Source organism: Anabrus simplex, chromosome 1, assembly GCF_040414725.1.
Source record: "Anabrus simplex isolate iqAnaSimp1 chromosome 1, ASM4041472v1, whole genome shotgun sequence".
NCBI lineage: Eukaryota > Metazoa > Arthropoda > Insecta > Orthoptera > Tettigoniidae > Anabrus > Anabrus simplex.
Genome location: NC_090265.1, coordinates 935,748,535 through 935,820,623, shown reverse-complemented (window position 1 = coordinate 935,820,623; position 72,089 = coordinate 935,748,535).

Genomic DNA, 72,089 nt, shown 5'->3' with positions numbered 1-72,089 from the left:
TTTGTTGAAATAAATGACAGTCCAAGTTCCAGTACGTCGTGATTTTCAGATTATCACTGGCACTTAAGATCATAATGCAACACAGTTCAACGGATAGACACAATTAATGCAAGAACACAGTTTTAAACGAATTCAAAGCTGGCACAGTTTATGTGAGAACACAGTCTTTAAATGAATTCAAGCTGGCGAGAACACAGTCTTTAAACGAATTCAAAGCTGACACAATTAATGCAAGAACACAGTTTTAAACGAATTCAAAGCTGGCACAGTTTATGTGAGAACACAGTCTTTAAATGAATTCAAGCTGGCGAGAACACAGTCTTTAAACGAATTCAAGGCTGGCACAATTAATGCAAGAACACAGTTTTAAACGAATTCAAAGCTGGCACAGTTTATGTGAGAACACAGTCTTTAAATGAATTCAAGCTGGCGAGAACACAGTCTTTAAACGAATTCAAAGCTGACATAATTAATGCAAGAACACAGTTTTAAACGAATTCAAAGCTGGCACAGTTTATGTGAGAACACAGTCTTTAAATGAATTCAAGCTGGCGAGAACACAGTCTTTAAACGAATTCAAAGCTGACACAATTAATGCAAGAACACAGTTTTAAACGAATTCAAAGCTGGCACAGTTTATGTGAGAACACAGTCTTTAAATGAATTCAAGCTGGCGAGAACACAGTCTTTAAACGAATTCAAAGCTGACACAATTAATGCAAGAACACAGTTTTAAACGAATTCAAAGCTGGCACAGTTTATGTGAGAACACAGTCTTTAAATGAATTCAAGCTGGCGAGAACACAGTCTTTAAACGAATTCAAAGCTGACATAATTAATGCAAGAACACAGTTTTTAAACGAATTCAAAGCTGGCACAGTTTATGTGAGAACACAGTCTTTAAATGAATTCAAGCTGGCGAAAACACAGTCTTTAAACGAATTCAAAGCTGACACAATTAATGCAAGAACACAGTTTTTAAACGAATTCAAAGCTGGCACAGTTTATGTGAGAACACAGTCTTTAAATGAATTCAAGCTGGCGAGAACACAGTCTTTAAACGAATTCAAAGCTGACACAATTAATGCAAGAACACAGTTTTTAAACGAATTCAAATATACAGCCGGACCGAGAGACGAATTATGTCGCGACGTGCTTACTTGCACACACTCGCTGACTCACGGCTTACTGCCGACTCACTCCACTCTCTGCCTTCAGCACACTGCCGTCGCATACCGCACACTCTCTTTCTGCTTTACTGCAGGCTCTCTGCTTACATTCTGCCTTACCCCAGGCTGGCGACTCGCTTATATTTCGTTCATGCAGCAATGGAACACGAAGGAACCTTCTGCGTGACGTCGCTTGTCCTTGGCCGGTGTTCTGGAACGTCGCGAACTTGCTCGCAGTTCCCATTATGCCTGTGCGCTCGGCGCAAGTTTTAAATGCTTACGGCCGGGTGTTAGCGAGCTTCTCTTAATAAAAGAATGAAACGTGAATGCTCGTAGGGTGTTACCGTTTCATCTCCCCCCCTGCTCGGGAAAAAGAAAATTGCTGGGCGATTTTCTTTTCGCTCATCTCCTAGTAAAGTATTTCTTGAGATTGGCCGAGTTGAAGATTCCCTCAACGTCGCTATCTGCCCTTCCTACTTCGTAGGCACCATTATCTAGTGCGGTAAGTATCCTGAAGGGTCCTATGAACAAGGGACAAAATTTGGCGTAAATTCCCTGGTCAGGGTGTGAAACTGCAGGCTTGCGTATTAATACTAGGTCATCCACTTGTAATGGTTGTCGAAACTTGTGATGTCGTAACTTCTTTTCTCGGATTTGAGCAGCATGTCGTAATTGCCGAAGTGCCTTGGTAATGCGAGCTTGTTGGCTCACTGCTGCGTCAGGTTGATCAGGCAAAACTCGATCCCAAGGTCTGTCAGGGGTGAGGCCTTTATGTACACTCAAAGGGATGTCCTGAATAGACTCATGCATGATGGTATTGACGATCCTTTGCATAATGGGCAGAACTTCAACCCACTTCCAATGCTGTTGTCCACAATACAATCTACAGAATCTGGCAATTTCGCGCATAACCCGTTCGGCTGGGTTGGCTTCCGGGTGTCGGATGAGTTCATGATATGCCTTATCCCAAGTTGTTCCAGTGCAAGTTGGAATTCCATGGAGGTAAACTGACTTCCATGGTCTGTTAAGAGAAATTCCGGCTTGCCCATCTCGGGAATGATGTTTCGACGAATCCTGCGGAGAATGTTCCCGGTATTTGCCTTCTGAATTGGAAGCAACATAGTGTATTTAGAAAATGCATCTATGGTGACAACAATGTATCTGTTGGCACGTAACGCCTTGTGCAAAGGTCCATATAGGTCCATTGCGAAGATCCGGCCAGGTTTTTCAGGTATTAGAGGTCGTGGATATTCCCGGAGGAGCCTGTTATTGGGCTTGATCCTTTGACAAATATCACAAGTCCTAATGGTGTTACGGATGTCACGGCGTAAGTATTCCCAGGTAAACCTTTCTCTAATCAGGTTTAGAACCTTGTCCGTACCGGCGTGTCCAGAAATGGAATGGCAATGCCATATAATAGCAGTCCTTATTTGAGGAGGGGCATAAATACGATCTGTTGTTCTAGCGAGGTCGACGTTTTTGTGAAGTAGGCCATCATGGTAGCAAAAATTTTGAGCTATCCAAGATATACGAGGATACTCGTCGTCGTCTTGAGGGATAAATCCTTTAAAAAAACGAATCAGCTCATGGTGTAGAGGATCTCTTCCTTGAGCTTGCGCTAGATACTTTAGTCGTCGCAAGAACTCTTCGTCTTCCTCATTCATGACTTCAATCGCATGGATCGAAACCTCATCTGTCGGATTCCGACTTAATGCGTCGGCTAGGATATTTTTCCTTCCGGGCCTGTGAACAACAGTGATATCAAATTGCTGTACAAACAGCGCCCATCGGGTTATCCGTTCGCTTGTAATGTCTGACTTGAGAATAAACGTCAGAGCTTGATGATCTGTGCAAATAATCACCGGATATCCAAAGATTATTTTCTTCCAGTAAATGAGAGAATGTACTACGGCAAGGGCTTCTAACTCTGTTATCGTATAAGTCTTTTCATGGGGTCTCAACTTGCGGCTCATGAACGAGAGAAAGATGCGAACTTCAGGTTCCCTTGGATCAATTTGGAAAAGAGCTGCACCGATCCCTACGTGGCTGGCGTCACATTCAATATAAAAGGGTAGCTCGTAATTAGGATAGGCGAGTTGAACATTGTCTTTCAACAGCTGTTTTGTCGCCACAAATGCTTTATCGCAGACATCAGTCCACTTCCACCTGTTGTTCTTCCTCAACAACTACTGCAGGGGTGCTACCGTTTCAGTAAAATTAGGGCAATGCTGCGCGAAGAACTGGCAGAGGCCTAAGAATTGCCTGATGTGTTTCATTCTTGTGGGTTTAGGAAATTCTAGAATACATTGAATCTTAGCCGGATTGGGCTTGATCCCATTCCCTCCAATAAGATGGCCTAAAAACAAAACTTCAGTTTTGAAAAACTGGCTTTTCTTGGCGTTAATTTTAAAGTTCTTGGTCTGTAATTCCTCCAACACCTTATGAACATCTCGTACATGTTGTTCCAGGGACTCGGACGCGATGATGATATCGTCCACATAAATGGTGGTGATTGCCTTTACTTCATCGGAGAGTTGTTCCTCTAAGGCTCTGATAAGAACTGCACCAGAGTTCTTAATGCCAAAAGGGAGTCTATTAAAGGCATAAGTGACATTATCAAAGATGAATCCGGTAAATTTCCGACTATCTTCATCCAATAAAATGTGAAAATATGAAGAAGCCATGTCCATAGCAGAAAATACTTTCATGTTATGAAATCTCCTAATTACATCCCGGAGTAGGGGAGGGTGGTCATATTCTAGCACAAGCCTATCGTTCAAAGCCCTCGCATCGAGGCATGTGCGCAGATTACCATTTGGTTTTCTTACTATAGCCAGAGGATTAATGTAAGGTGTGACGCATTTTGATATGATTCCATCATTCTCCATCTGTTTAATGATGACCCGTGCTTCTTCCAAGTACTTCATGGGTATCGGATAAGGCCGTTTCTTATAAGGTGAAGTGTCAGTAACATCTAAGTGGTGCTTGAAACCCTTAATGACTCCAGGTTTCTCAGAAAATACATCTGGAAACTTCTTAAAAAGCTCTTGGATTGCCTTTATTACTTTATCATCATCGTAATCTGGGCTTTCAGCTACATTGGCGTAAAGCGTGAAGTTGTAGTGGTCCTCGTTAAACTCATCATCGATAATGGACGCCATCTGGTCCTCTACGGGTCCCACTTCCTCGGGTCGCCCCTCTTCGTGGACGCTTTCTTCGACAGGCGGAGCCTCGCTCATCTTGCCTTCTACTATGCCCACCGGGGTCTCACATTCCGGATTCTTCACGTCATTATAAGTAACCAACTGTAGCCCTACAGATTCGACGTGGAAAAATTTAATCACATTAGCGGGATAATCAATGATTCCCCCATGTTGAATGAGAAAGTCTGATCCAAGAATTAAGTCAAATTTCATTTGCGTCAAGATCAAAAATAGATGTTGGAACTTAACACCACCAATTTCTAACTCAAGAAACGCTTGGAATTTGCATTTAATAGCTTTGTCAGGAACTATGCCTTTAACCTTAACTTGAGCAACCGGCAAGATGGAGATGTAGGTCGTCTCCTGCGCCACATCTATTAATTTCTGCGAAATTAGTGAGGCTTGCGATCCCGAGTCTACTAGAGAGTGGACAATCATATTGCCTAACTTAATGATAATGATCGGTAAGCCGCGTTGTATCTGAGGCTGTCGTGGTGTTGAATCCTCATATAGTAAATCTGCATCCTCTAAATACCAATGGTTAATGAGTGCGCTACATACTACTTCTCCTCCCTCCGGGTTTTCAGGCAGTCTCTTTATTGCTTCGACAAAGTTTTTTTTTTGTACCCGTAGCTCTTGGATCCATTTCCGTTCTCTCATTTCTTCTCTGTATCTCTGCCTGGTATTCCAAAGAAGCTGCTCCAGGTAAACCCTCTTCCCTGTTCTTATTCCTTACATATTCCGTAGTCTCTCTCCAACGTTTCTCTAATTCTTCCCGCTGGGAGTTCCTATTATCATTGGGTTGATTAGCTGCCTGCCTCCATGAAGGTCCAGGTTGAAACTTAGCCCTCCCTTCGTAGGGGCGATTCCTAGATCTTCTATACCGAAACGGAATATCTCGGTGAGTTTCTCTTTCTTCTCGCGGTTCTGGATTTACTTGAACTGGAGTTTTCATTTCCGTAAAGTTGGTTGTAGTTTCTTTGGTTCGACCTGCTTTTGCTGCGCTCTGAGTGTGCGCAGTATCGAGTTTCCTCAGGACATCATCGAGCTGCTCCAAGTCCTGGACGTTTGCTGCCACCAATATTTCCTGAACATTTGGTGGAAATTGCAGCGTTATGACCTGAATAAGTTCTTGCTCCGGTAAAGGAGGGTCGAAAAACTGCATCTTTTTAAGCTGAGATATGAGATAATCTGAATATCGCGAGGAATTGACGGACGTGTTATACTTTCTAGAGTATAATTGAAGTTTTATCAGGTGCTGAGCCTCAGCACTCCAAAATCGTCTAAGTAAGGCTTCCTTAAATACTTCGTAAGAGTTAATACTGAATTTAAAAGCGGTAAACCACATTAACGCCTTGCCTTCTAACAATCGAGATGCTATTCGTAAACGACGGTCGGTCTTAACGTGATTTTCTTGAAAGAATTCTTCGAGGTTGAGGAGAAACTCCTTAGCAGTATACTACTCCTTCCCCGAAAATTTGGCTGGTTTTTCCTCAGTTATTTTAAAAACTGTGGAAACATTCATGGATTCTCCACTAGTGTTGTGAAGGCTAGATGATGAAACATCCTGTTCGATTTGCGATACTTTGCTGTTGAGAGCTTCTATATCTCCTTGGAGTTCAAGTTTTAGGGTTTTAATTTTCCCCTGTACGGAATTCTCAATTTCCTTGACCTCCTTCTCTATGTCGGTCTTGACTTCTGCTACATCGCGACAGATACGAGTAATCTGCGTGTGAGCATTATCTAACTGAGTCTTGACACGTTTATCGGCCTCCTCTTGCTGACTTTTCAGAAGAGTAATTTCGTTTCCCAACTTCATGAAATTATTTTTAACAGATTCATGAAGTTTGTCTTGAATAGACGCGATTTTAGTTTGCGCAAGAGATAATTGAGCATGGGACTCTTGAAATTCTTCCTTTAAGCTTTCTACTTCTTTAAGGACTTCCTGAGAAGAAGACGGGAAAGCAAGTTTTAAGTCCTCCGCCACTTGTGATTTTATGTCTTGCTTAATGGTTTCTAAGTCACGTGTTAATCTTTCATTTATTTCCGTAAACTTAGAATCCATTCTTTTGTTAGATTCTTTAAATCTTTTTTCAATTTCGGCACCTGCACTATTGAGCCTACGTTCCAAATTATTATTAACTTCTGCAAATTTTTGATCAACAGATTCTGTCAATTTTACAATGTTGGCATCATTAGCTTCCCTTAGTTGAGTGATACTACGATTAGTTGCTTCATTAGCCTCCCTAAGTTGACCTATACTAGCCTTAGTGGCTTCCAGGGTCGCGTTAGATTCTTTAAGTTGAGCTCCTAAAGTATTGTTAGATTCTGCAATCCTACGCCCGAGATTAGTGTTACTTTCCGTAATCCTGTCATTTAGACTGATTTTTAAAGCCTCAATGGCAGCTAGTATATTTTCCATATTAATGTCGTTATTTTCACAAAATGCAGAAAATACAATCATTCACCTCATACGTAAAATCACCATTATTGTCCAATGGTAAAGTTCAAAATTTCACCAACACAAAATATCAAACACTTGTGCATAAAATTAAATGTCACCATTATTGTCCAATGGTAAAGTTCAAAATTTCACCAACACAAAATATCAAACACTTGTGCATAAAATTAAATATCACCATTATTGTCCAATGGTAAAGTTCAAAATTTCACCAACATAAATATCAAAATTTATATAAGCCTGTGCATGAATATTATGCCTGAAATGTTTTACATAGCAAGAGAAAGAGAAAAATAATCACTTGTGCCATAAACTTGATCAGAGTTCTGTGCCAAAAGTTTAAAATTTCGTCAAAGTCATTGAATTGAACTTCGTAAAATTTTAACATATTCACTGAACTGGAATTAACGTTCGTACTATGCACTTTTATTTGAATTGGTAAGTTAAGATATCACTGATTTCAAAGTTAATTTTTATCACTTTACTCTCTTTAATCTGGCCCCAACGTCACGGGTGCCACTATTCACTACCTTCTCTCTGTAACAGGAACGCCCGTACTTCAGTATATCGGAGAGCATGAGGAACGACAAGGCGTGTACGGCCCATGCTAAGAGAGTAAGAGAGAAGGGTAGTGAAAGAAAAATTCATGATTAAGTGGATCCTTCAGTTTATTCAATAAATAGGCAAATAATTATGTCACCTTTTATAGCTGAATTGTAGATTTGTCCCTGAGGGCGTGAAGAGGACGTTGTCCCGCGGCGGCTGCGTCGTCTTGCGGTCGGCGTCGGCGTTGTCTTCCGTCGTTGGTGTTTGTATTAGTGTTGATGACTCGAACCAGAGGCAGGAACGGGGAAATGTGGAGCTTCCACATTTGACGTCATGGGGTACTGGTGTGACACTTCCCTATGGCGAAGCACGCCGAAATAGTTCCCACAGCAGCAAGGATAAAGTTAGAGTCACAGTTCGTATTTGGAATAATACGCAAATGAAACAATCTAGGACCTTCCGAGGTGCGGTGATCAAGCACTTCATAAAGAAAATCGAGTACAGTCTCTGCACTGTACTCCACCAGCATAATACATTTGTTGAAATAAATGACAGTCCAAGTTCCAGTACGTCGTGATTTTCAGATTATCACTGGCACTTAAGATCATAATGCAACACAGTTCAACGGATAGACACAATTAATGCAAGAACACAGTTTTAAACGAATTCAAAGCTGGCACAGTTTATGTGAGAACACAGTCTTTAAATGAATTCAAGCTGGCGAGAACACAGTCTTTAAACGAATTCAAAGCTGACACAATTAATGCAAGAACACAGTTTTAAACGAATTCAAAGCTGGCACAGTTTATGTGAGAACACAGTCTTTAAATGAATTCAAGCTGGCGAGAACACAGTTTTAAACGAATTCAAGGCTGGCACAATTAATGCAAGAACACAGTTTTAAACGAATTCAAAGCTGGCACAGTTTATGTGAGAACACAGTCTTTAAATGAATTCAAGCTGGCGAGAACACAGTCTTTAAACGAATTCAAAGCTGACATAATTAATGCAAGAACACAGTTTTTAAACGAATTCAAAGCTGGCACAGTTTATGTGAGAACACAGTCTTTAAATGAATTCAAGCTGGCGAGAACACAGTCTTTAAACGAATTCAAAGCTGACACAATTAATGCAAGAACACAGTTTTTAAACGAATTCAAAGCTGGCACAGTTTATGTGAGAACACAGTCTTTAAATGAATTCAAGCTGGCGAGAACACAGTCTTTAAACGAATTCAAAGCTGACACAATTAACGCAAGAACACAGTTTTTAAACGAATTCAAATATACAGCCGGACCGAGAGACGAATTATGTCGCGACGTGCTTACTTGCACACACTCGCTGACTCACGGCTTACTGCCGACTCACTCCACTCTCTGCCTTCAGCACACTGCCGTCGCATACCGCACACTCTCTTTCTGCTTTACTGCAGGCTCTCTGCTTACATTCTGCCTTACCCCAGGCTGGCGACTCGCTTATATTTCGTTCATGCAGCAATGGAACACGAAGGAACCTTCTGCGTGACGTCGCTTGTCCTTGGCCGGTGTTCTGGAACGTCGCGAACTTGCTCGCAGTTCCCATTATGCCTGCGCGCTCGGCGCAAGTTTTAAATGCTTACGGCCGGGTGTTAGCGAGCTTCTCTTAATAAAAGAATGAAACGTGAATGCTCGTAGGGTGTTACCGTTTCAATATATTTCTTTATTTTTAGAGGAGATTCCCAGTACCAAATTTCACGTCTGTAACATCTTCAGTTTTTGAGATACCAGTATCCTAATTAAAAGATTTCAACCCCATTTCAGTCACCTTTACCCCCCCCCTCCAACTCAAGTGGTTTTTCCGAAAAAATACATGTTTCTTTAATAGAGATAAAAATACCATTTTTCACTTCCGTAACGTGTTAAGTTTTTGAGATATACTGAGATATGCTCATTTTAAAATTTCATCCCCTTATTAGTTCCCCTTAAGTGGAGTTCCCAAAAACAGATCGCCTATGTTTCTTTACTTTAACAGGAGATTCCAAATACCAATTTTTACGTCTGTAACATTTTACGTTTCTGAGATATACTGTAGATATAGTCTTTCTAAAAATTCACCCTAATTAGTCACTCCTGTTTAACCCCCATTTTCCCTTAAAAAAAAGAAAGTGTTAATTTGTTTTTCAGAGAGATCCCAAATAGCAATTTTCAGTTCTGTAATATCTTCAGTTTCTGAGATATAAGTATCCTCATTAGGCATTCAACCGCTTTTTCACCCTTTTTCACTCCTCCTATTGGGAATTCTCGAAAACGAAAATACGTGTTTATTTTTAAAGGAAGATTCTAAATACCAATTTTTACATCTGTAAACTTTTAAAGTTTTGAGATATACATACACTCATTTTAAAAATTCATCTCCTTTTTCACCCCCTTAGCGACGGAATATCCAAAAATCCTCCCTTAGCGAGCACCTAGGTTGTAATATAAATGTATCCTCGAAATTCCATTTCTTTATGTCCAGTACTTTTGACTCGGCGATGATGAATCAGTCAGTCAGTCAGTCAGTCAGTCAGGACATGTTAGTTTATATGTATAGATTTCACAATGCGTCGCCGAAATAATGAATTTTCATCGCCTGGTATGGAGTAATGTAAATATTTAAGCAGTTTTATAAATTGAATATCTTATAACAGAAAAGTGGAAAGGGCCAAAATTACGATAACGGCTGTTTCTACGTCAGAATCTTCTATCTAACTATATCTGAGAACGATTTGTTAACGGATCCAGTTCCACTTGCGCTCCATATATTTTTTTGTTTTTCTAATGTTTTTAAGTTACACTAACGCAGCAAAGGTTTTCGGTAACGCAAAGATGGCAAAGGGCTAGGATTGGGAAGGCATTGATCATGGCCTTAATTAAGGTGCACAGGGCGAGTTGGCCGTGCGGTTAGGGGCGCGCAGCTGTGAGTTTGCATCCGGGAGATAGCGAGTTCGAATCCCACTGCCGGTGGCCCTGAAAATGCTTGTATGTGGTTTCCCATTTTCACACCAGGCCAAGGTCGCTTCCTTCCAACTCCTAGGCCTTTCCTATCCTATCGCTGCCGTAAGACCTATCTGTGTCTGTGACGTAAACCCACTATCATAAAAAAAAATTTAAGGTGCAGCCTTGTGTAAAAATGGGAAACAATGGAAAACCAATTTCAGGGCTGCCGACGCTAGGATTCGAACCCACATTTCTGGAATGCAATTTCACAGCCAGGTGACCCTGAACGCACGGCCAACTTCCTCGGTACCCTCATGTTCTTAGCGAAACGAGTTTCGAAAACTTCCATTCTCAGTAGAGGATGGTGGCTTAGTTGTACTTCCTCTTAACGCAATAATCACCACATTTCATTCTCAGTGACCTGTGAATAATCATAGAGGACGGTAATCTTCGGACGTCATTATTAGAAGTTCCAAAAATTATACCAGAGCCCTTCATCATCCAAAAAGGTGCTGATCAACTAATTACCATTAAAAGAAGAATATCTCTAAAGGACGTTGCCTTCACAATGGTGTTAATAATGTAGGCAACGCTGTTGTGAAAAACGCAATGAAATATGAAGTAGAGATTACTATTGTGGTACTGATAGAATATCGAACAATAGACGATGTGCGGTTTGCGTTGTTGAAGTATATACACCACATCGGGTAATCACCGCAGGAAAGAAGAGGTATATTCCTTCTTCTTTATCTGTTTACCCTCCAGGGTCGGTTTTTCCCTCGGACTAGCAAAGAAAGAACAGTAGGTTAGAAGAAGAAGCATTGCTGAGGGACTTATCACCACTGAACTGTAACATATCCTCTGACTTAAATGTTTTTATCAATTGCGTCGTATAAACGGGTTTAGGCTAAATAAACAGCAACTCCGTGTAGCCTACTACCTCTGTTACTAATGCGAAACTCGCGCACACGTGCTCTCGTCCACGAGTAACATAAATATTAACCCAATTAGTTTTTTTTCTTTTACAAGTGGCTTTAATTTGCACCAACACAGATAGGTCTTACGGCGACGATGGGGTAGGAAGAGGCTAGGAGTGGGAAGGATCCATCCGTGGCCTTAATTAAGGTACAGCCCCAGCATTTGCCTGGTGTGAAAATGGGAAACCACGGAAAACCATCTTCAGGGCTGCCGACAGTGGGATTCGAACCCACTATCTCCCGATTACTGGATACTGGCCGCACTTAAGCGACTGCAGCTATTGAGCTCGAACGCAATTAGTGTAAACGTATTCTTTTAGTAACATTTTCTACATTTTGTCAATTGTTTCATTCTCATTCTCTCCGGCTCCATGGATGAATGGTCAGCGTCTTCAACTTCGGTCTACGGTGCCCTGGGTTCCATTCCCACCTGGCCGATGAATCTTAAAACGGTATATTCGTGTGGCTCGGGGACTGGACACCTATTCTGTCCACAACAACCCTTTAACTCTCTCATCCAACAGACAAACACACAGATTACTACGCAGCAGACGCTGTCCATTCTCATCGGAAAGTGAGCCTTGCAAGGGCTCCATCAAACCAACAAAAGCCACTCAATTCTTTTTATTTTTTATTATGTCACTTTGCTCTTTTTGCTTTAGGGTATCCAATTTCTGTTACTTGTACTTCCCTGTCCGGTACAGAAAGGCAAAAATAACGGCCAGGGGGATTTCTAGTGCCGACGACACGATATCTCATAATCTACAGGTCTTCGGTCCGAGCAGCTGTCGCTTGGTAGGCCAATTCTCTTCAGAACTGTTACGCCATGGGGCTTGATTTGGTTTGGTTTATTTCCTTGAGTCATTATACTCAGTCGGAAATGAATTTCTAGACAACAATTGAAACGTACCACCGTCAGTACAATAAGTTTCGTGTGGCAATTGGTAGCCTGGTGCAGCTCTTGTAAGACAGACTCTCCGACGACGTGGGTGACATCTTCCGAGTATGGAAAACTGTGTGTTATTGTGGTGGGGGATAGTATTTTGTGTGGTATATGAGTTGTAGGAATGCTGAGAACAGCACAAAAACACAGTCTCCGAGGCAATGGAATTAACCGTTTAAAATGAAAATCCGTGACACGGCTGGAAATTGAACATGAAGTACTCTGACCATTCAGCCAATAGATTGTTACTGTTAAGGAAGCAAAACTTAGGAAATAATGTTAACTATGTTCGATGTGCGACTTAGTATCGTCTCATTCATGACAATTATTCCACCAGACAGGAAACGTGCCCCGGCGCTACAGCAGCGGACATCCACAGTGTAGAACACCACGAGAAGACCGGTACCTCACAACAAGTGCCGAAGATGCAGATGGATTACTGAAGGGGGCCTCGCTAGAGAACTTGCCGCTGCCACTGAAGCAGTAGCTTTCAGACACACTGTGCAGAGACGACTCAACAGGTACGGTATATTGGCCCTGGTGTAAAGAACACAGATCGACAATGGAACACTGGTCCCAACTTCTCTTCATTGAAGGGTCCAGGTTTAATCTCAACAGTGATTCTCGTCATGTAATCACCTGGCGTGTCCGACTCGTTGGCTGAACGGTCAGCGTACTGACCTTCGGTTCAGACGGTCTCGGGTTCGATTCCCGGCCGAGTCGTGGATTTTAACCTTAATTGATTAATTACATTGGCTCGGGGGCTGGGTGTATGTGTTGTCTTCATCATCATTTCATCCTCATCACGGCGCGCAGGTCGCCTACGGGGGTCAAATAGAAAGACGTGCACCTGGCGAGCCGAACCCGTCCTGGGATATCCCGGCACTAAAAGCCATACGACATTTCATTTCATCACCTTGCGTGAATTTGAAATCAGATACAGACACGCTAACATCCTTTAAAGGGACCAGTTGGAGGTAAAGGCGTGGTGGTGTGGGGCGGCATTAACGTGGCTTCTCGTAATGGGTCAGATGTACCGAGATGGCATTCTGCAAAACTATGTCCACCTGTTTGGGGGGCAAGAATAGATTGCCATACCCCAACATCTGCTCGACAACCTAATCCAAAGTGTGCCAGCCCATTGTATTGCATGTGTCAATGTGCATGGTGAACGCATACTATACTGAAGCCGGTGTACATAGTAAATCCAAAACAACAGTGGGACAGCAAATTACTATCTCCCTGGCGTTATATAGCATGTGTGCTTTTGATTCTTTCTGCATGATTCATGAAATAAATAAACTGTGTGTGTGTCTCGCGTGTTTTTAATATGTGTCTATACTATCGGCACTAGTAGGGTGAAGTGTTGCAGTACCAAAATCTCCAATTATTCTTCATTTACGAGTATGAGTGTAGTTTGGAGCTTGGAATATTGGCATGTAGTCCACTGCGATTTTAATAATATAGTATACAGTATATCAGTATTCTCGACACGTTTGTGGAAGGCTATGAGTTTGTCTATAATCATATCTGAAAGAATTACCGGTATAAATACTTTTGATGTAGACTAAACTGACCTTGGTATATTTTTTTAATAATGTCAAACATATCTACACTTCTTTTGTTATAACAGAATCGTACGTATTATTTAATTCTGAGCATTGAAGGAGTTCAACGGCACGTACCCCGGAGTTTATTGCCAGAAAATTATCACTGCATTTACAATCATAATCTATTTGGCCGATAGCAAAATTCCAGTTTATCCTCTGTTGCCTCGCAATAATTTTCCCCGGGCCATCGATTGACTGATAGTAATGTAAACACGAGTAAAGTTTCGTCTGTAGTGCAGTCACTTTATGATGGAGTGATCTCTAGACCGCAATAAAACAGACCGATATGTATTAGAACTGACAGGTTTTACTTCCGACCTACCTCGAAACGCCCGCTACTTCACGCTCAAACATATGTGGCATTCATGGTAAGATGTATCCTTCTATCACTCAGTTTTATCACAGTGGGACTGGAAGTATCCCCGTGCATTTCTATCTGTTCCCATAATTGGAAATATATAATCATGTATAGTATATTGTGTACTGTAAGTATTTTTCATTCTAATTAAAGCTCAATCACTTGTGTAGTAGATATTGAATCAAATCGAACAACCAAGATATAAATTGAATCGTTAGCCTGCTTAATTTTTCTCAGTATGTCTCCATTATTGACATAGTTGAATAATTCACAAAGCACTCTGTTTCCTGCAGCCATTTGGTTGGGCTGCAGTCGTCTTAGGAGGTTCAAGGTTTCTAAAAGGTCATATGTGCCACGAGTTAATTTTCATTTAGTGAATTAATTAAGAAGTCCGCCTCTGCGGTATAGTGGTTAGTGTGATTAGCTGCCACCCCCGGAGGCCCGGGTTCGATTCCCGGCTCTGCCACGAAAATTTGCAAAGTGGTACGAGGGCTGGAACGGGGTCCACTCAGCCTCGGGAGGTCAACTGAGTAGAGGTGGGTTCGATTTCCACCTCAGCCATCCTGGAAGTGGTTTTCCGTGGTTTCTCACTTCTCCTCCAGGCAAATGCCGGGATGGTACCTAACATAAGGCTACGGCCACTTCCTTCCCTCTTCCTTGTCTATCCCTTCCAATATTCCCATCCCCCAACAAGGCCCCTGTTCAGCATAGCAGGTGAGGCCGCCTGGGCGAGGTACTGGTCATCCTCCCCAGTTGTATCCCCCAATATAGAGTCTGAAGCTCCAGGACACTGCACTTAAGGCCGAGGGAAAAGCCACCCCTGGAGGGTAAACAGATTAAGAAGAAGAAGAATTAATTAAACAATGTCATTGTAGGAATTCAATTCTAATTTGATATTTATTGAAAGTTATAGCAGACCTTGATAGTGTAAAGCACAAATCTATAATAGGCTGAAGTGCGAGATGGCAAGTTGACTAATTTATCTCCTTTCCACAAAATATTTACTCTGGTTCCGAAAATATGTAGTATGGTGTACTGAAAAGTTTTCAGTACGCAGTACTCCAGTTGCGTAGGCGAGTGATAACGTGCTGACTTTTCGAATTTAATTCCAGGCCACCCTGTGGGTATTTCACCCGAAATGGTTAAACGCTATGGTTCGACACTCTGTGTTTGTGCATTATGTATTATTCTGTACGGCTCCATGGCTAACTTATCAGCATGATGGCCTGTGGTCAGATAGGTCCCGAGTTCGATTCCCGACAGGGCACTAAGAACCATACGCCATTTCATTTCATTTCATTTCACTTCATTTCATCTATTATTATTTTTAACTCAGTCCGCCTCTGTGGTGTAGTGGTTAGTGTGATTAACTGCCACCCCCGGAGGCCCGGGTTCGATTCCCGGCTCTGCCTCGAAATTTGAAAAGTGGTACGAGGGCTAGAACGGGGTCCACTCAGCCTCGGGAGGTCAACTGAGTAGAGGTGGGTTCGATTCCCACCTCAGCCATCCTGGAAGTGGTTTTCCGTGGTTTCCCACTTCTCCTCCAGGCGAATGCCGGGATGGTACCTAACTTAAGGCCACGGACGTTTCCTTCCCTCTTCCTTGCCTATCCCTTCCAATCTTCCCATCCCTCCACAAGGCCCCTGTTCAGCATAGCAGGTGAGGCCGCCTGGGCGAGGTACTGGTCATTCTCCCCAGTTGTATCCCCCGACCAAGAGTCTGAAGCTCCAGGACACTGCCCTTGAGGCGGTAGAGTTGGGATCCCTCGCTGAGTCCGAGGGAAAAGCCGAACCTGGAGGGTAAACAGATGATAATGATGAAATATGTACGACTACTACTACTACTACTACTACTACTACTAATAATAATAATAATAATAATAATACCGGGCGAGTTGGTCGCGTGGTTAGGGGCGCGCAGCTGTGAGTTATGCATCCGGGAGACAGTGGGTTCGAGCCCCACTGTCGGCAGCCCTGAATATGGTTTTCCGTGCTTTTCCACTTTCACACCGGGCATATGCCGGGGCTGTACCTTAATAAAGGCCACGGCTGGTCGCAGTTCGTGTACTCGCGCCGAGATGGTACAGCTCGTTTTTAAGCACACCCGCAATGGAGGTGAAGTGCGTATACTTTCTTAACCTCATTTACATTTCTGGCAGTAGCCTCCGTGGTTTCTAATTTACAGTGAAGATGGTTCTCCTCAACCGTTGTGGAGATATTGGCACCACACTACCCCTGCTCTAGAAATCGGATAAAGAAATGAACTGTTGTAACCATGGCAACGTCAGCTTCAGTATTCTTACAGCAGTGAGATTATCTATCTATATAAATAAAATCGTAACGACTGTGCGTTTGTATATTGACTATTATGGTGAAATTTCCATACAGTTATCCGTTTCAGGTGTAATAATGACCATCTCCATAGGTTTTAAGTTTGGTGCCTATTTGTCTGTTTGTCTGCTTGTTTTTCCGTTTGTCTATAACACAAGAACTTCTTCTTCTTCATTATCTGTTTCCCCTCCAGGGTCGATTTTTCCCTCGGACTCAGCGAGGGATCCCACCTCTACTGCTTCAAGGGCTGTTCCTGCAGCTTCAGACTCTGAGTCAGGGGGTACAACTGGGAAGGATGACCAGTACCTCACCCAGGCGACCTCATCTTCTATACTGAACATGTTCCTTGCGGAGGGATGGGAAGATTGGAAGGGATAGACAAGGAAGAGAGAAGGAAGCGCCCATGACCTTTAGGTACCATTCTTGCATTAGCCTGGAGGAGAAGTGGGAAACCACGAAAAAACACTTCCAGGATGGCTGATGTGGGAATCGAACCCACCTCTACTCAGTTGACCTCCCGAGGCTGAGTGGACCCCGTTCCAGCCCTCGTACCACTTTTCGAATTTCGTGGCAGAGCCGGGAGTCGAACTCGGGCCGCCGGGGGTGGCAGCTGTTCACACTAACCACTACACCACAGAGGCGGATCAACTCAGAAACTACTAGATATATTTCTACCAAATTTCAGGTTTAGAATTCACCTGTCCTTAGGTAGGTTTTGAGGGCCAATATTATTTCTAAATCCCTGAACTGACTGGGGGTTTATACGAAACCGAAACCGTGATTTTGCAGTTGCACAGAATATATACAACCAAACTTAATAAAGATCTGCCTGCCTTAGTGGATATCAATTTCCGAACCTTTTTTCTCATGTGCATCATTTCGATACGAAGATTAATAAGGGAGATATTAACGGACCGCTTTTCGGTACAATTCCCACCGGACCTAAGAGCGGGTGCGTCTAAAGCGTATTTCTTATAACTTGAAAACTACTGGAGATATTCCAACCAAACTTCATATTTGACACCCACCTGTCGAAATGTAAGTTTGTAATAACAATAATGTTATTAGCTTTACGTCTCACTAACTTCTCTTTTACGGTTTTCGAAGACGTCGAGGTGCGGGAATTTAGTCCCGCGGGAGTTCTTTTAAGTGCCAGTAAATCTACCGACAAGAGGCTGACGTATCTGAACACCTTCAAATTCCACCGGACTGAGCCAGGACCGAACCTGCTAAGTTGGGGTCAGAAAGCCAGCACTTCAACCGTCTGAGCCACTCAGCCCGGCAAATACAACCCTGTCAAATTCCCGGAATGGACTGGGGATTTATAGAAAACAGAAACAGTGATTTTACTCTCCCAGGAATATATACAAGACCATTCTAACTGGAACTCGACCAACCTTGATGGAAATCCTTTTCAATTTTTTTTTTCTCATGTACATTTTTTCGGTAGGAATGTTAATAATAGGGATGTCATGAACGGTTTGTTATGCAGATTGAGTCCAGCGGACATAGCCCAAAATGTATTTTACGTACTGCAGATTCCTTATCGATATAAATAAATTCGTAACGACCGTGTGTCTGTACATTGACCTTTTTGGCTAAATTTTCGTACAGCTATCTGCTTCCAGTGTAATAATGACAATCTGCATATGTGTTAGCTATAGTTTCCTGATAGTCCTCATTTTAACCCCTCCCCCCTCTAACCCCGCCAAATCAAGATTGAGGCACAATATGCCAGAAATTTGGCGAAGTAATATATCCTAAACTGTAATCGAAACTGTAATTAAAATATTTAATTTTTTTACCCCCGAAAATTATCAGAATATTGAGGCAATGTTAATGACGATGCAGACCTTCGTTTCGAGGTATTTCGCAGCTAAACCGTAAGTCGTATCAAAAAACGGGTGGCACAATTTCAGTTCGATTTGGGGTGATCTACAACTTTGGTCCTATGACGTTTCATCATATCTCTATTCCTTATACGTTAGATTTGTCTCTATTTCTCGATTATACGTACATTTTTCTCTTTGTACACGTTTAATTTGTAATTCGAATCACTTATACGAAAGTTAAAATCATCTATTCCTACACGAGCATCGCCCACCCAGTATCCATACGTGAGCCAAATTCTTTGTTTTTAGCTGTCATATTAGTACGCAAAAGTAATGCACTGTGAGAAAAACCTTACCCATATTTCACCCTATTCAACGTTTCTAACTCAATTTCACCCATAAATAGATGAGACAGGAGAAAATATCTTAAGACCAGCCATTTAGACCGCTAAATGATGCGTTTTGTAGTACAATCCGTTAGCCGATATGATGTATTGAACCCATAATTCTACGGTGAGAAAATTTTTTTTTCTCTCAAATATTTATTTGGCATTCAGGAACTACTGTATGTTTGAGGGCAGCCATTTTTGCGCTCCCAAGAGCCCGATGTTGCGTGGGGAGGTTCTTCCTTCCCGGCGAGCTCGTGGATTGCCGGGACACCTCGGTGGAGCTCGAGTGCCCGACAATTCTTTTAATCCATGGAATTCTGCAGAATGAGGGATTTTGATAATATAGTAAATAATGAAAGAAATAAGCAAAATTATTCACACACCCTCTGTGAAGGTAGAGACACCAGGGAAAATTTTAAGTGCAGTTAAGCCCAAGTACATGGTAGCGTGAGACCAGCGAACTAGCTACACGTGCCAAGGTTATGGAAGGAAGAAAACGCGCGAAACGCACGGGCAGAAACAATTTATTTCCCGTGTTGTGAGTGTAGAAAAATTATAAAATTAACATCGAACATAAGTGCAAGTCTGTCCGGAGTTCTGGGACAAGTCTTATCAAAATTGGTCTATTAGAAACAAATTTGGCAGATTTCACAACCAAGCCTCATAGAGGGGATAGCGTCCTTCCGGAAATTATAAAAGAAACCCCCCACCGTAGATTTTTCAGTGTCGATCTGGAACTTGAAGCCGCGGGAGCTTGTGCCCGTCGTCATTAGAAATTCGCGCCAGATTGACCGACAATAATTCAATACATGTTCGTGGCTAAGGTCCATATACTTAGTTAAGAAGAAAAGTGATTGGAGAAGTTCTGAACGTTTGCAGACGAACTGGGAAGGTGTAGGCTGGTTGAAAAATACACAGCAGATTTTATTTTTATCATTTCGTGTACTCTTGTAAGTGAAGAAGGTCTGGGGGAAGCGATTCAAAATAGTTCTACTCCCTTATCGGCCGAACACCTGTTCTTATTGAAACAACGGGGAGAGAAACCACTCTGGGAAACGCATCAGACAGTTATAGTCGACTGCAGAACGAGGGAAGTTCGTGGTGCAAGTTACAGAGAAAGTGCATTATTTATATGGTAATTTTAATCTCGTGTGTGTGAAGGGTAGTGTTTGGATGAGTGAGTTTTTGAAAATGAAAATGTTATCTGTGAAAATGAGTGGCTAAGTACGAGGTTGCTGGTGATGATGTAATCAGAATGCTGAGAATGTCACCAATGTGCAGGTCTGTCTATTTTATATTATGTTGTAGTTAGTTAGTTAGTTACTGTCTGTCCTAAACAAATTTTCCAGATGATTGTCGGGTGATATTCGTAATTATCAGGCGAAAGGCGTTGCAAATTTTGGTCAGCGTGTGAAAATTTCAGTGTGTAAAGTTCATGTCAAGAACGGTAAATGCGACGCTAAAAATTTTGTGTTGAGATGAGATATCATTCAAAGTGCGGATTTGTGAACGTTATAAGTGTAAATTTGTCGTGGCGAATATTGTAATTTCAGGTGTCAGTTGCATTCAGAAATGTTGGTCAATAATAATAATAATAATAATAATAATAATAATAATAATAATAATAATAATAATAATAATAATAATAATAATAATAATAATAATAATAATAATAATAATAATAATAATGTTTACCGCGGGATAAGGAAATTCCTCTCTGTTAAATTACATTTAACCAGTTATTTTTACAAGGATCGTAAGCATATTTAGATAATGTCAATAAAATTTGTTAGAGTCACAGTCGTTAATGGGAAGGAAATTTTGAGACATCGTGTATACTTGAATTGCGAAAGGTCGATGTGTGCTCTTGGATTCTTGAGGTCCGAAAGTCTTAATAATAGTAAAGTAAGAGATGTGTTTAATAATGGTTGTCGTTTTCACCAGGATATCGATGTATGTAAAAGGATCTTGAAGGAAAAGGAATTGAGAGCGATGAATTGATATGTATGTGGAGACGAGATAGATGGAAGTAATACCGCTGGAATAAAGCGAGGAGAAAGAGTGTTGAGACAAGCTGTATTTTTGTAGAGGAAGTATTTAGGAACAGGCTGTGTGAGGCAGGCTGTATTGTTTTCCGCAATCAATCCGAATTTGAGATGACTATGATGTGAAGCATTGTGAAATTTATAGAAAGATTCCAAGTGAAAACGACTCTTGTAAAGTGTTAAAGGCTGGGTAGTACACATCCAGTGATCTATGTTATGTAAAGCCCGCATGGATGATAAGGGAATGAACGATCTCCAGGATCAAAGAGCACTTTGGACACACGGTTGGGTTATATTTAATTTGTTCACTGGAGAGGTCATGGATAAGATGGTTGGAATTGATGATAGGCGATCTGAGAATTTCGAATGCGATGGTGATGATTATTATTTTGAAGGCATCCACTAAAAGGGTACACGTGTGTTGGGAATTTTCATTTGCTTCCCTAACACGTCAGTGCACAGGCTGAGATTGTGTTCGAGGTGGAGAACCGTTCGTCACGTCTATTTATTTTTGAGTTTACATATTATAATGAGGTAGACACTTACTGTATTTTTCGAGAGGTAGGCACTTACTGTATTTCGACTTGCATTCTTTTGATAATAGAGACGTTGGTTCCGTCATGTGGTATTTGTCTGACCAAATCTAGTGTTAAATATCAGAGTTGTTTGAGAATTGCATTTCGCCTGATATGTTAAGGGAGACGTAGTACGACCCACTTTGACGCCCGACGATAGGATTAGGACGTCAGATGTTATTCTTGGAGTCACTGATGATGAGACGTCCTAGGTCACGCCCGACGATAGAATTTGGAAGGCATCATGTACATAATGATTAGGGTTAGGGTGTACAGATTTCAAGTGAGCCCGACGATAGGTCTGGGATGGTAGCTGTACACACTCAAGTCTCAGTTTAGATGTTTTTCTTTTGTTTCTTTGTGAAGTGGCCTGGAGGAAGGTAGCGGTTACAGTACGATATGATTTGTTGTAGAGGGTCTATGCGAAGCTCTCATTGAGATAACGGGAATGCTATCAGACGAGTTGAGGGCTGTCCAAGTGTGGGACATCGACCCGATCTAGATTAAATATTTTTACTGTGTTTCTTCGTGCGTGTTAAGCTGTATGACTTCGAGATGTTAATTTATTTTTACGGACTTTATTGTTTCCTCGTCTTGACGTCCGTTTTCGTTGATAGTGTGCATATTGACACTCAGTGTTTTAGAATGAGACTTGAGTTGCGAATGCGGTTTCGATTCGTCAGCCAGTAATTTATATTATTTTCATCTTGTCGTATTTTCATTCTTATTCATGGTTAGAGTAAGTAAGTAATCACTTTACCAGTAGTGTGTTGGGACAGACAGTAAATAGAGAGATCTGTACTGGTAGCATTGTTTTTCAAGGGAAAGAATTCCTTAAAATTGTAGTAAATTTTAGCGTGGACTGGTAAATTTATTAAGCATAATAAACCCATTTCTAACCTGAAAATCGGTTCAATAATGATATTTTCAAGTGACTTTTCACTTTTTGATTAACTTCAGTGTTTGGCATTTCTTCTAAATGCATGATTAGTAAGTGTTTCCTGCATTTCGCAGTTTTGTTCCTTTAGAACGACTTAACGTAAGATCCTCCCGGATCATGTTGTTGTTGGTTCCTTCCGAACAGCTGTTTGGGGTGATGCACGTTTAGCATCGGGATTACCTTATCACTTAAGGGTGTCATGAATGACAAATACATGGTGGAATTTTATTTCAACTGTGAATGATGCCATTAACTTGTAGTGAACACCATGCTTTCCCATAATATTTCGCAACCTATCCAAAGCAACTGATAGTCAGTTTGGTTCGATTAAGGGTCCATTCGGCGGATGTTCCGTATCCGTGAAGGGTATTTGACTGGTGGATAACCTTAATTAAGAGAAAATCAGGCGTTCTACTTGTTGAAAGTCAGATTTTCCACGGATCGTGTGGATTAACTCTCAGTTCTCGTTTGGAATAATAGGTGCCCGGTTTTTCGGTCTTCCCTTTTTCAGTTTTTCAGTTTCGCTGTCCACTAACATATTAGCTTCTCCGAAGCAACTCTTCGACATTGGAAGAAACGAAGTGACGTTATGTAATGTGACTGTGTTTGGAATTTTTCAAAATCAATAATTAAATTTTTTTTATATTTTTGTGGCAAGAATGCATATTAAATTAATGATGTTATCGTGCTCTTTCAGTTTAATAAAAGTTAGTAAGCACATTTTTGCTCCTCATTTCAAGTAGTTAGGCTCTCTTCTGAACCCCATCGTTTGGTTAAGATCGTGACCGAATTTATTCCCGCAACGACCCAAGATTTAAGAGTTCTAAATTGTTCTACTGTAGCAGCCGTGGCCGACCAACGATGGAATGGTAAGTTCAAGGGTTCAGTAAGAAGTGTCGCACCAACTGTGGGGCTTAAGTCACGATAAGGAGGATGATAATAGTCCACGTTGGAGGACAGTAAGAAATAACACCAACGTGGTGGCTTAAGTCACTTAACAGAGAGGGCTTGTGTGCATTAAAGGAAGAACTACGAGTCATGTTGGTTGACATCAGTAAAATGATGACCAATTGTAGAATAATAGTACACGTTGGGCCTCAGTAGAAGTGACGCATCAACTGTGGGGCCTTAATGTCACGATAACGATGAGGAGCCCAAAGTCACGATAACGATACGATGCCACGATAACGATAATGAAATTATTTATTGAAAATAAATGTTAGAAAAATATAAAATAATGTTGAGGCTTAAGCCACATTATAAATAATACAAGCGGGTGAAAATTATGGCTGAGCCACAGTTAAACGAATTATGCCCAATGAGAGTGCTAGATATTAACACGTTTAATGAGGAGCGTAACTACTTGGTAAATAAAAATAATAATAACAGTCACAATGCATTTTAGGAAACCAGTATTTAAAGCTGTATTGAAGCTTATGTCATGTTGCCAATATAAATTTTGGAAGTGGTAACGCTGAATTACATTCAAAGTTTATGCGTTAACATGTTCGTTATTTACTTAATTTACGGAAGCGAAACTATTTGGGATATTTATCCAGAGTAACTTATTAACTTCAGAATTTACTTTTTTATTAAACAATTTTGTGATACCAGCCATGTAAACAAAATTTTATAAGACAACTGTTGGAATGTTGTCAGTTTCGGTATTAAAGTATAATAGCGTTTGTATGTGAAAACGCAGTAGATAGTGAATTCTTTCCTTAGTAGTTTGGAGTATTCTGGTTGCATCAACAGCCAGCGTACTCATTATTGTATTCTTTGTGGTATTGTGAGATGGAAGGTCAGGTGACCGTGGATCTGCTAAAGCAGATGATGGAGGACATGAAAGTTCATAATGAGATGTTAAATATTAAGACAAATGAGAAGTTGGATAGTAAGATAGATAGTTTGGATAGTAAGTTTAGAGAGGACATGAAAGTTCATAATGAGAGTTTGAGGGAGGACACGAAAGTCCAGAGTGAGAATTTGAGAGAGGACATGAAGGCTCATAATGAAAGTTTGGATAGTAAAATTGAGGAGTTACAGAGTAGTATTGAGGATACCCAGGCTAGGTGTAAAGAGTCTAGTGATGAGTTGAAGGCTGGATTGAAGAACGTAGTTCAGGAGACACACACTATGTGCACCGAACTTAAAGAGGAAGTTAGGGGCGAGATAGGTAAACTCAACCAGCGTTTTGATGATAGCCGAGTGGAAATTAGGGATGAAATTGACAAACAATTTGCGGAAGTGCAGGTCAGTTTAAAGAACGATTTCGACAAACAGTTTTCCAAAATCCATGACAGTTTAAAAACCGATATGGACAAGCGTTTTGACGAAAGCCACGACATGTACAGTAGGTTATGCGATAGTCAGGATGAGATGAGAAAGGAACTTGACAAGCATTTACTGGAAAGCCAGGCGGCGCATAAGCAGCTGATCGACAGCCAGGTTGAATTTAAGGACGACATTACACAACAGGTCGTAGAGATGCGGATCTCCAGTGATAAGGAAAAGGGGAAAACGCTAACCATAATAGAGGAACAACGTCAAATATTATCTGCGGACATTCAGTCACTGAACAATAAGGTAGATAAAATTAGTGTGGAATTGGAGAGTCAGGTATTGTCAAAAACCGAAACCATGGAGAAGAAATTGTTGCAAGTTAATGAGGAAGCAATTAGTAAACTCCAAGCGGCTAATGAGGACTCCGAAATTTTAATTAAAGAAATTCAAGAGGAGTTAGTTGAAATGAAAAATGAACATACCAGGGAATTCAACGACAGGCAAATTAGTATAGAACAGGACTTAAGGGAAATCACGTCAGCCCAGGAAGAGACAGACAAGAAAGTTGGGTTCATTAAGAGCGAAGTGAGCAGTTGGATTAGCAGCGTGGTAGATATGCAGTCCAAGGTGGACAAAGTATTAAGTCAAACCTCGACAGCTGTTAACTCTGACCTCAGTGGTCAATTGCCAAATATCAATCATGTGAATAATAACGGTCAGAGCTCGAATGTAGATACCAGTCGATCTCAAAGCTCAGGGGTCACCAACGTTATTAACATGATCAAGTTACATGAGGACCAGCCTAAGAAATTTAATGGAGGTCCACATACCACGCCGAAGAGATTTCTTAAGGATCTCAGGGAGTACATCCGGGACGCCAAGATTCCTGAGGAACGTCAGTTGAGGGTAGCTGAAAGATATTTAGAGGGGGCACCACTTTTATGGTTTAAAGGCTTCCGATACCACTTTGATACCTTTGATGAATTCCAGAGGGCGTTTCTCAATAAATTTTGGAGTACGGAAATTCAGCAGAGTCTTAGATTAGAGCTATACTCACGTAGGTATACTGCAATAGGCCCTACAAAGTTCAGTGAATACTTTATTGCACAAATGGTAAAGTTCAGAGAACTTGAGGCGCCGCCCTCGGAGCAAGAGTTGGTGCAGGCCATCCAAAATCAGCTACCTCCCGAAGTACAAAGGATGCTCATTGCATCAAAGGTAGAGACCCCCATGCAGGCAGAAATGATCCTTAGACAATTGGATCATACCCATAATCAAATAGCACCCAGAGGGGGACGATCGCACGAGCAACATGTAAACACTGTTAGCCAGGTTCCAGAGGGAAGTCCAGAGGCACCTGAGCAGGGGAAACCACAGTCGACTGAGCGGAGGCGTGAGTTTCGCAATAAATGGGAACCCTCGCATCCACGAAATGAGGATTGGAAAAGGCGTAGGGGTAATTGGAATTATCCACAAAGGAGGAACCCTTACTGGAGGCGATACGATGGGGACAGAGAAAACCAGAGGAATTTCAGGAATGGACTTAATAACCGCAGGGACTGGGGAAATAATCGAACCCAGAACTTCCGCCGTGATGAGGATGAACGGTACCGTGAACGTGTTCAGTACACCGACGGGTTAAGGAAGGACCACGAAAGGAAAAAATGGCAGGGGGCTATACAGCGCCAGGACGTCAACACCGATTGTTTCGGGGCTGAAAGTTTGGAATTCCAGAAGGCACATAGGCAAGACCAACGAAACTCCGGTCTGAACCCGTTTGCGCCGAATTTCGAGCAAGAGTCAATGTCGACTCTTGATAGAAGAAAAACAACTTCAAATTCCCAGTAGGAAAAGGTTCAGAGTCTTTCACCCCAGATTCTGAAGCAGAGACCACCAAATGACACACGTAACTTCAATAACAACAAGAAACAGACTCCGAGCAACTCCCAATTAAATGATGACCGCAACCCAACAAGAAATTTACAGATTGATCATAGAGCAGAAGAAAGAGTTCCACTACAGGATGACGCAGCCTTACCAGCTGGGGAAATGGTCACCGAAGGAGAAGAAGAAGAAGTACAACCCGTAAATATGATCGTCACGTCGAGAGGAAGACAGGTCGAGGCACCACTCCAAGGACAGGCAAGCAGTGGGAGTAAAGAAGAGGAAGACGCTGAATGTTTACAATGTTCATTCTTAAGAGAAGACTTTGTTGATGACATCTGTAACGCAATCCTATTGTTGGAAGAAGAAAACAGGGAAATACGTGAAAGTAACAGAGCCCTACGTCAAGAGTGAGATCGGCTGGGAAATTTTACGTAGAATCATGGTTCATTTGTATCAAAATTCCCATGTACAATTCAGAAATTTGAAGGAATATATCTGTTTAAATATTTCCCCTTTCTGGGTAAACATTTCGTCGTTGTAGGTGGGTTATGAACCCATAATTCTACGGTGAGAAAATTTTTTTTTCTCTCAAATATTTATTTGGCATTCAGGAACTACTGTATGTTTGAGGGCAGCCATTTTTGCGCTCCCAAGAGCCCGATGTTGCGTGGGGAGGTTCTTCCTTCCCGGCGAGCTCGTGGATTGCCGGGACACCTCGGTGGAGCTCGAGTGCCCGACAATTCTTTTAATCCATGGAATTCTGCAGAATGAGGGATTTTGATAATATAGTAAATAATGAAAGAAATAAGCAAAATTATTCACACACCCTCTGTGAAGGTAGAGACACCAGGGAAAATTTTAAGTGCAGTTAAGCCCAAGTACATGGTAGCGTGAGACCAGCGAACTAGCTACACGTGCCAAGGTTATGGAAGGAAGAAAACGCGCGAAACGCACGGGCAGAAACAATTTATTTCCCGTGTTGTGAGTGTAGAAAAATTATAAAATTAACATCGAACATAAGTGCAAGTCTGTCCGGAGTTCTGGGACAAGTCTTATCAAAATTGGTCTATTAGAAACAAATTTGGCAGATTTCACAACCAAGCCTCATAGAGGGGATAGCGTCCTTCCGGAAATTATAAAAGAAACCCCCCACCGTAGATTTTTCAGTGTCGATCTGGAACTTGAAGCCGCGGGAGCTTGTGCCCGTCGTCATTAGAAATTCGCGCCAGATTGACCGACAATAATTCAATACATGTTCGTGGCTAAGGTCCATATACTTAGTTAAGAAGAAAAGTGATTGGAGAAGTTCTGAACGTTTGCAGACGAACTGGGAAGGTGTAGGCTGGTTGAAAAATACACAGCAGATTTTATTTTTATCATTTCGTGTACTCTTGTAAGTGAAGAAGGTCTGGGGGAAGCGATTCAAAATAGTTCTACTCCCTTATCGGCCGAACACCTGTTCTTATTGAAACAACGGGGAGAGAAACCACTCTGGGAAACGCATCAGACAGTTATAGTCGACTGCAGAACGAGGGAAGTTCGTGGTGCAAGTTACAGAGAAAGTGCATTATTTATATGGTAATTTTAATCTCGTGTGTGTGAAGGGTAGTGTTTGGACGAGTGAGTTTTTGAAAATGAAAATGTTATCTGTGAAAATGAGTGGCTAAGTACGAGGTTGCTGGTGATGATGTAATCAGAATGCTGAGAATGTCACCAATGTGCAGGTCTGTCTATTTTATATTATGTTGTAGTTAGTTAGTTAGTTACTGTCTGTCCTAAACAAATTTTCCAGATGATTGTCGGGTGATATTCGTAATTATCAGGCGAAAGGCGTTGCAAATTTTGGTCAGCGTGTGAAAATTTCAGTGTGTAAAGTTCATGTCAAGAACGGTAAATGCGACGCTTAAAATTTTGTGTTGAGATGAGATATCATTCAAAGTGCGGATTTGTGAACGTTATAAGTGTAAATTTGTCGTGGCGAATATTGTAATTTCAGGTGTCAGTTGCATTCAGAAATGTTGGTCAATAATAATAATAATAATAATAATAATAATAATAATAATAATAATAATAATAATAATGTTTACCGCGGGATAAGGAAATTCCTCTCTGTTAAATTACATTTAACCAGTTATTTTTACAAGGATCATAAGCATATTTAGATAATGTCAATAAAATTTGTTAGAGTCACAGTCGTTAATGGGAAGGAAATTTTGAGACATCGTGTATACTTGAATTGCGAAAGGTCGATGTGTGCTCTTGGATTCTTGAGGTCCGAAAGTCTTAATAATAGTAAAGTAAGAGATGTGTTTAATAATGGTTGTCGTTTTCACCAGGGGATCGATGTATGTAAAAGGATCTTGAAGGAAAAGGAATTGAGAGCGATGAATTGATATGTATGTGGAGACGAGATAGATGGAAGTAATACCGCTGGAATAAAGCGAGGAGAAAGAGTGTTGAGACAAGCTGTATTTTTGTAGAGGAAGTATTTAGGAACAGGCTGTGTGAGGCAGGCTGTATTGTTTTCCGCAATCAATCCGAATTTGAGATGACTATGATGTGAAGCATTGTGAAATTTATAGAAAGATTCCAAGTGAAAACGACTCTTGTAAAGTGTTAAAGGCTGGGTAGTACACATCCAGTGATCTATGTTATGTAAAGCCCGCATGGATGATAAGGGAATGAACGATCTCCAGGATCAAAGAGCACTTTGGACACACGGTTGGGTTATATTTAATTTGTTCACTGGAGAGGTCATGGATAAGATGGTTGGAATTGATGATAGGCGATCTGAGAATTTCGAATGCGATGGTGATGATTATTATTTTGAAGGCATCCACTAAAAGGGTACACGTGTGTTGGGAATTTTCATTTGCTTCCCTAACACGTCAGTGCACAGGCTGAGATTGTGTTCGAGGTGGAGAACCGTTCGTCACGTCTATTTATTTTTGAGTTTACATATTATAATGAGGTAGACACTTACTGTATTTTTCGAGAGGTAGGCACTTACTGTATTTCGACTTGCATTCTTTTGATAATAGAGACGTTGGTTCCGTCATGTGGTATTTGTCTGACCAAATCTAGTGTTAAATATCAGAGTTGTTTGAGAATTGCATTTCGCCTGATATGTTAAGGGAGACGTAGTACGACCCACTTTGACGCCCGACGATAGGATTAGGACGTCAGATGTTATTCTTGGAGTCACTGATGATGAGACGTCCTAGGTCACGCCCGACGATAGAATTTGGAAGGCATCATGTACATAATGATTAGGGTTAGGGTGTACAGATTTCAAGTGAGCCCGACGATAGGTCTGGGATGGTAGCTGTACACACTCAAGTCTCAGTTTAGATGTTTTTCTTTTGTTTCTTTGTGAAGTGGCCTGGAGGAAGGTAGCGGTTACAGTACGATATGATTTGTTGTAGAGGGTCTATGCGAAGCTCTCATTGAGATAACGGGAATGCTATCAGACGAGTTGAGGGCTGTCCAAGTGTGGGACATCGACCCGATCTAGATTAAATATTTTTACTGTGTTTCTTCGTGCGTGTTAAGCTGTATGACTTCGAGATGTTAATTTATTTTTACGGACTTTATTGTTTCCTCGTCTTGACGTCCGTTTTCGTTGATAGTGTGCATATTGACACTCAGTGTTTTAGAATGAGACTTGAGTTGCGAATGCGGTTTCGATTCGTCAGCCAGTAATTTATATTATTTTCATCTTGTCGTATTTTCATTCTTATTCATGGTTAGAGTAAGTAAGTAATCACTTTACCAGTAGTGTGTTGGGACAGACAGTAAATAGAGAGATCTGTACTGGTAGCATTGTTTTTCAAGGGAAAGAATTCCTTAAAATTGTAGTAAATTTTAGCGTGGACTGGTAAATTTATTAAGCATAATAAACCCATTTCTAACCTGAAAATCGGTTCAATAATGATATTTTCAAGTGACTTTTCACTTTTTGATTAACTTCAGTGTTTGGCATTTCTTCTAAATGCATGATTAGTAAGTGTTTCCTGCATTTCGCAGTTTTGTTCCTTTAGAACGACTTAACGTAAGATCCTCCCGGATCATGTTGTTGTTGGTTCCTTCCGAACAGCTGTTTGGGGTGATGCACGTTTAGCATCGGGATTACCTTATCACTTAAGGGTGTCATGAATGACAAATACATGGTGGAATTTTATTTCAACTGTGAATGATGCCATTAACTTGTAGTGAACACCATGCTTTCCCATAATATTTCGCAACCTATCCAAAGCAACTGATAGTCAGTTTGGTTCGATTAAGGGTCCATTCGGCGGATGTTCCGTATCCGTGAAGGGTATTTGACTGGTGGATAACCTTAATTAAGAGAAAATCAGGCGTTCTACTTGTTGAAAGTCAGATTTTCCACGGATCGTGTGGATTAACTCTCAGTTCTCGTTTGGAATAATAGGAGCCCGGTTTTCAGGTCTTCCCTTTTTCAGTTTTTCAGTTTCGCTGTCCACTAACATATTAGCTTCTCCGAAGCAACTCTTCGACATTGGAAGAAACGAAGTGACGTTATGTAATGTGACTGTGTTTGGAATTTTTCAAAATCAATAATTAAATTTTTTTTTTATATTTTTGTGGCAAGAATGCATATTAAATTAATGATGTTATCGTGCTCTTTCAGTTTAATAAAAGTTAGTAAGCACATTTTTGCTCCTCATTTCAAGTAGTTAGGCTCTCTTCTGAACCCCATCGTTTGGTTAAGATCGTGACCGAATTTATTCCCGCAACGACCCAAGATTTAAGAGTTCTAAATTGTTCTACTGTAGCAGCCGTGGCCGACCAACGATGGAATGGTAAGTTCAAGGGTTCAGTATCATTTAGCAGCAATTAATCTGTAAATGAAGGTTTGCAATGTTGTAAACATGCACATACTTCTTATGCCGATCTATATATATTCATTGAAGTCGATTTATAGCGATGTAGAAGGGGTGTGTTTGTCATTATAATTAATATTTTACATCGATAGTGACTCTCAGCAGGAGGGCGTCTGCTATTGTAATCATTACTCTCCCCATGGGCTTTGACTGGCAGTAGGAATGGGATCCTTTTCCAACTGCTTTGTATCTAGCATTAGTAACGAGTGACTGCCATTGTAGATAACAATTCACTTCTCGATGTGACTGCCAGAGTAATGGTATCATGCAATTTCGTTCAAAACTCCCCTAACCGATTGTGTTTGGGAATAGGCAAGTGTGCCCGCCATTTTACACAAATTTACCCATCTAAAATGTGACTGGCATTAGGCATAGTGGCCTCACTATTATAATGCAAACTCACCAACTCGGTGGAACTGTCATTAAGAAAAGGGGCCTGTCGTTATGATGATAACAGCACAACTCACTTTTGACAGGCAGTAGGGAAGGTGCCTGATTTTATTAGGTACGATAAAAACTCTTCAACTGTAATCTGTGTGAATGTAGTAAAGGGCGCCTGCCATTGTAACGAAAACTCCCAAAATCGATTGTGACCGTGCAGTAGGTAATGGAACCTCCAATTATAATAAAACTTTCTTACTCTATTGTGAATGGCAGTAGGCAAGTGAGCCTGCCGTTATCATTACAATTCCGCAACTCGCACTTTACATTAGAAACAACGTATAAGAACCTCCCCGTGCTGTTTCTGGATAACGCTAAGTGGCATGCAAATTAAAAAATCTCACTCACTGCATGTACAGTAATTTTCCGTATACAATGTAGAACACCATAGGGAAACACGGGTACATTTGCTAGTTCTTACATATTTATAGCAGTATTACCACAGCTGACAATACTAAAGACATTCTAATGTTATAGCGGCAGGTTACCTTGCCGCTTATCAAAGTCGCGTACTTTGCTCAGGTAAGTTGGTACCAAACACGCTCCAGCCTCTTAATCTGCAGAGCAGACGCGGGAAAGCTACCCCACGGTGCCGCGGGGAGACTGCCCAAGGCCTCAAGGGGAATTAAAAAGTGGAAATGGTTTCTATTTATCCTGCTCCTTCCACCAGAAAATACGATGCGTTTGCTCTCAAAATGTCGCCTCTTGATTTGCTTCATTTCTCCAAAACAGATCCTCCTGTGTATCATGGTGCAATTTGAAGTCAACTTTTGATCTCTGTAGAGTGAATCCTTACAATACAACAGTCTGGATCAAGTACTAAAACAACAAGTGTTACATCATACATAAGAAGACACTGACTGTCAGAAGAAAGCAAACTGGGGCAAGAATACTTGGGAAATGTATTCGCTCAGGGCGTTAGGACAAAGAGAGAACAATGTTTAGAATGGTACAGAGCTAATGCAGTTTTCTTTTTTCAAACTGGTGTGGAAATTTAGTTGTGCTTGGCCTATATAAGGGCGTTGCAGTTTGTCAGTTGACATTTGAGTTCATTCAAATTAAAATACAATTTTCTCTGCTATTATTGTTATATTATTATCAGAACTAAATTCAAATTACGCTAATATAGGCCAAGCAAAACTAAATTTTCACGCCATATTTTAAAATATAATAATAATAATAATAATAATAATAATAATAATAATAATAATAATAATAATAATAATAATAATAATAATAATAATAATAATTGTACCGGGTGGTACACCTCCACGCCGCTAATTCAAACCTCGCGCCAGTTGAAACCCCTCTAATGGAGGAAGCCTGAACTTTAACTACCAGGTTAATTCTCAAGTTTATCAGAAGATGTCACTACTCGTAAATTTTGAAGTGTTCTGAACTATGTCAATTTCGATTCAATGTTGTTTTCTCTGTAGCAAGAAGTGTGAACATTCTCTTCTAGATGACACTACTTACGAACTACAATTGTGCACCCTAGTGCGAAGTGAGGGCACCCTTTTTTGAAGAAATTTAGTATTTATAAGTTTGTTCCTTATTAAATTCCTTTCAGCTTTTGTTTAAGTTGGCAATGTTAACCCTTTCTTTCCGCCAGTTTTGAAACTGGCTAATCATAATTTTCTGTAATTAATTTTCCACCAATCCTGGTTTTCTTCTTCAGCTTGGACATGTACTCTTTTGGTCGTCCAATAAAAGGCTTGTGGGCGGGTGTTCTCATTCATGAAAGATCTCGAACGTTCCGCGAGGGTATATAAACTGCTGATTTTCGGGTCTCCGCGCCAATTCAGTAACATCTATCATTGTGCAAATTATGTAGCAGGGGGCGGGAAGCGCCTCTTTCGTCGGGCAGCAGTTCTTCAATAAGGTAATGGCCTTTTAATAACTTATTTTCTTGCTAGCTCAGCAGTTTAACTCTAGGGCAGGTTCGATACCTTTTACCATGTAACTTTCCTCTAAAATGTAAAAAAAAACTTGGTATAGATTCTATCTCTTTAAACTACATATTGGGATAGAGAGTGCTTCACCCTCTCGAGCTCCCACTCCTATTGCTTTGAGGTGAACTTATTTTCACAACCGTTTCTTCCCTTCTTATGTAATATAAATTATATAAGTCACCTCTTTAGTATGGGATTAGCCCTTGCATATGCGGCCTAGTGCCAAATAGGTTTTAAAGAAATGTATTAGGAGTGCAGTTTCGCCTCCTCTCAACTTGGTATTTTGGAGGCCATTTTAATTGTCCTGTTTCTTTATTGAATAGGCCTCAGTAGGTTGGGTATTTTTACCCCTGTTTCCATGTGCTTGGAGGTCAGCTTGAAAGTGGAGTTTGGTGTGACCTTTGATAGGCTTGAACTTTAAGAGCGGGTTGCTCTTTCTTAAAATTTTGATTTCTGTGTGCCTCGAGCAGGCTTTACTGAGTAATAGGGAGCAAGAGCTCCTGGGCATGATTGGGGTTTTCTGCCCCTTTGTCAAACCTGGTATCTGGCTAAAGTTGGACTAATTGCTCAAGAATTATGTGTCTGGCTCTCGGAGCCCAAATCCTGTAACACTGTAATTGTACATTCTCGATTTGTTGCTAGGCTACTGAGTACCTTGATGGTTATGAATTTCATGTTTTTGGTCCGTATTGAACTGAGAATAATATATAAGTAATAATAATAATAACGTAAATGTTTCCACCTTTTCAATACTACAATATATTCACAAAATTACAAAATTATACGGTACTAGTTTCGACCCATCTAGGGGTCATCATCAGCCGTATTGGAGCAAAGATCATTTGTGGCGAAATCCTAAGACAATATTATTTTAAAGAATAACAAGTGAAATGAGATGTTATGGTAATAGTTAATAATACCTCTTAGTATGTATATTCCTTGTATTATTAACTATTACCATAACATCTCATTTCACTTGTTATTCTTTAAAATAATATTGTCTTAGGATTTCGCCACAAATGATCTTTGCTCCAATACGGCTGATGATGACCCCTAGATGGGTCGAAACTAGTACCGTATAATTTTGTAATTTTGTGAATATATTGTAGTATTGAAAAGGTGGAAACATTTACGTTATTATTATTATTACTTATATATTACTGAGTACCTGTTATATTTGTTATTTCTTGATCTTGAAAAGAAAATATAACCTTGTTAAATTTTAAATTAACTTTAATTTCGTAAGTTGAGACCTGTTCATCCCAGTACCTTCTTTCACCTCTAACTACCACGGAAAACTCCGTAACAATAATAATAATAAACTGCAAGTACTGTTCCAGAAGAGTTGAAGTAAGAGAAAATTACACAACGGAATATTATCGGTATAAGCAGACCATTAGATGCTCATTAAGAACCCTTGCATGGTTTACAAAATAATTTTAATACGAGGATAATAATAATAATAATAATAATAATAATAATAATAATGATAATAATAATAATCCAGGCTGAGTGGCTCAGACGGTTAAGGCGCTGGCCTTCTGACCCCAACTTGGCAGGTTCGATCCTGGCTCAGTCCGGTGGTATTTGAAGGTGCTCAAATACGACAGCCTCGTGTCGGTAGATTTACTGGCACGTAAAAGAACTCCTGCGGGACTAATTTCCGGCACCTCGGCGTCTCAAAAAACCGTAAAAGAGTAGTTAGTGGGACGTAAAGTAAATAACATTAATAATAATAATAATAATAGCAACGGCGGTGGAAACAGCAACAACAATAACAATAAGGGGAGCACTAAAAATAAAACGCCCAAAAACCAGCGTGTCATTGTCCTAGCCAGGGCAGAGGTCGTGGCGTAGCGGGAGGTCAACGGACTAACTAGCCGGCTGGATACGCTCCAGTAAGAGAGAGAGCAACGGTTTTTTCGGTACCTCGCATTCTATACTCAAGTGGAGAGAAAACAGGACTTCATTAACTTAAGTTACAGATTTCAAATTCATAAGTATCTAAACATAAATGTTTATGCTTTTCATCGAGCTCGATAGCTGCAGTGGCTTCAGTGCGGCCACTATCCAGTATTCGGGAGATAGTAGGTTCGAACCCCACTGTCGGCAGCCCTGAAGATGGTTTCCCTGGTTTCCCATTTTCACACCAGGCAAATGCTGGGGCTGTACCTTAATTAAGGCCACGTCCGCTTCCTTCCCACTCCTAGCCCTTTCCTGTCCCATCGTCGCCATAAGACCTATCTGCGTCGGTGCGACGTAAAGCAACTAGCAAAAAAAGTATATACTTTTCTAAATATTTGAGTGAGATTTTACAGAATATGATGATGTTCTTTCGAGAATGAAACATGTCCTATTTTAATTAAGTTTCTGTTTCAAGTATAAATACTGTTGACATACATTTTCTTTTCCAGATAATATTTAAATTTAAAATTACTTTCTGCAGAGTGAAACACCTAACAGTAATGGTTTTCAGCTTGCATAGTAATGTTGAAAATATTCACGTGGTTGGTAACGTCAACTAGTAACACTAGGTTCGCTACCCACCCTCTATCTCCAATTGTATCTTATTTATTTTTGTTCTGTTTCAAGAAGTCAATCAACAGTTCTCAAGTCACTAAAACTTCTTCAAAACTTTACGATGGCTAAGCCAACGGACTTCGCTGTGGTACCTGATGTCACTATACACTCCTTGCATTAATTGTTTCTGAATTACTGTCGTTGCATCAGGTGGTGGGACCTAAAGTAATTCCCTCTGCGTAGAACAACTTCTATGATATCTCCTAGCTTGGCTCGCTTTGTGCATGCACCCACTGGTGAAAAAATGCTATGAATCCCGCTTAAAGTTACCTCAAAGTGCTCATGTACTCAACGGGCCCTTTTCGATCGCCTCTGGTCTGGTGCTCCATCAGTAGCAACCAACACCAATCGATTTCAACCCAAACCGACTGCGTCAATCACGTTTTATACGGCCAAGAGTATATCCACTTCAGTTGTTGTACGTAGGTCACTGTTGACACACCGTTGTAAATAACTCTCTCAAGTATCTGAAACGTCAGTTGGCTCATCCAAGGGGAGGGAAAATGTTCGGCGAGAAAGATATATGTTTTGAAACTTTCTGGCGTCTGTGGGACAGAGAAATTTGGCTGTGTCAACTAAGCACTCTTTGACGAATTCTCCATCGAAAAATGGCTTTCCCGATCTTGCTATTTTCAATGCCATGTTGTAAGTGGTGGGAAATGACAACATCTCATGATGTTCTCCCGCGATAATTGAGAGGGACACTCAATTAAATATTATGGAAATGATGACCAAAAAATTAAAACCTGAAAATCATTATTTTCAAATTAGAACTTTCGTCAGAATTTGATTGCTGATTACGGCCGTACTTCTCCTTGTGGACGGCATTTCACTGGTGATCTATTGTATTTTATTGGTGCTAGGTGATATTCCGATTGCATGACAATTCTTTTTACAATATTGTAATGTGTCTCCCCTTCTTTGCTTTAAACACATGAGATTTCCGTCAAATATAACACGAGGTAATATATTTAGACCTAACTATAGGAGTCACTATCAGTATATAAAAAGGCCTGGCTATCAGCTGGTTTGCTGGTCTGCCGCAGTGGTTTCCCCCTCACTTCACGTCTGTCGCATGGCAGAGGGAACTCCCAGACTAGGACAATTTTCACGTGTGCAAGGTATTGTGCCATACCGTGTTCGCTTCATACTGTACAGCTTTTGACCTGTTGAAGGCAGTGCCTGTTGAAGTAATCGCTCGAACACGGCAGTCCTGTGCGCGAAGAATGTATAATATAATAATGGAGTGAGATATTAAACTTCTCAGCCCAATAACTCAACATCTGAAACAAAGCTTTTGCTCTACTATGCTCGAAAGCTGTCATGCAAAATGATGGATGAGTTATCTAGAAGGCGTATCCATTATTCTTCCAAAAATGATCGCAGTTCGTGTTCTCGTAATTGAGTCTATTTCCGCCCAACATCTTGTATGTCAACGTTCGAATGCATGTTGCACAAACTGTAGTTGAGTTGTTCGTTCAGCGAGGCTGCGCTCTGCCATCTATCTTGCACCCGTCACTGAAATTTACTTGGGGTGGAACGTCTGGTCTGATTCTGTATACTTTTCTTTCTACCATCAGACTTTGCGTACCCCTTCTGTTCGTAATTTAGATTCAGCATTTCTCCTCCAAGTCATTATGGGCCCTCCTCATCTCATACTCGATTCCTTCATGCCCCGGTAACCTAGATCCTGCGATGAAAAGCTAGGTTGTGTCTGCCAGAATTCAGAACTAAGGGTGAATGGTAGAGGAGTAACATCTCTTTGAGAAACTTTTGTCCAGTTGGCTCTGACTGATAGTACTTTGTAAGCGTGGGGAAATGTGGGGGATACTCTTGGTAAGTACTTTTTTATCCTGTCTACCATTCTATTATGTTCTTCCCATTACGTTTATATTATCTACTCGTGCATCTATTCTATCTTATCTATGCAACCATCTTGGCACAGTATTATCTTTTGAAGTGATATTCATTATGAGTTTTTCTTTTAAAGCGATGTCTTGTTTTCATTAAGGGAGCTGGTCGTACCTTCTGACATTTCATTCAAAGGTAAGCTTTATAACATGATGGCCGAAGGATAAAATATACTTTATACCTTTCACGCGATTTTAAGTTATCGTTCAATAAACACCTAACCAATGACATCCAAAAATCTCGTTGTGGTTTACGATCCTGAAAATGTTATGGAAAAATCATTGCAGCCTTTGGAATGAGGAGAGTTATTGTGAACAGATAATTCGATTATACGTCTGTGTATGAGAGCGATTATATTGACTCCAGTCAAGAATATATCTGCCCCTGTTTTATAACAATACTAAGCCTACATAAAATGAGAAGGGAAATGTTCGTCATTCTCGCGTGATTTGACTATATGATACAGACTATAGTACGCTCAACATATTATTATGCAACAAATGCTGGGCCCAGCTATGCTCTTCTTTTGACCCGGGAACCATGTAATAAGCACACATCATTTCAATATACATAGCAGTGGTTTCAACAGAGGTGGCTTGTCGCCATGGGAAAAGGGTGTGAGAATTTTACAAGGGGAGGGACCTAGAAAAATAACTCAGAATATTTAAAAAACGCGAACTCTTAAATAGAGAAATTAATATACATGCGACTTGCCTTGGTCTGTATTTACCCTTGAAAAGCTATAATTTGGATGCTTGTTTCTCTTCTGGTAGCTTATTTTCCATTTTATTACAGTAATGTGCTGATAGTACCTCTTTGTAATTACTCTTTTAATGGTAATAGAATATTATTTAATTAACACTATATTAGGTATGAATTGACGTTTACTGAAAAACACGGTGTATGGCTGACACATTGTGTTGAGCAGCATAATGTCCTCAGTGACATCGGTCTATGATCCGTACGTCTGGAACAACCGCACACTCAGGGCTGTAGAGCAAACCTACACAGTTTTTATTGTGAAAAGAAGCCCCTTACATTGTATGAAAGGCAACTCTATTGGGGATTTTCAGCAGGATCTTGATATTGACCCTTTATTGACGTATGATTATTTTTATACAGAATGCACCAACATTTAGCTCTAAAACTTCTAGGGATGATAGAAGAGACAGGAATTGATATCCATAAGTCAGAAATCAATTGTTGAAGTATATTTTCAGATGATTGAGTATAAAAGTATCACATAAAAATTTAACTGTAATCTTTTAAAAAGACTGTTGAAAAGTTCCTTTTTATACATCAATACTTGACCAGCAACTACAGCTTCAAACACCCGAGCTTGGAGTCTGATACAAACTCTCTCTCTCTCTCTCTCTCTCTCTCTCTGCTCTAAACGAACGGAAACGTCCTGTATGTTGTACGTTACTTCGGTCTCTTCTATCACACCAGAAAGCTGGACTATTCAATTTTAACATATCCTGTATATTTAAATTTGCAGTCTTCTTTCAGCCATGAATTCTAGTTTTTGTTAAAATTAGTTTAATATTATTAATTTTGAAAAAAAAATATATCCTGCATATTGGCAAATATATTAATGCTTCTGTAAAAGAAAATATTTGTAATAACGGTATTGTGGCGTGAGGGAGGGGTTAGTGCGCAGAGTATTTATTTGCAAAGCTTGCAAAGGTGGGTGGGGGTGGGAGGGAAGGCATCTGGAAAAGTTTGGGAAATACTTATCTGTAACGAAATATTTGTCACTGATCGAAGTATAAACCCTCATGAAAGCAGACTAATACCAATCCAGAAAGGAAGATATCACATATCGTATTTGAAGTGTTAAAGAAAATGCGGATGACACAGACTGATCTTTCTTAAGAGGAGCGTGATAGCCGAGTAACATTGCCAAGAAGCTTCTCACCAAAGTATAAGTGGATCGAATCCCGGCCAATGCATGTGAGACTCCCTTGAAATGAAAATCGGATTGCACGTAAAATTGGAGATCCCGTGGCTATAATCACATCAACAGTAACTTAAAACTACCAGCTTACTTTTAGACGTTTCTCAAATGTGATAACCGTGTCTATCTTCCAGAAATTATCGAGCTAAGAAGATGGAGATTGTTTCTCTTAGGAAAGCTTTTTAAGGTCAATAAACGCTTCGTGTAGATTTTTTTATTTCTTATCACTGTGGTAAGTAGAGGATACTAACTTGCTCGATTGATCTGGGTCGATTCCGGAGCCAGCCAAGTATGAGAGTGTTTGTTGTGCTTATGTCGGGCAAATCATATATATATATATATATAATGTAGAATGTCTTTCCGTCCATCTGTCTGTCTGTCTGTCTGTCTGTCTGTCTGTCTGTCTGTCTGTCTGTCTGTCTGTCTGTCTGTCTGTCTGTCTGTCTGTCTGTCTCTTATACAAATTCATGTCTTTCAACCAATCTGAACCAAATTTTGTACACTTACCTTCTAGGAGCCTGGGAGTAACCCCATCTACAAGAAATTGTAACAGTCCTCTCCTTTGCCTAGATTTAGACCCTTTGGCATATTAACATAGGCTAATATAGGTGAAATATCGAATTTGTCCTACAAGGACGAGACAAAGCTCATTTTAATCTTACTATGCGAAGAGCAAAACTCGATGAGGCCCTATGGGCCCCGAAAACCATGCTTTAAGGGGCTAAAACCAACCGTTGTGGAGATGTTGACATCACACTACCCCGCTGTAGGAATCGGACGAAGAAATGACCAGCCGCAATCATGGCAACGTCAGCTCAAGGATTCTACAGTAGAATGCAGGCCTAGAGTTTGAAGTAGGCACGTGTGTAAATGTAAGCTAGGTCAAGGAGAGATTCTGCTGCACATATGACTGTCTTTATAAAAGCACTGTGGGGGTAAGCCACCCCCAGGGAAGGCTATTTTTCTTTCCTAATGGCCGTGGCCTTTATTAAGGTACAGCCCCATCTTTAGCCTGATGTGAAATTGGGAAACCACGGAAAACCATCTTCAGGGCTTCTGACAGTGCGATTCGAACCCACTATCTCCCGGATGTGAGCCCACAGCCGCGCACCTCTAACCGCAAGGCCAACTCGCCCGGTCCCAGGGAAGGATGCGGGTAGTGGGTTGCATAAAAAATAATCAGAAATAGTGGGTTTCCATGGGTTTCGGTGTGAAGAAAGTCCAAAATGGCGGAGGTTATGGATGTACGTATATGCTCCCCTCTGGTCGGGTGTGAAAATCGGTGAAGTATAAAAATAAAGAAAACGACCAATATTAAATTAGAATCCATAGTTTTCTGAGTCACTGAGATAAATAGTGACACTCCAGATGGTGTTTAAATCCAAGTTCAGCCACATCGGCATAGGGGTGAGAAGTGGTGTAAAGGAATATATCCAAAATAACCGAAATTACAGACGAATATGTGAAAGTTCCAACATAGCTCAGAAACTAACATAGTACACAGACGGCTTACTATTTCAAAAATGACTGTGGGGGCGGGAATCCCCTAATAATAATAATAATAATAATAATAATAATGATAATCGTATGGCCTCAGCTACCGTTTGCAGACATTTCGATTTGACGCCATCTGGCTGTCTGCTCGTCAATTTCGACGTTCCGGTTTACTCTGTCTGCCATCTAGCGGACCTAGAGTAAACCGGATCTCTCTTGGGCGTCTATGGCTGAGATTTAATTAATTTTGTCGGGTAAATACCAAATGTATCACCAGAGATCTTTTACATGCCGACATCGTACGACATGGAGTGTCGAATGGACTTTTTTCCGCCCTTCAAAAATCCGACTACCTCTGCCGGGTTTGAACCCGCTATCTTGGGATCCGGAGGCCGACACTCTATATGTCGTTTTAAGTCATAGTTCAGGCCCATTCGGATTAGAGGTTGAGAAGGGATGAGAAGAAACGTCCAAAATGTCTGCATTTCTGTATCGTACCTTACTGCCATCCTGCTTTCATCGTCCGGCTGCCCATTGGTAGATATTCGGTTCTTCAGTGGGTTTGATACAAATTCAATAACTATACTATAGAAATCAAAGCAGGACAGGAAACTAACATACCAACTTGTGAATGATAAATTAACATGTTACAATAAGACAAAAATTGATTACATTAAAAACATGAACATTTCCCTTTTTAATATTCATTAACATGATACCGAAATAAACAAGGTTCGCTTTGCAAAATTCCCTCAGGATAAGGAACACAAATACATAACACTTTTCCGGGACCGTAAATTTTCCCCATGATATTCACTGACTCTACTATTGGCACGGTTTCCTATATGCACGTGAATGAGTTCAGAAGCTCACATCCCTTCTATAAGCATATGGGTTTATTTCTCTTGAAACAAAAATACGACTGAGACAATAATAATAAAAAGAAATCGAACTTACACCAATTTGCATATTTAAAACTCTGCGGCTGTAAATACACATAAATGGCAATGCACTTGTCTTGACGGGTGGGTAACATCTGGGTCATTCATCAACCTCTCGGAATGCGGTCATTGGCCTCCAGCAAAAAAAAAAAAAAAAAAAAAAAAAAAAATGCAGAGAGGTGAGGTCGTCACCAAGCCCGTACATTACTACCCTGGCTCTTTAAATGAAACATAAACAACTTCCCTTCCTAACACGGCGAGACTTCACACAGCGACCTTCATCTTATTTCCACGGCCGTGCCTTTCTGGTGAAAACTCAAGCACTCAGCCAAGTCCGTTTCTTTCTCTTCTGGACTGAAGCTTTATTATCTCTTGGCATTCACAACCTACCTCATATTGCTCAGTGTAATGAAATAATTACATTACCTAGCACATTTTTCCAAGATCAATGACTAGCAATAAGTGCGCCTAGTGGTCTTACCTCCCCACGAGTACTATACATATTTTCATTATTCACGTGTCTCAAATACTAACATCTAACAGGCCATGATTCGTTACTCTCGTGGTGCTGTGTCCATCGCCTGCCGGTATTTAACTGACAACTCTAATACAGCAACGTTTGTGACACCAGTTCCACAGCCATCTCCGGACCTCTGGAATCTCGTGCTTATCAATAATAATCTACCATGCACATCCAGTTCTCTAAGTTAACAAGTCCTCTCAAGGATCTTCCCACAGTTCAATTACTATAAGGTCATTTCGTCCTCATCGTCTGAATTATCTTAGCACTGAAACTGATGTGACTCCATACAAGACAAGAATATAATTAAATAAAATGCAGTTAATCAAACCTATCTTACATCTATTCCTCAAATAACCAAATACAACGCAAGCAAAGCTATCTACACTAAAATTACAAATGCAACGGTTTGGAAACCTATATAAACTATCACTTGGTTTGATTTAATGACTCATGGCACCCTGAGAGTCCATGGTTCGAAGCTCTCTGGGACGTCCTCCACTATAATACATGGTGATGTCGCCTTCTCGACCGGAATGAATTGGATGGGTCTCGTTTTCCTCCGTTGATACTGTAACCACTCGATTCCCCTCGTTCAACGTTCACCGTGTCATCCTGGATTTACTCTTTCAGTTAGTTCTCGCGTATTTGGCGCCGTTACTGACTGTAATCAGCCTAGAAGAAATTGCTATTACCTGGGCGTTTTTAATACTTTCACATATTGTACTACCACGTAACATTCTGAAAGAGTACTGCCGTTACTTTGCTCGAGCTAGTCCATGTTTTAGCGCTTTAATTAATAATAGCTTATAATGTCGTTCCCTCATTATTTTACACGCCCTGATCTAACAGCATTTATGCCTATGGATATGTTTCTTCGGCTTTAAATGAATTCACTATTCCCGCAGTCCTTTCGGAATGTCTAAATAGTACTAACTGTTGTTCTAGCGCACTGCCTTCGACTTTCATTGACTCTTGATTCGCACACTGCAATATAGACACAATCTCTCCTTCCTCCTACTATTTCCAAATAGCTGCTCTTCCCTCGTTCATCTCCCTTTTATAGCATTCATGGGACGATACTTAGCTAGGGGAATCACTAATAGAACCACGCTAACTCTTTGTGTTGAAGAGGCTTTGGTTCCCAAGGTCTGTTACATAATGATAAAAGTTGAATTTTGGACATACACTAACCGATATAATCAACTCGAGATAGTAGATAAATTCAATCGATATTCTTTGTCGTTCCAGTTTTCTGATATGTGGTTCATAGGTATAATTATCTGTTAATCTCGTAAGTATTCCACCACTGTTTTTTCTTCCCGCTTCTTTTTATCCTTGCAGTTGGCGTTTATGTGGCTCGGATAACAGAGCTGAAGATTAAATCTTGAGACTTTCCCGTGTACTCCTTGCCATGGTCTACCCTTCCCCGACGTGGGCGGTGGCCTAATTCTTGCGCGCTTGCCCTCTTCGCGTGCTCACGTTGGTTTTAATATATGCATGTAGTATTCAATAAATGAGAATACCACGCATATGTGGCATGGTTCAGTATGTATGTATGTACGTATGTATGTATGTATGTATGTATGTATGTATGTATGTATGTACGTATTACACCCTTCCGGGCCTCGAATGGATGACCCACGAATAAGAATGCCTCCACGTAACGGGGTAAACACCTACGGATGAGATTGGATTGAAGAGTGGGTCGAATTGCTTAACGAGCTTCGAACCGCTCCCCTTCCTACTTCCTGCGCTGGCCCGGCAGCATGAGCACTTGGGGAGTGGTACGTTCGAAAGAAAGAAAAAAAGAAAAAAATACTTAAGATGGAGCCTTGTGTAGATAATATGAAAGTAGGATCTCTGGGTTCAAATGCCTACTGGATACTGCTTAGCACTGCTACAAATGACAAGAATCATAAAATCGGGCTTACGAATACTAATTTATTCAAATATGACATATTAAAGAAATTGATACAACTCTATACAATGAACTCTCCGCATATGGGAGGAAAAGAAAATAATGATCACTTTAAAATATGAATCGCCCATGGGCGTCGTCTGCATAACGGTGTAATTGAGGTTTTGCGATTTCTATCGTTCATCTTTCCTCATTAGTTCATACCGTGCATGACATTTTATATTGTTCTGTCGATCACACCGTGAGATGATCTGATGTCCCTACTCACATATTACTTCTTGTTCTTAGCACGAAAATAACCGGGGCCTACGCTACATAATTACCACATTAAAAGAAACATTTGCATAATACACAGACAAACACACATACCATTTAGCTAAACCCCGGACTTCCTCATCTATCACCAAGACCACACAACGTTGTACAAAGGTTCTGTTTGAACTGAAAAATATATGCACATCAATTATTAAACATACACGGATATATATATATATACACTTCATGCATAAAGGAGAGCCATTCCTGGAAGGAAACAGCATGGTTATCATTGTCTCCGGCCCAAGGCGCAAGCTTGGGGCAGCTCGCTTAAGGGCGCCATCCTGATTCAGGGTCGAACTGGCCGACTCCCGACCGAGAGGTACTGTGGATTCCTGAAAATCCCTAGACTAGCTACAGTCTTATATTACCGGATATTTGGGGGAGATCCCTACTCATTTATTAATTACCTTCTACATCACCGTGATATTATCATTGCCGGCAGTGCTTTAGTTGAACCAGTTAAACAACAGTAACTTACAGGGGAGGCCCATAGCCTCAAACCTTAACTATAATAGCACAGCGGGACCAGCTCTGTCGTGAGAGCGAGGAGCAAACACTTACAAAGAAGAAGGGAAGGTCCTTCGCTACTACATCCATCACTGATTCATTAGCCACGGCAGATTCTTGACCCCTCTCAATTACCATGGCCAGCCGGGGCACATATCCCTGGCCCATTTCATTTGTTACCGCTGAGTTCCCAAGAAATACACTTTTATTCTCTCCCTTCTCATTATTACCGCTGAGCGCCGGCTGTGGGCACGATCACTTCTAACTCATCTCATCGTAAATTCCTTGGGCATTCGGCCCTCTCATTACGTCTCATATCGCGTATCTTCTTTCCTTGGGCATAGGGCTCTCATGACTCCTCAGTCAACCTTTTCCATACTCCTCGTTCCTCGCACAGGAAATATACACTGACTGACAGAGCAAATGCAACACCAAGAAGGAGTGGTTCGAAAGGGATGAAAGTTGGGGAAAAACAGAGACGGCACGGACGAATAATTGATGTTTATTTCAAACCGATATGCAGGTTACACAATGCGCACGGCATCGACTCAGTAGGATGTAGGACCACCGCGAGCGGCGATGCACGCAGAAACACGTCGAGGTACAGAGTCAATAAGAGTGCGGATGGTGTCCTGAGGGATGGTTCTCCATTCTCTGTCAACCATTTGCCACAGTTGGTCGTTCGTATGAGGCTGGGGCAGAGTTTTCAAACGGCGTCCAATGAGATCCCACACGTGTTCGATTGGTGAGAGATCCGGAGAGTACGCTGGCCACGGAAGCATCTGTACACCTCGTAGAGCCTGTTGGGAGATGCGAGCAGTGTGTGGGCGGGCATTATCCTGCTGAAACAGAGCATTGGGCAGCCCCTGAAGGTACGGGAGTGCCACCGGCCGCAGCACATGCTGCACGTAGCGGTGGGCATTTAACGTGCCTTGAATACGCACTAGAGGTGACGTGGAATCATACGCAATAGCGCCCCAAACCATGATGCCGCGTTGTCTAGCGGTAGGGCGCTCCACAGTTACTGCCGGATTTGACCTTTCTCCACGCCGACGCCACACTCGTCTGCGGTGACTATCACTGGCAGAACAGAAGCGTGACTCATCGGAGAACACGACGTTCCGCCATTCCCTCATCCAAGTCGCTCTAGCCCGGCACCATGCCAGGCGTACACGTCTATGCTGTGGAGTCAATGGTAGTCTTCTGAGCGGACGCCGGGAGTGCAGGCCTCCTTCAACCAATCGACGGGAAATTGTTCTGGTCGATATTGGAATAGCCAGGGTGTCTTGCACATGCTGAAGAATGGCGGTTGACGTAGCGTGCGGGGCTGCCACCGCTTGGCGGCGGATGCGCCAATCCTCGCGTGCTGACGTCACTCGGGCTGCGCCTGGACCCCTCGCACGTGCCACATGTCCCTGCGCCAACCATCTTCGCCACAGGCGCTGCACCGTGGACACATCCCTATGGGTATCGGCTGCGATTTGACGAAGCGACCAACCTGCCCTTCTCAGCCCGATCACCATACCCCTCGTAAAGTCGTCTGTCTGCTGGAAATGCCTCCGTTGACGGCGGCCTGGCATTCGTAGCTATACACGTGTCCTGTGGCACACGACAACACGTTCTACAATGACTGTCGGCTGAGAAATCACGGTACGAAGTGGGCCATTCGCCAACGCCGTGTCCCATTTATCGTTCGCTACGTGCGCAGCACAGCGGCGCATTTCACATCATGAGCATACCTCAGTGACGTCAGTCTACCCTGCAATTGGCATAAAGTTCTGACCACTCCTTCTTGGTGTTGCATTTGCTCTGTCAGTCAGTGTACATATATTTAAATCTTTTGACTAAAAATTAGAGACTCCTGCCTCTGTGTCTCACCCCGGCTATAGATTAAAAAAATACTCCAGACACTCTGGCCAATTAATCAAAAATCAAGGGAGACTCGCACATGGTCTCTCACAACTACCTAAATAACACAGCATATGCCTCTCCCGGCCGGGATTTCTTCTCTCTTGCTGTACATGCACTGATTATACATGTAAGCTAGGCATGCATTGTCTGACTGACCCATGAGTTTCCCAGGCATATACGATAGCCACGTGGGACAGTAACTAACAACATTTTGACATGGTTTTCCCTGCTCGCCAGCATTATTGTTCCAGCCACCCCTAAGGAGAACTCAAATATTCTCCTAACCTTGTTCCCATATTTGCTAGGACATTCTACATATTACTAAAAATATAACCCTCACGATAAGCTAATCATTAAGAAAAAACGGGTCGTCCGGGAATTCAGCTCCCTTGAATTTACTTCAACATTATAAAGATCAATAAAATTTCCATATTAGGACATGCATTATCTTACAACATTTTGATATTTACAAAAGAAAGCTAATCCTATCCCCGGTTACATTATCATGCTTAAGAAATTAGATTTGGACATCACTCATCTGTTTGGTGGCCGTTGTTTTTCCTTCCACGGGAGACCCATGGTGGAGTTTAGTGCTGCATGATCCCGGGGCTGGAGGCGGGTGTGCAGTCCTTCATCCCTGGTCCATACAAGTCCGACATCCTGGGGAACTCGTTCACAGCTGAAATCTTACAGTAATCCAAAATGGGTAACACTTCACCACTCGTCACACGGCCTCTATTTCCAGAGTTTACACCACGAATAAGCAGGTCTTTCAAATCACGGCGGGCGCGTTCACAGCAGGGATCGGGTGGCTCACGAGACTCGAGCACCCTGATTCAGAGTAACACTTTGGGTGATACCAATTTATTAACATCACTGACTCATTTAAGCCGGCACTGTTCCAGCCGAGTTCCGCTACTCGTTTGTGAATTATGCTCGCAGATTGACTAGTTTGACACGCGGCACAGAGACAATTCACCTAGGCTCGTTTGGCCTCCCGTTTACACTTCACAAAGCCTTTGTACTTCACGGCCGCGATGGACACAATAACACTCTTAGTATGCGGTCAATGGGTTCGGACTGTAAAACTGGAGCACCACGGGACACACTGTCCCTTCTCAACGACCTGCAAAGAACTGTGTTCTGCGATGGCCAGCCCGGCCTATATTATTTTCCCCGCCGGAAGCCTGGGGGCGTAAACGTTCACGGTTCATTAAGGACAAGAGCTCCCTTCATACCAAGAATTGAAGACATTTAAATAGTGCATCTTGTAGCCCTCTATCTCCTCTTTCATTTGAGCAAAGCGTGCTGGACCTACGAATGGCAGTTTTTATGCAATTTGCTTCCCGCCTTTGATTAATTCATTAGCGTCCCTTAGGGGTGGAGTAATCTTTTGAGCGCGACTCTTAGCTTGGGTGACGCTGTTGTATTCACATGTGTTAGCAATATGTTAAATCTGGACAGCTGGTGACCTCATTTCTTCCCCTGAATAAATTATTACATATTTTTAGTCTGGGGAACGCAGAAAATTTAGCTCTATTAATTGGTGTGTCTCACATAATTTTCCTATGTCTGGATCAAAATATCATCCAATTTTTACGCGCCAAAATCCGACGTTGGCACCCGTAACACGTGCATAAAAAACCGGAAGTTCCTTATGTTAGTCTGGAACTCTGGGAAGCTAAGCCACACCTCGGGGCGTATCTGACTACTCCAGCATCGCGTCCTCTTCTAGCTCTCTCTGCAAGTTGAGAGGTTCTCTTCGCGGGGGTTTGGCTCCTGCTCTGTCTTCCCTTTGTTTTCCAGGCGCTCTTTCGCGGGTTCCATTCTGGCCGGACGCCGCTCGATCCCCATCGCCCATACTGCTACCAATGACGCGACCTTTATGAGTGATTTTAATGAAGTAGAAAGGCACTTATAATTCCAATGAGCTGTACAGTACACTGTACGGTTTCAGTATGTATGTATGTATGTATGTATGTATGTATGTATGTATGTATGTATGTATGTATGTATGTATGTATGTATGTATGTATGTATGTATGTATGTATGTATGTATGTATGTTTCAGAACAGTTCTCAGTCAAACTTCGTACAAATACGAATTACTATCTTCAAAAATGTACTGAAAGGGTAACACACCTCTACCAACCCTAGGTGAGGGAACGGCATACAAGAATAATCGAAAACGACTAATATTACCGTCGAATCCATAGTTTCTGTGGTCGCTGAGATGCATTGTGACACACTCGATACCATTTAAGTACCAGTTAGCTGCATAAGGCATGGTGAGTAGTGGCGATGAAGAAAATGTCCAAACTGTCCTAGATTAGTTTTATTAGCGAAACAAAATAATCTATAACTGAAACTTGAAATTAAAATAAAAAGTACTTCTTAAAATATCAGTCAACGTCACAATAAAAAACTACAAAAATTCGCTTCACACGTAATTAACAGGTAATAAAATACCTAAAATTAAACAATAAATAAATGCCCGGGCAACGCCGGGTAATATAGATAGTTTCTTACTTCAGGAATATCTTGGAAATACTTGAATTATATTTATCTGAGTTTTATGTAGAATAATTATACACACACATGTTTGTATCTCTAGTAAATCAACGACCTCACATGTTCCTTAGAAGAATGTGGACTTGGGCGATTATTTTCAGCACATAAGCACTGTGCTATGAGAAGAAGAGAACTGCATACTGTAAAGAATAATATGTATTAATTATTGCATTATTTATTATTTATAAAATGCTATTTGTTCGTAGCGTCGACCCATGTGGATCTTTTTCCCCTACTGGCACCATATTGTAAGAACCTGCGTGTAATTGGAATGGTGGTAGTGTGAAATGTTGTGTGTGAGGAAACGAATATTAAGGACGGCACAAACACTCAGTCTCCTGACCAAGGATATTAATCATCACAATTAAAAACCCCCGACCCGGGCGGGCATCGAGCCCGGGGCCGCCGAGTTACAGGCAGACGAGTTGCCTCCTACACCGCGGGGCCGGACAATTATTGCATTAATATAGCACCATTGTATAGAGAGCATTGCGAATTTATAAGTATTACATTTACAGTAAAAATTACAGAGAGTTAATCGCCAATTTTGTTTTTAAGTGCTCATAAATACGGCACAAGTGGTAGTTATTCCAGTGAATTTTGCTAATAATAATTCTCAAAAAAAAAAAGTCGTCGGGTGTCCACAACTGAGAACTGAAGAAGTGTGCTAAGTCCATTGACTTCACTACACTTCTTGAAGGTAAACAGACTTCCTCACTGGGCTTTCTAATGCGAATACGTTTACCATCCCTAGGTAATGAGCAACCGCAACTACAGGAATGCCGTATTAAACATAATGGACATAATTTGTGTTCATGATGGCAGGTAATCCTTTTGTTTTGCCGCTTAAAACAACAGTAGGGCTCCTCTTCCGGCAGTTATTGGCTGAACATGACCTTATTTAGAGCAGGAAGTGCGTCGATTAGGAAATTTGATTACCTTAAAAAGTTAAGTGTCTTGCCCAGTGTTAGCGTATGGCAGCAAGACCTTTGTCGAATTCAGAAATGCATTGTGTCACCTTGGCAATTTAAGTTTTCGAGTAGATAGTTGATTAGTAACTATTAGGTTGCAACTTTTTCATGTTTGAAGATCAATAAATATTTCACATAGTTCACAGTGCGCTATTGTTCATGATATTGCTAGTGTAAGTTCGTTACTTTCGTTGACCATTCAGTCTCATCATTGGATCATAACAATAAGACAGTGACTGTGGTGTGAACGATAACAGTAACACTATTCATAATGTACGCACTTACTCGGAAGAATCATATGGAAGTATAGTTCCTTGATTCACTGGATGTATACACATAAGTGGAATTGGCAGACTGATAGCTGACCAGTCTCTCTTTAGCAGGCGATAATGGAACTGGTGGAGATTCCACTAGCCTTCGAACTGAAGACTGATATACAAAAGAATAACAACAAGAGTGAAATTCACGTTGAATGTGTTTTATAGCCATCAGTATACTGTATTTATTTATTTATTTATTTATTTATTTATTTATTTATTTATTTATTTATTTATTTATTTATTTATTTATTTATTTATTTATTTATTAGTGCCGTGTTCTATGGTGAAGATAGGGTCTGTAGGTCCTCCCTTATACTTAACCACATTACCTACGTTTATGATAACAAATTAAATAATTGAATAGTTAACGTGAAAAATTAATAGAATTAAAACTCAGAATAAATAACTAACTTAAGTTTAAATGGCGTGCCGTCTCAGAAGAGGCCTGGAGCAGGTCTTTCGAGTTGACGTCGTATAGGCGACTTGCGCTTCTGTGAGGATGGGGCCCTACATGTGATGAATTCTAATGCTGAAACCGGCACACACGCCCAGCCCCAGAGCCATCGAAATTAACCAATGAAGCTCAAAATACCCAACCGAAATCGAACCCGGGACCCTCTGGCTGAAGGCCAGCACGCTAACCATTTAGCCATACAGCCGGACAAAACTAAATTACTCGTAATATTATAAATTGAAATAAATAATGTTTAAAAAAAGTTAAGATGACCATCAAAATAAAATAAAATCGTCAAATATCTTTCGATCAGGAAGTCAACAACAACATGGATTCACGAAGTCAAGAAAGATTTAGAAATAAATATTTTAAGAGAAAAAGCAGCAATAGCAGAGAAATTTTCAGAAGTAAAATGTTTTTTTTGCTAGGGGCTTTACGTCGCACCGACACAGATAGGTCTTATGGCGACGATGGGATAGGAAAGGCCTAGGAGTTGGAAGGAAGCGGCCGTTTCCTTAATTAATGTACAGCCCCAGCATTTGTCTGGTGTGAAAATGGGAAACCACGGAAAACCATCTTCAGGGCTGCCGATAGTGGGATTCGAACCTACTATCTCCCGGATGCAAGCTCACAGCCGCGCGCCTCTAAGCGCACGGCCAAGAAGTAAAATGTTAAAATGAAAGGATTTCAAGGTTGGAGTGAAAGAGAAGAGGCTCAAAATGTTCCGAGGAGAGGAAAAGGAGACACAGCGAGCAGATGAAGGAGTATTGGAGGAAGAAGAAGGCACAGCAAAGGATGAAGCATTGAAATTGTCACGTGGTCCCTAGAAGACCCTATACTTGAGTGGACCACATTGCTATGATGATGATGTTTAAAGGGGCCTAACATCGAGGTCATCGGCCCCTAATGGTACGAAATGAAATAACAAGAAGTTCGTCCACTGACCAAAATAAAAAATGTCATGAAGAATGAATGGATGGAGATGAGCTCGACAACACCAAAAAAACCAGTGGATCAGACTCAAAAAATAGATCGTAAATTAGTATTACTGACCAAGGGACCACTTATAAAGCACAATGATGCCTGATGTCTAATGGGGTGCAAAATCCACGTCCAAGGCCCCACAGAATGGTACATGTCGCGAGTAAAGTAGAACCATGGCATTTGTCATGCTGGGGTACTGATCAAAAGTAGCGAAGACTCACGGTGTTCCACACAAGAAGGTACTACTCACAAGGATTGCACTTCGTACAGGGAACGCAGACCTATGGTGTTTCTCACACAATGGCGCCACTCAGAGCCAACGCAAACCGATGAGGCTCCTCACCTAGGTGTACTATTTTTTTGCTATTGGCTTTACGTCGCACCGACACAGATATGTCTTACGGCGATGATGGGACAGGAAAGGGGTAGGACTGGAAAGGAAGCGGCCGTGGCCTTAATTAAGGTACAGCCCCAGCATTTGCCTGGTGTGAAAATGGGAAGCCACGGAAAACCATCTTTAGGGCTGCCGACAGTGGGGTTCGAATCTACTATCTCCGGAATACTTGATACTGGCCGCACTTAAGCGACTGCAGCTATCGAGCTCGGTGGTGTACTAATCACGGGCGCCGGTATTCCCGTGGTGTTCCTCACATATTGGGTACTAATCACAGGCAACGCTCACATGGGTACGACGCACGGGTACTGGAAACCCCCAGGCCAGCCTCTTTACAAACCTAGTTCGTACCAATTTAGTGGTACTACTCATAAGTAAAGGCAACCCATGGTGTTCCCCGCATGATGGTACGAATCAAAAGTAGTTTCATGGTTCTAATTCAATCATCCCTTGGTCACCCCTTGTAGTCGCCTTTTACGACAGGCAGGGGATACCGCGGGTGTATTCTACATATGCGTCCCCCACCCGCAGAGTGTACATTGCTATGAAAAATTCAAGGAGATTAGATAATTAAACAGAAGAATGAATGCACCTTGTATACATAATTACAACTTAGATACTAAATATATTGTTAGGACTAGCAGTACCCACCCGTATCTACGGGTAAATCCGAAGAAAATAAAAATAGTTTCGATAAATTTTGTTACAATTATTTTTGTATATGTCTAATCGTCCGCCTCTGTGGTGTAGTGGAGTGTGATTAGCTTCCACCCTCGGAGGCCCGGGTTCGATTTCCGGCTCCGCCACGAAATTTGAAAAGTGGTACCAGGGCTGGAACGGGATTCACTCAGCCTCGCGAGGTCAACTGAGTAGAGGGGGGTTCGATTCCCTCCTCAGCCATCCTGGAAGTGGTTTTCCGTGGTTTCCCACTTCTAATCCAGGCAAATGCCGGGATGGTCCCTAACTTAAGGTCACGGCCGCTTCCTTCCCTCTTCCTTGTCTATCCCTTCCAAACTTCCCATCCCCCCACAAGGACCCAGTTCAGCATAACAGGTGAGGCCGCCTGGACGAGGTAGTGGTCATCCTCCCCAGTTGTATCCCCCGATTCAGAGTCTGAAGCTCCAGGGCACTGCCCTTGAGACGGTAGAGGTGGGATCTCTCACTGAGTCCGAGGGAAAAACCGACCCTGGAGGGTAAACTGATTAAGAACGAACAATATGTCCAATTCTTGTCCCGTTCCTCTACGGGCTCGTGTATGAACTGAGATTTTTTTTTAGCGAGGTATACGACCGGATGCCTGTTCTGATGTCAACATCAGAGGAATTAATAATATAAAATGAATGACGTGATATATGGTAGCTAGAAGGGAGAGAGTGAAACCCGGTACCGGCACATAGCCTACTCCTGTCGAATAGGCCTGCTAAAGTCTTAAGGTCTCCATCCGACAGACGAATCACCATCAAAAGTGTAATATGTCCTTACTCCATATGAACACTGCAGAGAGGTTAGGAATTGAATCCAGTCTTTTGGCATACAACCTAGTGATTAGATTTTTTTTCTTTTTTTGCTATTTGCTTTACGTCGCACCGATACAGATAGGTTTTATGGCGACGATGGGACAGGAAAGGCCTAGGGATGTGAAGGAAGTGGCCTTGGCCTTAATTAATGTATAGCCCCAGCATTTGCCTTGTGTGAAAATGGGAAACTACGGAAAACTATCTTCAGGGCTGCCGACAGTAGGGTTCGAACCCACTATCTCCCGGATGCGAGCTCACAGCTGCGCGCTCCTAACCGCACGGCCAACTCGCCCGGTATTAGAAATTGTAAACCACCACATTTCCTACCCTGCCGTCCAACATTCTGATGGCGATTTTTTTCGTCAATGGGACTTGTGTTACGATTATTTTCATTTCACAGAAATGTTAAAACCTTTGCATGGCATCTGGACAATGATGTGATATGATCTCAGAACCGGGATATTCATAACATAATACGTATTTTTTAATTCGTGATGTAGGATTTATCTACTCTTCATGGAAAATTACTTGGCTCGAGAAGGTTAATGACGACTTCAGTGACAATTTGCAATGTTAGAAGTAAATTTAGTAAACATGCTCAAAATACTTGTAATATATTACATCCTGTTTTATACAATGTTCAACTAGACAGTGCCTCTTAAGTATGGATATAAACTGAACATTAGGATTTCCACCCCAGTAACTTACCTATCTGTAATAAGGTACAAGAAATAGCCTTTCAAGTTTTGATATCGGTAATTAGAAGCAAGCAATTGTTGGTGCCTGCTGCACCAAGCCTGCGCACTACAGAGTTAATGTAAACTTCACTAGTTTTTGCACGTTTCCCTGGCCTATTTATGGATGAGTTCCATTTAGTTTTGTCGAACTTACAACTAAGTGTAATGGAAGCAAAAAGCCTCAAGATTCGGAGAGAAGAGGAAGATAGAGACCGTGCAGTGTCGGGGAAGAGAATTAATTGAAACGGAGATGGTTGGAGGAGTGCATAAGGAAATGAGAACTAATATACTCGAGTGCACCACATTGCTATGAAAGATTCAAGAAGATAAGATAATCAAACCGAAGAATGAATGCAGCTGGTATACATGAATTACAAGTTAGACACCAAATGCATTGTTAGAACTGGCAGTACCCACCTGTATCGACGGGTAAATCAGAATGCAGGTACAGTTATACTAAGCGCAATATTGGGAAGAAAATATTAGTTTTGTACTGCCCACTATATAGCAAAGGGCAAGTACTACATAAATGCGGCACAAGTGGCAGTTGTTCCAGTGAATTTTGCTAATAATCATTCTCAAAAAATAGTCGGGTGTCCACAACTGAGAACTGAAGAATTGTGCTAGGTCCATTGACTTCACCACACTTCTTGAAAGTAAACAGGCTTCCTCATTATCCTTTTAATGTACCGTAAGATACACACAAAGGATGCGTAACTTCTTAGTTCCTGACGTACTGAATTCCAGGTGCTTACATGTGAGGTCAGTTCTATATTAGGGAAACTTGAAGCCTGCCACCATTTAATATAATGTTTTTTGTACACCACTCAGTCATTCTGTTACCATGAACACAAACGATGTGTGTTTTACTCCTACTAACATGGGAGTATGTGACGTACAGTTAACTAGGTTGGAAGGAGCTCGGCCTCAGGTCATACACTGCGACTCTCAGTCTGACACTGCGACTTGTTGATAGGCCTCGATAAGTACGTAATGACGGGGAACTGCAAACGGAAATTGGTAGGCAACGTCTGCTATTGCCGTATGTAGGGAAGCATGTGTGCTGCTGTTTTTATTTCAGTAAAGGTCTAGTATAACTCCGAAGAGCACGATGAATAATGACCTTAACCAAAGAACTGAAGTGAAATTCTCTTTTGTTTTCCACTTACAACAAATCAGCACTACGCTCATCCGCTGCTGGACTATATCCTCTAGGACTAAAGACTGTAAAACATTCGGCCAATAATATCTCCATTAATACTCCTCCCATCATAAAATTCTACAGTACATGAGAATAAAATGTTTTAGAAATTCATTTCCGTTAAGATTGGTAGATTTCCACTAATGCTGATCATGGATATTTTTTGAGAGGCTGCCTGGCCGAGGCGTTAAACACGTGCTCGGTTCACTCGGAAGGACATGGATTCGAAGTCGAAAGGTTTAAGAAACGAGATTTCCATTTCCGGAGGTGCATATGGTCCTGAGGTTCACTCAGCCTGCACCAAAAATGAGTACCAGGTTAATTCCTGGGGGCAAAGGCGGTCGGGCATAGAGATAATCACTCTACCGCCGTCAAGTACCGAGGTTACGGATAGTGGAAGCCTTTACCTTCCACCCCTACAAGGGCCTTCATGCCTGTATGGAGATGATTTTGCTTTGCTATGGATATTTTCTGGGGGAGTAACATAACAGTATCGGTCTTCCTATAAACTCTCAGCTCTTTCAGGGATATGGTAAGAAACCTAAAACCTAGACTCTAAATACTTGCGTAAATGATATCCCCTTTATTAATCCTCCTACCAAAGAAGTATAACTACCAAAAAATTATAAATTGATTTCCATTAAGGTTGGTGGATTTTCATTAGGCTGGTCATGGATGGGGGGAGGTAAATAACCCGCTTCGGTCTTCCCATAAATCCCTAGTCCATTCAGGAATTTTGAAATAATATGAACCCTAAAACCGACCTTTTGTTAGGTGGATACTAATAATTATACTCTAGACCGGTTAGATATAATAACAGTCCACTACGCTGGAATCTTTTCTTATAACACACACCAAATATAAGAATATTTTGGGAAGATAGTCCTTCATATGCTGCAAGCAGTTCTCCCCTGTTAAAATACATAGGGAGCTCCGTTCTCCCGGAAAACGCCCTGTTTCATAAAAAACACTCTTTTTTTGCTATTTGCTTTTTGGTTTTTTGGCGACGATAGGACAGGAAAGGCCTAGGAATGGGAAGGAAGCGGCCGTGGCCTTAATTAAGATACAGCCCCAGCATTTGCCCGGTGTGGAAATGGGAAACCACGGAAAACCATTTTCAGGGCTACCGACAGTGGGATTCGAACCCACTGTCTCCGGGATGCGAGCTCACAGCTGCGCGCCCCTAACAGCACGGCCAGCTCGCCCGGTACAACACATCTTGGGAAGATGACCTATATGTTAGGCCCCTCTAAACAACAAGCAGTATCAATAACACATTTTGTGTCTAGCATAGTTAAAATTCATCTAGTACTTACACACATGTCATCTTGTGCTTTTATATCTCTCAGAAGTAATTTTCTTTTATTATAAAATTCCCCTTCGCTTCTTAATGATTATATAGTACTTCATTGAAGGCGACAAACGCCATAATTACCATATTCAGTACATGAAGTCCGTGCCTTGCATTCAAACCAGTATAACGGCAGGAACCTTCTGAACTAAATCAGATGACACCGCGATACATGCTGATGATTTAGATTTCAATTCTTTTAGGACACCACTAACGAGATAGAAAACGAGTTTAGTTTTAAAGTAATATTCTGAATAAATCATGGTAATCAGCAACGCTTCGTTCACCAAGGACAGACGTTCTATTACAGGGTGTCACATTTCAAGCACCTAGGTTGTTTGATAACATGAGAATGAGACCTGAATGTAGAAACCAAAACCGATATCTGCATTGTAAGAACATCTTATGTGCAACCGTGACCTACAATAGTTCGACTTACATGGGCGAGTCGTACATTGCTATATGTAGGCGGTGCTGCTTTGATGTGCGTATAATACCCAATAAAAGTATAGTCAATGAACTGACATAAGAGAAACGAACACAGATCATAGCTCTAGCACTAACAGTGATTCTCCCTGAGGTGCTCACTGTCGATTGAGACAGTACGCAGTCGTGAAAAGAGCGGGACACAGAAGCGCTGCTTCCCTACTACGACGCTGAGAAGGTAAGTAGTCATGATTGATATAATGCTTTTCTCCTCCGTAGGTACTGTGATGAACAACGATTTCTAGTTCAAGGAGAGGGCTGACATAATTCAATTCTCCACCGTTCTATTTGGCTGTCTTAAATCTCGAATTATGAAAAGAGAAAATAAAAGATGTATATTTTTACGTAATGTCGTTTAGCTCCGACTGGTTCAAATAAATAAATAAATAAATAAATAAATAAATAAATAAATAAATAAATAAATAAATAAATAAATAAATAAATAAATAAATAAATAAATAAATACATAAATAAATAAATAAATAAATAAATAAATAAATAAATTAATTAATTAATTAATTAAATAGTGTTATTTTTAATGCACCTTCATACAGGAGTAGATGGTATCACACGAGAACTGATAAATGAAGTGTTGACAGACACAAAGGCAAGGGTGAGTTTCAGGAGTTCACTAGTAGAAGAGTTTGAGATCAAGACCGGGGGGAAAACAGGGAAACGGTCTGTCACTAATGTTATTCAACGTAGCACTGGATGATGTTATGAGAATGGAGGACAACAAATGAAAACATGGCGATACCAAAGACACATGTAGAGTAAAAGAAAGATAACAGGGCACTGGTAGCTGCCTAGCCTTTGCGGACGATATAGCCATAAAAAGGGAGACGGAAGAAGGTGATAAGAAAAAACTCAATAACATGAGAAAGATAGCCAGAAAGGTAAGAGACACTGAACACCACCGGTGATTGGAAAACACCAGAAGGCACCGTGCAGAGGATAGAAAATTTTATATACCCTGGAGAATATGCAGCAGGAAGGAACAGGAGCAGCGATGGGATAAAACAGAGGATGAGAAAGATGAGGACTACCTATCTTACGACCAGAGAAGGTGTATAATAAAAAAACTTATCAACAGACGCAAAAATCAGGCACTGCAAGTCAAGAGTGAGGAACGCAGTACTGTACACGGCCGAGACGATGACACTAGGAAGGCATGGGGAGAAACTGGAGAAAGAAGAGAGAAAAATTCTGAAAAAGTTACTGGGTGAGGAGGTGAAAGATGGGAAAGAAGATCAAGGGATAAACTCCACGGAAACATGAGGACAATCTCCGAAGAAATAAGACTCAAAAGAGCAAGATTTGCTGGACATCTGATCAGAATGGACATGGAGAGAATGGCTAGAAAAGTATGAGAGACGATGGGTAGGACAAGAGGAAGGACGGGGAACAAGTGGGTTGTCGAACACTGGAAGGACTGGATTGAGATGGGGGTGAAGGTGGACGGGATAGAGAAGTGAAGAAATATACACAAACCAATATGCTAGAGCTCAATGACAGAGAAAGATACAGGAATAGGACAAAGAAGCACCAGTGGGGAAGGCAAGAGAAGAATATACTGAACATAACAGCTGAAGGACAGATAGTATTAAGAGGTTCTGGGAGAATAATAAGAAAACCAAAACCATGACAAAGCTGCCTGTCGTCTCACAGAGGCCGTAAGGAAAGAAAAGGAAGAAGAACGCCCCTTCAATTGATGTGGATTTTAAGAAATGTCAGGGTGTCGAAAATGTGTCCATACGATTTATTTAACGTACCCTAAGCCAATAACGAGGAGTAGTGTAATTTATGCACCCTCCAATACTACCGACCTCAGCCGGGATTGGACGCACTACCTCGAGAAAAGAGAAAAATGACTAATGGAATGCACCACTAAGATCAAAATTTTTTCTCGAGAGACGATAGTTTTTGTGATATTCAGTACAGGTCTATAAATGAAACTTCAGAGATTCACAAACTTCAAGGCAACACTTCTAATGAAGCAACTATTTCTAGCTATAATAGCTAAATCAAGTAATTAACCATGATGGGTCGTGTAAAAATTTCGGAGTGAACATTAAAGTGCCATCTGTTCTCTCTACTGTTAGGGTGATTGTGCACATGTATTAGATAAACTAACACAATATCAGCAATCACAAGTGTCGTAATGTTTTCCTGTTAAATTTACATATTTGCGCTGGAGTTTTTCCCACTTTCGGAGATTGAAGATACAACAAATTTCTTATCACTCTCTGCTGAGGTATTCTGGAAATAATATTACACATTATGTGCAATGACGTAAGTATACCGTGCCTTTAAACACGATTCACGAAACACTGCATAGTAAATATATACCATATAAACCATACTTCTTTGCAGAATAATAAGAATAAGGACAGTATTGTGACCGTTCACGGTACTTTAGATACCATATCGTGACATCCCATATCAATAATATGCCGTTTTCCGTGTCATTCTACGACGTTTTGCCGCAAAGTTAGCAGGCCACAGCGCTGCACGGTATACGAACGATGCGCTGCTACTTTAGAGGACAAGGGGCTCTGTGCGCGTAATGACGAGGGCGAGTCATACGCTAGCCAGCAATTAGGATGTTTCTTTCTCCTGTGCGAGTGAGTTGGAAGGAGTAGAAGGTCATGTGACAGCCCGCCGGCCATGCTTAATAAGTCGGGTTAACTTGGGGAGAAGTAACTCCCTAAATATTTGTTGGTGATTTTAGTGGTACCAACCAAAACCTTCATTTGTTTCAGAATTTTCGGTATTAATAACAATAATAAGAATCATGTGACTATTGACTTACGCATCTAATATTCATAAATAAGAGCTTGCCGTGATCAAGGAATTATTTAGTTAAAGATGACAACGAAACATCTTCCAGTTATTCAACTTATCATTGATTACGTGATCTGAATCGGTGCAGAGAATTACAGAACGTCGCCACAGGTCTGGCGAGGTGAGCCTATCCTGGAGTTCGGCAAGACGTAAGTCAATCATTGCACAAGTTGTAAATGACGCTTTGACGATTATAATTAAACCGCCGATCCTAAGAGAATAAGATTCGATCAGTAAAATATGGAAGGTCAGAGCTATCTTTTGATATGCAGATCAACGCCGACAAACGGTTTTTTACGGAAGCGGCCCCCGACATGATGGCGGAGTTAACCCCCACTCTTGATTTTTTCCTCTGTTTTACAAAAGGAATCGGACAGGAGACTACTTACCCATTATCTACTGTGTTTCCGTGTTGTTCGGACGTGTTGCTATTTTGCACGACCTGTGATATTGTGTAATACTTTCATCGAGTGATGAAGTACTGCAATTGTGAGATTTAACTAGCAGAAGTACTGCATAAATCATTATTTAAGCGCAGTGATTATTGACGTGCACTTATTGTGTAAATTTCGTGTATTTATAACATTTTGTATCATGGTGTAATCAATGAGGATAGTGAACGAGGAATAATCTACCTGTTAAGAGCTGCGTAGCATTCAAGCTACTGTAATATATGCTCGATGGATTCGTGTGTGGCTAGATTAATCCACTACTAGTCAAATACAGTGAAGTGTTGTGAGAGCACAATTGGAATTACAATTAGAACGTTGAAAAAGTGAATTTGTTCAGGAAATTGCGACTCACGCATAATAATAATAATAATAATAATAATTTGGGCAGCGTCTGCTGAAAGTACAAACGTGGATGTGAGTTGTCTTACATTGTGAGGGGATGTGAAATAAGCAAGTTAGTTACCCTTAACGTTGGATTACAGTGCAAGTGAATACGTGACAGTTCAGCAATATTCGGGATAAATTTAACCATGCCTGAATGTAGTGCGTGTTACAAAGTGACCCAATTATAACCATAGTGTTTTCCCCTTTTGCATATTGGAACGAGTGATCGCTGGTCTGGGAAGAGGATACACGAGTCACTCACCTATCCAACATCTCATTGTGTTGGATACATCCGGGATTATTATGCGTGGTGAAGTCTACAAGATGGAGTTCATCCCGGAAACGAACCAAGGACCTTACGACATCAAAGGCAGCAAGATGATGGCTTAAGCTGTTATGAGTGTGCTGCCTCGGACGAGAATGATCACCCTAAGATAAGTGCATTTTCAAGTTTACTATGTTTGAAAGTCATTTTCCCTCCTGTAAATAGTTAGGATTAGTATGTCAAGTAGATTAAAAATGTGAATGATGATCGCGGGCTGTTCGAAGGGATTAAAAATTTTAGCTTGTGTAGTAGGAAGTTTGTACTGGCAATGATGACCAGCAGTTTATTTAAACCCCTTGGAAAGTAATGCATGTTAGTTATAAGATTCCTGTAATGATTTATTTTGTCTTCAAGAAGTGTTATGATGGATGGAAGTGGTATCCATCTAGGTAACCCCAGATCTTATGATAAGATGAGATGCTCTGCCTCTTCAAAAGAATACGAGGATGACGTGTATGTCATGTATAAGACGGAGCATATGAGGAGTTCAAATGATGTTTTTAGATGCAAGTATAATTTCTAGATCGTGAATTTAATATGTAAATTTGTTTTATAGAGTGGCATGAATTAATATCCCTTATGTAATTATATGCGAGTGTTCGTGGTATTGAGTTGGAAGTGATGGTCGGTGAATATCTATCAATTGATAATCAAGGCGATATAAATATGTGCCAGAGATAATTTATGCAAAGCGTGAAGAAGTGTACCACGCCAGTTATATTGAGATTAGGTTGAATAGAACCATGTGAGCTTCAAGAAGCCGAGTCGGCCCGAATTTATATCGAGGCGGTTTATTAAAGAGAGATACCTTCCCCGGACTGTATGAAAGGGAGGCGTGCGGAGGTACCGTTACACTAGAGAAAGTGACAGATGAATACAAAGGCTAAGCAAGCTGTGGGCACGTTAAAAGCCTTGACTGTGGAGTGTTCGATGGCCATTTACTTTCTAACAATATCCGACGGACATTTACGCATAGAGTAGCTAATTGTCACCGCGACTGAATTAATATAGTAGAAACAATAGACTTCCTCCCAATTTATTTTGTTCATTCCATCCGATCTAGAAATTTAAAACATGCATCTTGCAGTGAGAAGACTACGAGTTCGACCCCTATCCAGGGCAACGTGTATCATTGTCATTATTTTTGGTAATGGAAGGACCATTCCTTCCATATAATCTTGTATACATGATAAAGGGTCATATTAATATGTTTGGTGGTAGTTGAGTGTATTATTACAAGTAAAATGTCGTGTTATTGTTCACGCGTCATCCATAAGCCCAGTATTATTATATGTTAATTGATCAAATGGTATTTTATTTTAATCCCGGCGAAACATGCCTATGCGATTTGTTATACCTTTGTAAATAATAATGAAGTTAGTTATTAGGGCTGAACATGACTTTCAGATATCTTGGAATGTGCTTGTCATAATTAACATATTGTCTTAATCCTTGATTGCGTAATAATATAATCACAAGAAATTATAATATTTCAAAACTCCAGTTTATGTATAGAAAGCTGGGATGATATCAAAAGGGTGATCATTATAGTGCCGATTATTATGCATAATTAATTAATTGATTAATTAATTAATTAATTAATGACTATCAATGTTGTGAATAATAGAGGTAATAACAAGTGAAAGGCCTCTAAATATCGGAATTATCGGTGTGGAATATTAATTCCACAAGACAATTAAATAAGGATTTCATTAATATGAATCTCGCTTTTTTTCTTCTTTTTTTAATTTTGTGATCAAATATTATATGGCACATTTCGTTTAATTATGGATGTTCTTTCTCAGTTGATAATAAATCTGATATTCATAAAACTTTAAAACATCATTCTTCTGATTTGTAGTGACATTGTATTCCTCTTCTATACTGAGATCCCTACTTATAAATAATTTATTAATGCCTTTTAGTCCGAACGTACCATTGACCTGAATGCTCTAATATTATAGCCGTGGTTATTCTGAAGTAGGGATGATGATGAGAATTCGATTCTAGGGCCATTCGCCGAAGATCTCATCACGTATTTTCCATTCGGCCGATGCCCTCACGAATTATTATTATTATTGTGCACTGAAGCCCCGGATAGGCACAGTATGCATTGTAAAAAGAAGGTTAATAAGGAAGGGTGTTACATTTATGAAGTTGACTCGTACCAACGAACAAGCTCCTAGCTCTCACGAGACAGGTCACGTCGCGGTCACGAAGATGTTTTGGTGTCTTAACTGTCAAATATATCATTGAAGGTACAGTAACTTATTTAATACTTTATATACAGTCGAAAAAACATAGTTCACGGATAATAAGTATTAACAATAGTACCCATCAGACAACCAAGAACATACATATGTTTTCTTTAAAGTACATCATGTACTATACGGTGTCTGTCGTCACTGTTTATTTCTAAAGATGTTAAACCTCAATCTGGTGGTCGCGTCAACGTCATGAATACATACATCTGGGAGATCATTAACACAGAAATTGCTATAAAATATTCTATTCCGATATTACAGTCATACTTAGCTCTTTCCAAGGCCTCTGATCGTTCCAACTAAAGGTATAAGGTAAGTTTGTTATTCTGTGTAATAGTATAAATTGGTGCATACTAGCAATAAAATATCCACCCAAGAATGAAAAGAATGTACATTAAATTGGCCGAAGAAATTTTACAGGGAGAAAAGGAATTACTCGTTCTAACACTACTTTTCCATTTAAATAAACACATGATATTGATTGTACGCCGTGAAAATTCATAATTCACGAAAAGTAAGGGTACTAGTTCTTTCTATCTTTTGTATAAATAATTTTTAATTTTAACTGTTCTTTCAGTGTGTACAGAATATTTAAATTTATACTGTGTATCACAGTAACTATAGGTCTACTGATTTATTGACAGTAACCAGAGCGTACCTGTGGTTGGTAGGCCAATAGTTAGCGACGTCACAGTCTTCTGTTTGTGCCCTTCGTCGACGTGTAATTTTTAAGCAGCAACATTCGTACATTCTGGTGACCAGTCTGAATTAACAAGACCTTCCAAGTATCGACCAAATATCCAGTCAAAACACGCCTGGTTGGTGGCTGCGCTGAAATGTTTGCTTTAACACATGGCAACATTATTTCCTAAAGAACCATTAGAGTTACAAAAAATGTCACATGGCATCTTCCATAAGAACGTAATTTAAGTATATGTGCCGTGCTTTATTTAGCGATAGGAGTAACAATTTGTTCGTTACATTGTCTTTTTAGTGGATAAAACATGCGCGCGTTTAGTAAATAATATATCCACCATTCAGATAAAGGCAAATGTCCGACTTGTTGGCTGAATAGTCAGTGTACTGTCCTTCGGTTCACAGGGTCCCGGGTTCGATCCGCGCCCAGCTCGGGGATTTTAACCTTAATTGGTTAATTCCAATGGCCCGGAGGCTGGGTGTTTTTGCTGTCCCCAACATCGCTGCAACTCACACACCACACATAACACTATCCTCCACCGCAATAACACGCAGTTACCTACAAATGGCAGATGCCGCCCATCCTCATCAGAGGATCTGCCTTACAAGGGCTTCACTCGGCTATAAATAGCCATACGAAATTATTACATAAAGCTAATTATAACAAAATTAGCATAGGCTTGCATTTGATGTGAAAATCCCAGATATATCCATACCAAATCTCAGGTGAGTTGCTCCAGTATTTTAGCTGTGATTAAGCAAGGAACTAAGAAAGTCCATCTGATTTTAAATTACTACGTGATATTTAGAAGTAATTTCGCAAATATTATATTTATATATATCTTGATTGAAACAAAACAAAGCCGAATGTACCCGTCATTCAGTTCAACAACACGTATCATTAAAACCGTTGAAACCATCGTCGCTTTGGTCCCCTCCCAACATCTCTATCCCTCCAAGGTCCTGTCCATTATTCTCATATGTAAACCTATCCTCCTCCATTCGCCTCACACGATCCCAGCTTCACCCATCGAGTTTATTCTTAACTTAGTATTTATCTCCTATTTTCGAGTATTCTCCTGCCATTCTTCCCACCTGCTTGTACTGGTAATCATTCTCGCTACTTTTATATATGTTACATACCTAATTTATGAATAAGATATCCTGAGTCTTTCCAGCTTTCGCTCCCGTAGAGCAAAGTCAATCTGAAAAGAAACCGATTGAAAGTTGGTTTCTTCCGACAGGCCGGCAACATCATCTATAACATTTTAGTTAACGTTTTTATACTGTAAGGTTTTAAGTCGGACTTATTTTAAATTCTCCAGGTATGTACTTGGTGTCATTGTTTTTCAAATCTATCCAAGTTTAATTTGGGTTAGAATCCGAAATTCTTAATGTGTTTAAAGTGTAAATTAAAAGTATACTATATGAAATTCGTAAATTGTAATTTCATTTCTCCCAGTCTTTTGAGTATCTTTGGAGGTTTGATGCTCTTGAAGATGTCCTGTTATAATCTTAGGTCAATCAGGAAAGATTATTTACCAAGGAATATTTATAGTGCAAGAAACTTCTAAATAAGCCGATGTACTTTCACCACACTCGGATAACCACGGCCTATCTATATGCCGCATATCACCTTGAAATGAATTAGGGCCTAAATTATACCATTGCTATTCTCACGTAACCATGGCACTCGGTCTGAAATAAATTAATACGCGATTTTGTGCAAAAAAAATTTGCAGATAATATGTTCCCATTTCTTTATTTTGACATAAACCACAATTAGTGATGTAACAGATTACTCTGAGAATGTTCGTGTAAAATTTGTGATTTTCCACCCTGCGGTTTCCTCTGACAGACGCCATTTCATTTTTAAATACGGAGATGGTAAAGAAGCCTCCATGGCTCAGAAGGCATTGCGCCGGCGTCTCACCTTTCGGTTCCATGGTTCAAATACTGGTCACTCTATTCGAAATTTGTGCAGGACAAAGCGGAGGCGGTACAGAGTTTTCTTTGGGTACTCCGGTTTTTCTGTCATCTGTCATCCCAGCAACACTCTCTAATATAATTTCATTTCATCTTTCAGTCATTAAACATAGCCCCAGGGGAGTGAAGCAGGATTCGGCAGCCGGCACAATTCATATCCTCGCCGCTAGATGAGGGCTTCATTCTTCCATTCCTGACCCTGTCAAATGACCGGAAACAGACTGTGAATTTTAATTTCATATGTAGATAGTGAAATCATGTTTTTTAAACTGATATAAATCAAACCAATACTGAATCACATGACTTTCAAACTAATATGCTCGGTAGAAATAGTAGCTGAGAAGTACGACAGTGGGACACATTTCAGTGCTACGAGTAATCTCTTGGGGCAGCCACACACATATAAAGGTGAAGTTAAATGGTTGTGATGTTCAAGTGCGTAACCAATAAGGTTGGCGAAGCGAAACGGGAAGTCCGTGCTTTATCACTAGAGCACTGCTACGCCCTTCATTATTCGTGAGTGCACTAACACTTTGTGGCGCTCCTAATGACTCTCAGCCGCTTTATTGGCGGTTTATTTAACGTCTGCTCTTCCGACCTTCCTTTATGTTGACGCAAAACTGCTTCCAAGTAATGAATTGGGAAAACATCTTGATCTTGATGGAGACAACGCACGTTCCCATTCCCTTGAGTGCAAAACGTAACAAAGTTGAAGCACCAGAAATCTTATTAATTAAGGTTGCTAATTATAATACTGTAAAAAGTGAAGCTTGGTTTGCTTAGTAGTTCAGGTTCTATAACTGTCAGTGTTGCCTAATTTTAGTTGATATGAAGATCATATTGATTTTAATGAGCGAAAGTCAGAATTTCAGAATTCAAATACATTAGCATAATCTACATTCAACAATGTATTAAGGAATTATTGATATTAACGCAGGCTGCGTTAAGGATACCAGTTCAAAATGCTTGCAGATGGAAGCTGAAATATTATTATTATTATTATTATTATTATTATTATTATTCATCTGTTTAACCTCCAGGTTCGGTTTTTCCCTCGGACTTAGCGAGGGATCCCACCTCTACCGCCTCAAGGGCAGTGTCCTGGAGGTTCAGACTCTTGGTCTGGGGATACAACTGGGGAGTATGACCAGTACCTCGCCCAGGCGGCCTCACCTGCTATGCTGAACAGGGGCCTTGTGGAGGGATGGGAAGATGGGAAGGGATAGGCAAGGAAGCGGCCGTGGCCTTAAGTTAGGTACCATCCCGGCATTCGCCTGGAGGAGAAGTGGGAAACCACGGAAAACCACTTCCAGGATGGCTGAGGTGGGAATCGAACCCACCTCTACTCAGTTGACCTCCCGAGGCTGAGTGGACCCCGTTCCAGCCCTCGTACCACTTTTCAAATTTCGTGGCAGAGCCGGGAATCGAACCCGGGCCTCCGGGGGTGGCAGCTAATCACGCTAACCACTACACCACAGAGGCGGACATTATTATTATTATTATTATTATTATTATTATTATTATTATTATTATTATTATTATTATTATTATTTATGAAGGATTAATTTGTAAAATGGAGGTGGGAGGTTTTATTACACCCTGCCTGTTACAGTGTTGATATGGCACTATTATATCGTTGGTTGCTTGAAAGAAGAGGTGCGAGACCAACGCTACGAGATGGGGAAGAAGTACAGAACGCAACGCGTCATTGTTTACGGGTTGCTGGATCTTAGTGATTTCGCATGGGTATTTTCAAGGTTGTAGACAAAACGTGAACAAAAAATGCACAAAAGTGAAGAAAATTCTGTATATTAGGATAAATCATGTGATTTTACAATAAAAACAAATTCCTGTCCAATAGAATTGTTTGTCATTGGTTTCAGAACAGCCCTCATGTATATATCATAATACACGCCTTTATTTTGGTCAATATGTGATAAAGTTTAAGTTTTGGTTGAATGGTTAAATTTAAAGAACGGAAAAGCACACGTTTGTCGGACGCGAAACATAACACTAATCACACAAGTGGTTTAGAACATTGACATGAGACTGAAATTACTTAGAAATGTAAATTATATGGATATTCGCGTTATCAACGTTGAAGACAGAGGTAATCTACTTTTCCTTACAGCAAACAAACCAGTTAAATGAGCGAAAAAATGAATATTGAATTTTCACGACCGCATTGTAATCGAAACCGACTTTCAACCTATTAGGTCGTGTTACGTAAATTCAATACGTGTTGAAGATATGTTAGGTACAGAACAAAAATAGCCAACCAAACACCAGTGGGATCCGAACCCACATCCTCCCGATTTCGCGTCGGTTGCTCTACCAATTGAGTTATGGTGGCCTAGGCCATCTTTGTTCTGTTGGAAATGATCTGGGCTACAGGTCTGGTACTACCACCATCACACTGTAGAGTGCGTTTAAGTTGCCCGTTGAGGGTCAAGTCAATGAATATTGAATTTTCACGACCGCATTGTAATCGAAACCGATTTTCAAACTTTTTCTTTTTTTGCTATTGGTTTTACGTCGCACCGACACAGATAGGTCTTATGGCGACGATGGGACAGGAATGGGCTAGGACTGGGAAGGAAGCGGCCGTGGCCTTAATTAAGGTACAGCCCCAGCATTTGCCTGGTGTGAAAATGGGAAACCACGGAAAACCATCTTCAGGGCTGCCGACAGCGGGGTTCGAACCCACTATCTCCAGAATAATGGATACTGGGCGCACTTAAGTGACTGCAGCTATCGAGCTCGGTTTTCAACCTATTAGGTCGTGTTACGTACATTTAGTACGTGTTGAAGAGATGTTAGGTCATCATCATCATCATCATCTGTTTACCCTCCAGGGTCGGTTTTTCCCTCGGACACAGCGAGGGATCCCACCTCTACCGCCTCAAGGGCAGTGTCCTGGAGCTTCCGACTCTTGGTCGGGGATACAACTGGGGAGAATGACCAGTAACTCGCCCAGGCGGCCTCACCTGCTATGCTGAACAGGGGCCTTGTGGAGGGATGGGTAGATTGGAAGAGGGACGGAAGCGGCCGTGGCCTTATGTTAGGTACCATCCCGGCATTCGCCTGGAGTAGAAGTGGGAAACCACGGAAAACCACTTCCAGGATGGCTGAGGTGGGAATCGAACCCACCTCTACTCAGTTGACCTCCCGAGGCTGAGTGGACCCCGTTCCAGCCCTCATACCACTTTTCAAATTTCGTGGCAGAGCCGGGAATCGAACCCGGGCCTCCGGGGGTGGCAGCTAATCACGCTAACCACTACACCACAGAGGCGGACGAAGAGATGTTAGTTACAGAACAAAAATGGCCAACCAGACACCAGTGGGATCCGAACCCACAACCTCCCGATTTCGCGTCGGTTGCTCTACCAATTGAAAACCACTTCCAGGATGGCTGAGGTGGGAATCGAACCCACCTCTACTCAGTTGACCTCCCGAGGCTATGATGTACCTAACATCTCTTCAACACGTACTAAATGTACGTAACACGACCTAATAGGTTGAAAGTCGGTTTCGATTACAATGCGGTCGTGAAAATTCAATATTCATTGACTTGACCCTCAACGGGCAACTTAAATGCACTCTACAGTGTGATGGTGGTAGTACCAGACCTGTAGCTCAGATCCTTTCCAACAGAATAAAGATGGCCTAGGCCACCATAGCTCAATTGGTAGAGCAACCGACGCGAAATGGGGAGGTTGTGGGTTCGGATCCCACTTGTGTCTGGTTGGCCATTTTTGTTCTGTACCTAACATCTCTTCAACATGTACTAAATGTACGTAACACGACCTAATATGTTGAAGGTCGGTTTCGAGAGCGAAAAAATGTTTGTCTTATTTAGGGGTTTATTTTCTTATGATTTGTGAGATTCAACTTGGAGTTATTAGATGCTAAATTATACTGTCTGTTAAATTCAAGGGCTACTAATATTTTGACAAAGAGAAAAATTTTCAGCAATGCAAATAAACTTTCCGTAAATTATCTTGATACATCTACACTTATATTGAACATTTTATCTTTAACATTGATTGCCAGTTGACTGTCCTCGCATAACTTCTGTCTTATACTAAATTCTACCTTATGCGAAATCTAAATTATTTTCCACATTCCTTGTCAAAACAAAATTATTTTCTCACCCTTTCTCTCCCACACGCACAAGGCAGGTATAACGACCCATGGAATTTCCACGTGAGTAGAAAATAATCCATACTTTCATGTTATTTTGATTCAAAGATTATCGCGAACGTAAGATCCATGTTTAATATGTGTTTA